Source organism: Amborella trichopoda, chromosome 5 (assembly GCF_054954075.1).
Source record: "Amborella trichopoda isolate Santa Cruz 75 chromosome 5, AtrichopodaSantaCruz75HAP2 v2.0, whole genome shotgun sequence".
Taxonomy (NCBI): Eukaryota; Viridiplantae; Streptophyta; class Magnoliopsida; order Amborellales; family Amborellaceae; genus Amborella; species Amborella trichopoda.
The window spans coordinates 1,240,234-1,311,919 of NC_142340.1; the positions used below are offsets into that span (position 1 = coordinate 1,240,234).

At 35.8% G+C, this 71,686-nt stretch overlaps 4 protein-coding genes and 1 long non-coding RNA gene across 11 annotated transcripts; 2 read left to right on the forward strand and 3 right to left on the reverse strand.

Annotated features, from left to right (window-relative positions):
• Positions 1 to 1,922: 1,922 nt before the first annotated feature.
• Positions 1,923 to 6,149, reverse strand: LOC18426639 (small ribosomal subunit protein uS15). 2 transcript variants are annotated; one of them, XM_006833281.4, is made up of 6 exons: positions 6,083 to 6,149; positions 5,066 to 5,131; positions 4,888 to 4,960; positions 3,059 to 3,197; positions 2,753 to 2,939; positions 1,923 to 2,291 (listed from the first exon to the last, which is right to left on the reverse strand). In XM_006833281.4, the coding sequence occupies exons 2-6, from the start codon at positions 5,086 to 5,088 to the stop codon at positions 2,258 to 2,260; spliced, it is 456 nt and encodes a 151-aa protein (XP_006833344.1). In that variant the 5' UTR covers positions 5,089 to 5,131; positions 6,083 to 6,149; the 3' UTR covers positions 1,923 to 2,257. The 2 variants fall into 2 exon arrangements, with proteins under 2 accessions (XP_006833344.1, XP_011620561.1); XM_011622259.3 differs by having other exon boundaries at positions 5,066 to 5,171.
• A 5,259-nt stretch (positions 6,150 to 11,408) lies between these two features.
• LOC18426642 (RNA-binding protein-like protein) lies at positions 11,409 to 19,218 on the reverse strand. The gene is made up of 3 exons (XM_011622260.3): positions 19,009 to 19,218; positions 13,660 to 13,972; positions 11,409 to 12,352 (listed from the first exon to the last, which is right to left on the reverse strand). The coding sequence occupies exons 1-3, from the start codon at positions 19,136 to 19,138 to the stop codon at positions 11,701 to 11,703; spliced, it is 1,095 nt and encodes a 364-aa protein (XP_011620562.1). The 5' UTR covers positions 19,139 to 19,218; the 3' UTR covers positions 11,409 to 11,700.
• A 7,891-nt stretch (positions 19,219 to 27,109) lies between these two features.
• On the forward strand, positions 27,110 to 42,631 carry GC5 (golgin Putative 5). Of its 4 annotated transcripts, XM_011622261.3 has the most exons (19): positions 27,110 to 27,302; positions 28,348 to 29,249; positions 29,900 to 29,971; positions 30,106 to 30,180; positions 31,319 to 31,433; positions 32,854 to 32,915; positions 33,023 to 33,070; positions 33,575 to 33,859; positions 35,156 to 35,215; positions 35,732 to 35,815; positions 36,207 to 36,272; positions 36,572 to 36,670; positions 37,134 to 37,352; positions 37,476 to 37,593; positions 37,886 to 38,124; positions 39,040 to 39,099; positions 39,488 to 39,601; positions 40,858 to 40,932; positions 42,213 to 42,631. In XM_011622261.3, the coding sequence occupies exons 1-19, from the start codon at positions 27,161 to 27,163 to the stop codon at positions 42,246 to 42,248; spliced, it is 2,871 nt and encodes a 956-aa protein (XP_011620563.1). In that variant the 5' UTR covers positions 27,110 to 27,160; the 3' UTR covers positions 42,249 to 42,631. The 4 variants fall into 4 exon arrangements, with proteins under 4 accessions (XP_011620563.1, XP_088722804.1, XP_088722805.1 ...); XM_088866678.1 differs by lacking the exons at positions 40,858 to 40,932; positions 42,213 to 42,631 and adding an exon at positions 39,838 to 40,377; XM_088866680.1 differs by lacking the exons at positions 27,110 to 27,302; positions 28,348 to 29,249; positions 29,900 to 29,971; positions 30,106 to 30,180 and adding an exon at positions 30,638 to 30,717.
• On the forward strand, positions 39,967 to 40,377 carry LOC148781890 (uncharacterized). The gene is made up of 2 exons (XR_016055553.1): positions 39,967 to 40,143; positions 40,234 to 40,377. It is a non-coding gene; the product is annotated as an uncharacterized LOC148781890 (long non-coding RNA).
• Positions 42,632 to 44,622: 1,991 nt separating the features above from the next.
• On the reverse strand, positions 44,623 to 54,999 carry LOC18426644 (putative plastidic glucose transporter 2). Of its 3 annotated transcripts, none has more exons than XR_016055551.1 (13): positions 54,668 to 54,999; positions 53,692 to 53,803; positions 53,534 to 53,601; positions 53,233 to 53,365; positions 52,490 to 52,589; positions 52,277 to 52,385; positions 52,023 to 52,116; positions 51,581 to 51,734; positions 48,421 to 48,564; positions 48,012 to 48,085; positions 47,838 to 47,926; positions 45,240 to 45,354; positions 44,623 to 45,021 (listed from the first exon to the last, which is right to left on the reverse strand). XR_016055551.1 is itself a non-coding variant. In XM_088866681.1 (13 exons), the coding sequence occupies exons 1-13, from the start codon at positions 54,774 to 54,776 to the stop codon at positions 44,839 to 44,841; spliced, it is 1,488 nt and encodes a 495-aa protein (XP_088722807.1). In that variant the 5' UTR covers positions 54,777 to 54,999; the 3' UTR covers positions 44,623 to 44,838. The 3 variants fall into 3 exon arrangements, 1 of the variants encoding a protein (XP_088722807.1); XR_016055552.1 differs by having other exon boundaries at positions 51,581 to 51,750; positions 52,273 to 52,385; XM_088866681.1 differs by having other exon boundaries at positions 52,273 to 52,385.
• Positions 55,000 to 71,686: the final 16,687 nt, after the last annotated feature.

Genomic DNA, 71,686 nt, shown 5'->3' on the forward strand with positions numbered 1-71,686 from the left:
ATTTCCATATATTTTCATAAAAGTATATAAAAATCAATTTTAATCTTATCTTTCTAAATGATTGTCAAAGGTCACAATTACTCTTATCCATTAAATGTCCAATTCGATGGCTTAGGGTGTGTTCAATAAAGTTTGAGAATTTTTTTCATTTTTTTTTGTTGAACTTTGAGTCAATTATATGACACGCTCATGGCCACCCGATTTAAAATCTAACCAAGTGCAAGGTGACCTCCTTACAGTAAAAATAAATAATTTCTTTATATACGTTTTTCATTTTTTAATTAGATAAAATATCAGTTTAATGGTAAAACCATCTCCTCATAAAAGGCCATCAAATCATCCCATTTAACCAGCAATGGGATTTTGATAATTTAGCCCTTACTAAATTGCTGGAGCCACTTGGTCAAACCTACGAACTCAGGATAATTGTTTCCAATACAAAAGGATAAATTTTTGTGGATAATTGTTTCCAATGCAAAAAGATAAATTTTTGTGTTGCTAACCTCGGAGAAAATGGGGTAAATTTGCCACGCCCCTTGATTAAAGAGAAATAACAATAGTACCCCTCTTTGTTTGGACTTAGGATCAGTGAACAATAATTTCAATGAAATGTGGCAAGTTTTGAGTTCTTGAACCTAACACAAGTAGTATTCCAAAAACTAAACATAGGTTGTTTTTAAACAAATTATTTCAGGAGTAACAATATTCATTACACTGTTAAATATAATGATTAGACCACCTAATGATTCTATAAGATAGATTGACCATTTAAATATAGAAAAGCCTTCCCTATGCCGCTAAGAAATCATATATTCTACTCTCTTAGCCATTCGATCTAAATGCATGGCTTAGACAACTTCAGCCATCGTCCGATCTAAATGCATGGCTTAGACAACTTCAGACGTAATTTCACAAGTCAGCCTCTTATTGTTTGATCTTAGATTTGGCATCTCAAATAATTTTATTTTTATTTTTATTTTTTTAACAAATCATGTTCTCATTATAAGAACATGACATTTGGTTCGTGTTATCATCTCAATAGATGCACCTAAAAGAAACTAAAAAATATATCCAAAAATAAAATGACCAAACTGTTCCAAAGCTTCTAGGGGCACCTTCATCATTTTATTTTACTAGGTATATTTTTTATAGTTTTTTTTGCAGGTGAGAGACCTTATGAGATAATGGGCACCACAATTTCGTTGTCCTAATATCTGAATCCTCCATTATTCGCCGAAATGTCCAAATCCTCCATCCATCACCCGCCCATTATTCGTCAAAATGTCCAAATCCTCCATCCAGCACCCGTCAAAATCAACGGTTCAGATTTAAATTTGGGACGGTGGATGTATTTGGAGCCGACCTCAAACTGTAGGTGTACTTGAAATTCTTTTTTTTTTTCTCACTATACCCATGCATCTCAAAATCGAGATGATCAATTGGAATGTTTTCCAACTTCAAAACACTCCATTCTACTAGATTTTTATGGTGCATTCTTGCAACCTTATATAAACTCATTCCACATTGGAAACTAGAGTTTTACATATACCAAATCACCGTTAAGAAAGGTGCAAATAACATTAAACTAGGCAGGAAACCATTGAGAAAAAGAAGCCTCTTCAAAGAGATCAGATAAAAATGGAATGGTGCAGGGAAGATTAGAATGGCCTCATGGCCCCTACCTAAATATGACACAACTTGAGACATGATCCAATTTATCTTCCCTCAAAACAAGTGAGAAGAAAAGTATATGGTAAGTGCCCTAGAAACAGAGTGTAGGTTTAGGGCATATGATAAATGTTAGATCTACTCAAGGGGGCAAATGGCCAGTTCACAACCGCCGGAGAACAAAATCTTCTAAGTATATGGAAAAATGCATTACCCACCTCACCCTACCGGTCCAAATATGCAGATTCACTCTGTTTCCAAACCATAATCCATCTTTGTAAGGGATAAAAAGCAGACTAGCATAGTACAATGTAATCTCTCTAAACTGGTGATAAAGAGGTTACAAAACTTGAGCTACTAAATTTTCTTACTACTTGCTCAACAAATTCAGCCATAAGATCCTGCTGATACCACAAAATTTTCATCAATAAAAAGGACACTTAAAAAGACTCCATTGAACTAGGGTTTCAATAAAACAGCCCAATAGAGAAAAGGAAAACAAAAAGAACAAGAAATTGGTTTTCCTCTTTGTTTGGGAGAAGAAATAGAAGCAAAGCAACTTGGAGAGTCCCGGCCTTCTGAAATCAACCTAAGCCACCAGTGCGCTGGCTGTGGTAGACTCACTGCAAAACAAAGAAAACAGAGAATGGAGGATTAGTCTACAAAATCCCCTCTCTCTCTCTCTCTCTCTCTCTCACACACACACACACACACACACACACACACACACACACATACAAAACAACTCACCACAAAACAAGTGCATGAAGTTATTTGTCATCCATATTACATAGAACTTTTATAGAAATCATCACAACAACTCAATGATGTTTCAAGTTATTTGTCCAACATACTCCAAATAGTGTTTCAAAACTGTGTTCCACTTGGAACTTAGGTCCAATCGGCCAAAGCCGGTCAAACATTGTTTTGACCACTGTTAGTGGTCCAACCGTGAGGCTGGCTAGGCTAGTCACAATAACTATGCACACAACCCACTAATCCTTACAGACCACAAGGAAACACAAAAACCATTCAATGAAAATGGTTATAAGCTGAAACTGATAGTAAGAATCGGGCTACTCACTACTTCCAAACAGGTGGAAGCTTCTTTGTCCTCTTGTAGTATCGAGCCAATCGATGGATCCTACTCTCAACCAAAATCAACCTGAACTTGGAATCCTTGTCCTTTCGGTTCCTCTCAAGATGCTTCCTGATAGCTACTGCTTTTTTAATAAGATGGTACAAATCCTCTGGTATTTCTGGAGCAAGACCTGTTCACCGCGCTTCCATAAATTGGCTTGGAATGGAGCTCCAAACACCGAAGCACAAAAACAACTTCTAACATCTAAAACAAGACAGGAAAAGAGGCAGGAAGAAAATGCAGGTATACCGTGAGCTTTGAGAATTCTCAAGATCTTATTTCCAGCGACACTTCTGACCTGAGCAATGCCATGTGAATCACGAAGGATAACACCTATCTGAGAGGGGGTCAAACCCTTCTTAGCAAACTTGCAAATGCTTTCCGCCACCTGCAAAAATAATAATAATAAAAAATGATTTGTATAAGGATACATTTCAGCTTTATTACCCAAATGTAATTTGGATGTAAAAAGCTGTTGCAGGAGAAAAAGGAAGTCGAAAGTCAAAAAAAAAAAAAAAAAAAATCCAAAAGATTATATCAAATCAATTTTGAGATGCATATGAAAGTGTGCTCCTTCCAACAGAACAATGGGAAAAGAGTATATAAACTGTAACATGTAAGTTGTCATGTACAATGTAACACAAATAATAATAAGGAATAGAATATATAAAGTAAGTTGTCATGTACATATATGTACAATAACAAGCGCAGATTCAGGATGCATCTTCCTTGCTACAGAGGCCACAACCCACATTTCACGTGAACTAAATTGATTTGTAATTAAAAACCTGAATGCTTAAGTACGAAAGATTAAAATACAAAAGTATAAGTCACATATGTATATGCATATTGTGTACATTATAAGAAACAATTATCAGATGTATATACTATATTTGGATACTTTTTATTCTTCTTTTTTAATTTTTTGTATACATTACTTCCCTTGCGAATAGGCTTTTCAACTAAACATTCAAGTGGTTCTAACTTCCAAAAGGATTTCAATACTTAACATGTTGGCACCATTTGTAGCATATCCAGATTCAAGTGCCATAGGAAATCCTTTCTTTTACAAAAGTAATTGGGAAACAGGACTCGATACATTCAATGTAATTCAGTGTGCAAATGTTTCTGTAAACAACAAATAAAACAACACTGTTGCACATAGAGATCATAGACAACAAAATAACATAATGAGAAGTGGCCAACTGCAACTCTTCACCTTACAAGGCTTTTCTTTTTCTTTTTTAGAATCTTACAAAGAGCTCTCGGCGGCCGCCCAAGAGCTGGACGGTCTGCTTTTTGAAACACTACTTCCATTCTTTCCTTTTCTATGATACATCCCTTCGGTCACTTTAGGTGACTTGGTATATCTCACTTATGATTTGTTCTCTCACACAACAGAAGGAGCAGGCAAAGAGGGGGAGAGAGAGAGAGAGAGAGAGAGAGAGAGAGAGAGAGAGAGAGAGCTTTTTATATGAAAACATGTAAACATCCATGAAGAAATGCCCAAAACATAATTAATCCACAAACTCACAATGACCCACTCCTCAAGAAAGTTCCACATGTGTTGTTGATGTGACAACATGAAAATACGACTGGCTAATCTACAAGTGACCTTTTGACTTGCAAAGAACTACAGCAATAATTCTTGAGTCCCTCAATAAACACAAAATCTCAAGAGCATGAGAGATTCTTTAGCTTGTTGTGAAGTTACTACAAGACCTTAAAACAACAGCGTGCAGCCAATGTAGAAGTCATCCATCATCGAGTTTGTAATAAAATCCTCACCATCAATAGTGATGTATCATTCGCAGCATAAAAAGATTACGCTATATAATAAAAGTCAAGCAAGTCTTAATGTCCAAACTATGCATTTAACAAACGCCATTCAATTTTGTGGATCCCTTTCAAAACCAATTACCAAAAGATTTGGGTAATAACCGTATCAGAGATTTCATAGAAGACATATATGCCATCACATATTGTCATTTTCTGATAAAATGTAATATGTAATAGTATATACTTTATTAATGGGGAACCTGATGAGAAAACAACAAAAAGAGCGGAAATAAGCTTACCTCAGGAGCAGATATCTTGAGCCAACTAGGGGGAGTCCTCTTGTATGGCAATGCCGAAGAGGAAATACCTTTCCTGTTAGATAAACACATGTACAGGTTCCTCTTAAATGAGCATATATGCAGCAACATGATATTTTCCTTTCCAACAGAGGATAACATAAACGACACAAAAACTTACCCACGACTATGCATACGGCCCATGATGCCAAGCTGATTTTTTTCCGCCCTTTAACTTGCTATAAACCTTAACAAGGAAACCCAAATGTTTTCCACAGAGAAGAGGCCTATCAGTTTTAGGTCAATCAATGATTTCCAGTCATCAATAGTTGAAATTGTTTAAATAAATTTCAACAGGAAATCTAAATCTAATGGCAAAGGAATGGACCCATGAAACAACCACTGACCATATGCTTAGATTATTGCATTATTCAATAATCAATGCAAATTCCTTTACAAATGGCTATAGTAAAAACTAAAAAGGTTATTGTGATAGATGCATTTTCCTTTATCAGGCAAGCAATTACATGTTCTTGATGACAAGTATTCATTGCATATAAATCGTGATCTAACCTTTTTCAGGCTCTACACCAGTTTTAGCCCTTTTATCTTCACCTTTCTATAAAACAAACAGTGAACACAGCCCTTTTTCACCAAAAAACATGAACCCATTAAGATTTCTATAATTTTTATGAATTCAACAGAGATTATCAGGTCCCAACTTTCAGATTTCACTTTGTATTCAAGGACAGCTCAGAACCCGTGATGACTATTTTTCATCTAGCATATATGAACATTTAGACGAAACCCCGTGGTAAAACAAGATTTTGATCCTATCTTTCACAGAGAGCATCATTCCAAAAAACAAGCAATTCAGTATGCAACTATGTATAGCATCAGTATCAGAAAAGATAGGACTTTCCATTTATCACACGCAGATGAGCACCCAGAATCACATATTTTCCTCATTTAAAACTGAGAAAAAATGGAAGAGAGAGAGAAAGAGACATAACAGGTAGAAAAATAAGAGAGAAGCCATAGAGATGAGGTAATTCCGGAAAAAAAGGCCAAAGAAATACACAATAAAGATATACATCGAGAGAGAAAGAGAGATCAGCCCATCGTGATACAGGGAAAACATCAGACAGGAGAACATAGATCGATAGAGAGAGAGTAGCCAGAGGAAGAGAGAGAGTACCTGGGCCTCAGTTGCTTCGTCGCCTAGAAAGAGAAAGAGCAGAGACAAATGTAGGCTTTAGGGTTTTCAAGGAGTTTGCAAAAGGCTAGGGTTTCTTTCTTTGTTTTGCCGCCGGTGGTGAGGTTAGAGAAGAGAATTCTCGCTTTGTTTTCTCTCCTACACAAATGACGAAAATGTCCCCGTTAATAATTTTGCAATTAAACATGGGAAGGATTATATACGGCAAATGTTTTTTATCGCGCTGATAAGCAAGGGTGCAGTTTGTATAGAGCCGAGGCTCTAAACAATCAAAGTAAAGCGCTCCTTCATATAGTATCGAGAAATGTGGGTTCAGTACTGAAAATCTTTGTGATAGCTTTAAAATATTTTTTCATCCTTGATTATAATATTTAAAGCTAAAAAAATAATTTAGATCCAGTAGATCTATGAAAGCTTAAAATCTTGAAAATTGAATAAAAATACGTTACAAAATGCACTATTTATAAAACTTGAAATCCTTGGTTTTTCTCATGTCCATGCATCTTGATGTCAAGATGATCAATTTGAGGATATTTGGGCATCAAAATAACCTCTTCTCATGAAATTCTTGAGGGAGGCTCCACTTTGATTGTTTAGAGCCTCGTCTCTATATAAACTTTTTCCAATAAGTAAAGCCACACCTCAAAAATAGTAGGTCTAATATGGAAATCTTCAAATTGGTCACCTAAGCCTTGACCATTAATAAAAAAATTAGGATTTCAAGTCCTAAAAATAGTGTATATTTTGAATATGTTATTTATACCGTTTATTTCGCCCTAAAAATAAGTTGTCATAGATCCACGAGATCTGTACCATTTTTTGAGCTTCAAAATTTATAGTTTCTATTGGAAAGTAATTTTAGAACCATGACCATGATTTTTTATGCTCAAAGTCCTTTCTAAGTGAGGATTAGAGATGAGGCTTTATTATGCGGTTTGTATAACGCTGAGATCCTAAACAATCAAAGTAAAGCATACCTTCAAATAGTGTTGAAATATGTTGTTTAAGTATAAGAAATTTTTATGATGCTCTGGAAATTATCTTCATCTCTGATATGAAATTTAAAGATAAAAATTGAACTTAAGTCTTCTATAAACAATCTCACATACCACATATTGCATACCACATTACATAAAAATTGAACTTAAGTCTTCTATAAACAACACATAAACAATACATTACATTAAGAATAAGTCTTCTTTTTAAAATTGAATAAGCATGAATACATACTTTTTTAAAATTGAACAGGCACTCATCATAATCAACAATTTTAGATATTTCATTAATTAAACCAAAAAGCCATATCAGCAGGCATTGGCCTATTTACAAATTCAAAAACAAAATGGCATATCAAAAAAAGATCAACTGGCATTAATAGCCACTTTACATCATTTCATATACTTAATTTGCATGTCTCTCGATTATGGCACATGATCCCGAATCGGATACACTTAAGAAGCTTAATCTCTTTGAACTATATTTGTATGCGTCGTTTCTTTGGCCGATCCGCGGTTCGCTTTGCAGCTGGCGACATTATTGTTGTATAGACATTCTCTGGCAACTCTAGTGCATCAGGCATAGGGTTGAAAGGAAGGGAATATGCTCTATGGTACATTTGAACTGCAATATAAACACTGTAAAACTCTGTAACATCTTGATGACTATGATCTATAGCGGCGATCGCAATGCACAACAATCCACTCACCTGCCACACCTGACAACTGCATGTATGTGTCACCAGATTAACAACATATTTCTTATCCGCATTGATATCATACATACCACATGTGCCCATATGACTGTATGAAGAAATCCGGATTTATCACTCCTCATGTCTATTACCTCTTGGGCCTTTGGTGTAAGCACGTTGTTCAATTCTAGGGACATGACCATCTTCTTTGAAATTATTCTCATGAGCTTAACCTTTAGGCAATCGAGGAGTTTAATAAGGGGCTTCTCCTAAGCCTTTAGTATCAACCGATTATATGATTCGGAGATGTTCGATGTGAGATGATTGTATTTACACCCTCGAAAATATGTGTTTGTCCAATATTTCGGATGTTGTAACATGATTTAGTCATAGGCCTCAGCATTTGCACTCTTAATCTTTGTGATGTATTCATCGAAGTCTGATATAGACAATGCACATGTAGCTTTCCAATAAAGCTTTGTGAGCACCAAATTTCTATAGGACTTTTTGAAGTTATTGGCAAGGTGATTCATACAATAGTCATGTTCACTAGTTGGGAATACCTTTTCAATTGCGACTTGCAACCCTTTCTGACAATATGAGACAATAGCCAATATTGGCAAATCAGGCCTCTCACGAAACTGCGCATTGAGAAGTTCTAAAAACCAAGTCCAACTTGGTGTATTTTCACTCTCAACTACTGCATATACTATAGGAAATATATGTTCATTAGCATCTACCCCAACTACAGTCAATAGTATATTGTTATATCTTCCCTTCAAAAATGTCTCAAACCTATCATGATTATCTGTTTGAATAATTGTTACGGTTTCAGGGTTAGTGATTCGGATCTTATGAAGGTACTTAGCGAGATCCTCGTGTGGCTTTACATGAGAACCCTCATTTATCTCTTGTGCAGCCTCTTTGCCCCGCCATGCTTGTTAGTAAGATAACATGACACAGTGATCACGTTGTATATCATTAACCACATCTCCAGGTGTCAGATTGAGCATATCATTCAAACGGTTTTTGATCTTGCTTGCCACCCAGTGGCTTCGAGCCAGCGGCTGATGAACCCTAACTATTCCGCCCGCACATGAGTGCACATTTATAAAGTTCTTCACCTTGAAAAATTTTGTTGTATTAACCCTCCAACAATGCACTTGCCATGAGCACTCGTCTGCAATACACCTCGCCCATACACATATGTCCTCGCTTTTTATCAACTTCATATTGAAGTTTTGTGATATGGCATAATCAATATAAGGTGATTATACCATAGCTGTATGTCATCAAAATCCTGACTTTGTCGAAGTACAACTTCGTAATTGTTAATCTTGAGGGGGCTTTTTATCTAATCGATGTCGTCGATACGCTACTCAATTTCTGAATCATGCTTATCTTCGACGCTTATGCCATCAGCACCTTCACTGTGAACTACTTGCTCTGGTCGGGAACTGCTATCGAAAAAAAACTGAAGAATAAGTAAGAATTATCCTAACCCATAACAAAATATTGATAAATAAAAAAAATAATGAATTTCATTAAAAACGTCTTACATGGCCAATCTTGATGGACCATTATCGTGCATTGTTGGTAGTTGATATTCAATGGAGTCGGACTCAATACGTCTGTTTGATAAGTGCATAGCGATGAGAGAAGACCCTTCCATCATATTTATAATGTCGTTATCATCAGCATTACATATCATATTACTGTTACTTGGTAACCCTGGGTCAATATACCTAATAGTCGCATAATTTAATACTTTTGACAAATGATCTTTTACTTGGTCGAATGATGGGATCCTCCTAAAAAATATAACATTTATGTCCACACCGTTATAGAAAATACTTTCATAATTAGATTTCCTCCTGAAAAAAATTACCAAAGTATAAAACGTTGTTCACTTTATTGTCACCCATTATTGTTGTGTACAAGCTCAATCACTGCATAGAAATTTTAGATGGAAATAAATATAAAATATTGTTGAGAAGTTTCAAAATACTTATATATAATGAGGATGTTGCATTATAGAGGGACATTAGATTGAAATACAAATGGCACAATATAAATACAAATCTAAAACCTATTTATGCAATATTTTAATAAAAAAAATTACAATGGCCAACCTAACTACATCAAGTACTATAGAAAAAACAACATAATATTCTTATAAAATGTTCCCAGCTCAAATCCAAGGAAATAAAAGCTTGACGATTTTGATGACATACATATAAAATCGTGTTAGTGTGTATATTTAATGCTCACGGATTGGGAAATAGCTCTCAAAGACCTTGTTCAAAGATTGATAAATAGATGAGATGATAGAAAATAAACAAGAGATAAAAAATGGATGTGAGAGAGAAAGAGAGAGAAGGGACGCTAAGATGAGAAAATAGTCATGAAAATAGAGTTTTATGATAAACAAATAGTCAAAAAAAAAAGGCAAGAAATAATTACGGTTATTTTTATATCGTATAATGACCCAACAAAGCTACGGAAAGTATTACGGCAGTTCAAATACCTTAACAAAGATTGGAGATATTACGGTATTAAAAGTACCATATAAAATGCGCTAAATATTACAGTACTTAAACTACTGTATAAAATATGCTAAACATTACAATACTTAAAGTACTGTATAAAATGCGTTACACATTACAGAATGCGCTAAACATTAAGTACTGTATAAAATGCGCTAAACATTACGGTATTTAAAGTACCGTAATATTCTTCACAATAATACGGCAGGTTATTTTGATAAAAAAAAAAAAAAGTGTAAACGAAATTTATAAAACTTGAGAGTTTTTTTTTGCAATTAGGCTAAAATTATTGCTGATAATTTCCCAAGAATCATATACATTCCTTAGCTTAAACAAAAATGATCCCTTGACCGATTATGGATCATCTAAAAGATCCAATTTTCGAACAGCCAAATCTATGAGGAGGACCGCAAATAAGGGGGTCAGTCCACCCAAGCCTGTAGGCGTGGAAGAGAATGCAACTCCTACACAGCCTTTTCACCGGCACTACTTCTATTCCACCATGGCACCATCTAGCAAGTCTAAAGCATATAGTATACCCGCAAAGGCAAATATAAGTAACATAATTAGTATGATCCTATCCGCATATTGTATACCCGCCAAGGCAAATATAAGTAATATAAGGGATTTAATGACAATAACAAAGATTGTTCGAAACCGTATTCCTTTTATACAATAAGATCACAATCATTTTTGCTTCTAAAATTTCAAAATGAATAGTTATAGAAATGACATTGATTAGATACAAAATTCAAAAATAAATAAAATTTTTCAGTTGTTATTAGAGTGTTATTGATTAGATACAAAGTTCAAAAATAAATAAAATTTTTCAGACTCACCCCAAACCATCCAATTTGACATGAAAATAATTGTGACTACAAAAAATAAATGATCTCTTTATAATCAATCCCATAATAAAAAGTGCATTTTTTATTTTATGTATTTATTTATTGTTGGGGCATGGGAATAAAAAAAAGGCGGGGGTAAGGGGGATGAGGAAGCTTGCAACATGTTGAACTAAAATTTTTCAACAAGTGACTGTCTCCATGAGCATAATATAAACAAGCACACGTTTCACAAATGCAATATTTCATCCAGTAACAATGAAAGTTCATCCCACAAAGGAGTATCAAAACTGAGTCATACCATATCAATCAAGAAAGGAACACCTATGACCTCATTCCTTGGGGACCTGCCAAATAGTACATTGCCCTTACAAGGATCCCAAGAACCAAAAACCAGACTGCTGAACCAAGAAAGTTAAGCAATAAAGCTCAATCAGCCTGAACCACAGAGTAGATGGTGAAATTCAATGTTCACAAGCCTCAAAAAACTAATCTCTCTCTCTCTCTCTCTCTCCATCTTTAGTAGGCATCATCCATTCTTTCGCGGGTTCCACCCCTCCGGTCTTCTCTCCCTCTATCCATGTAAGAGTCTCTATGATAATCCTTAAACCCTGTACCCCTCAAAGGCGATCTGCTTCTCTCTCTAGGGTTTCGGGCCCATCTCTCACGTGGCGGCTGATGTGGTGAAGGTGGGCCCCTGTCTCTCCTTGCATCGTTGTAAGGTCCCCTCCTTTCAGCAAAGAAATCATCCCTCTCTCTCTCCCTAGGCCCATTACCCCACTCCTGATGAGGCAGTGGCCTGCCAAACTTCTCTCTCTCTCTAAACTCAATTTCTTCTTGATGAAAGCCTGGCCTCTCCCTCTCTCTAGCTTCTCTCCCCATTCGTGGGTCCGAGAACCTACCCCCATGCCTAGGAGGCGGTGGGCCCGACCCATATCCCCTGGGCCCGTAGCCCCCACGAGGAGGTGATTCATAGCCATTCATGCTCCTTGGGGGGAGTCCACGATCCAGTGGTGGACCGCCCATGCGTGGTGGGCCGTGTGGGGGTGGTGGGCCTGGGTAGGGCCCACGTGGGCTGTGGGGCCCAGGCGGTCTGAAAGGGGCCATGTCTCTTCGCAACTTGTTGCAATTGTTGCAGTATGCCCGACGAGCAAAGTTGAGGTTTCCACACCTGCATCAAAAGAGTGTTAAACTATTACGGACCAAACATGAATTCCTCGAGGAAATGGGTTTAAAAAACCTCCGGTCTAAATCAGGACTCATTCAAGTCGAATCAGATTGGGAGCCAGGCAATTCTGGCCAAAATACCCCAGAATCGCCCATCTCCCTTTTCTCATAGTTTTAAAATTTCTCTTCATAAAAAATTCCAGGTCCAACTCATACTAGCCCTAGTCAGACCAGGGGGACTCAGTCTACGGCCCCCGAAGAGTAGGAGCCCGAGTCAGACTTCTTTGAAACTGTCAAAAGCCACAGATACAATCAAAACATTGTAAAGTTATTACTATAACAAAGTAAGACCAATTTACATCCAATTTATAATGAGGGGATAATCTTGGTCATTCTTTGGGAGAAAAGGAGAAACATATCACTAGTTGTAAGCATGGATTTTGCTCAAATACACAGAACTGGCATATGGTACATTTTTTGCAGTAGAATGTTGAGAAATTTAGTTTTAAGGCATGAAAAAAAAGAAAATATTCAAGAATTGTCAGAAATATTAGTGGCATCTTACAAATAAGTTACAGTCATCCTCCTATGTTGAGATTTTTATAAAGAAACAGGAGGAAGATAAAGGTGAAAAAAATGGAATATTAAGAGAAAGGATAAAAGGCTAAATTTATCATTTGGTAATAGATGAAGTTTACTTTAATAAGTTAATAATATTGACATAATTCAAGTGCATAGGCTCATCTATAACAAAAGGACAAGAGGCATAGAGATGAATTTAGATTTTAGGATTTTGTCTATTTCAAGAGAAGTTTACCACATTGTTAAAGTGCTCAATGAGGAGGCCATATCTGTTGCCAAAGAGCGTGTGGTGTAACCTGGGAAAACTCGATGTATACCTTTTCTTTGACTTACAATGAGATAACTATTGATAAAATTATTCAAGAACTCGAAAAGTTTGACGATTGTATCTACCAAAAATGCACCCAAGCCTACACTTTGCCAGAAATACATGAAAGAATCTATTGCTATCCTTTTTTTTGGGTAAAAAAGAAAAAACATTTATGAAAGAATCTATTAGTATCCAACTTAGAAGTATGAAAAGCTGCAAATCATGAGACAATTTGAGCACCACTTAAAGGTTAGAAGTTCATCAGTAGAGATCAAGGGGATTTAGTCATTTTCTATCACCACTATATGAGAATGATAAAACAGTAACCAGAATTACGAAGTCGCATTTCAGGAACCATGTAAAAGGTAATAATTACAATGTAAATGATGAAAAGCAAATGCATAAAGTGACAAACTTACGATGGCTCAGAGCATATCCAGTCACCTTCCCTTGGGGGCACATTTGGGTTATTTCTACTCATCGTTTCGCCTCTAAATGATGGGGGTGATCCATAATCAGGTCCTTCGAAACCCCTCCCATATGACCTCCCACCCCTTCCTCGACCAAAAGGGGGAGGTGAGAAATCTCGAAACCTGCCTCGGCCTCTTCCACCCCTAAATCCACGGCCACGTCGAGAGCCCCCAAAATGATCAAAGTCTGAACCATAGTGATGGTCTACCTTTCTATGGCGCAATGGAGATGCTGAACCTGCACGGTCCGAATTCCCATATCCTGAAAAGTATAAAAGTGAGAAATGCAGAAGATATGAGAAATGGGGAATCCATGAAAGAGAGGAGACAGTTGTTTGGGATGCAGCCAGGGATGCAAGAAGCCTTGATGAAAACTACCTTATTCTTTGCTTTTGCAATGAGGGGGAATGCCCAATCTTCGATAAAGATGTATAAGAGTAAGGGAATTATGCTAACAAAGCTTTGTTGGAATTGGAAACTATGAGAAATCCAGTCAAAGCACTCCAGCATGTGCAGGCAGCTAGAAAAAACCGATGAGCAAACCGAACCAATACCCCTGTCCCTGACCCATTTTTTCATGAACATATCCAAACCCAGTTGATATGCCAAAACCTCCTCCTAATAGAACCAATGGAAACCAATCTATGGATGCAGCTAAAGTAGAAGCAAGCTCCTCGTCAGAGCCACCTAAATCAAATGCAAAACCATTGCAGTTTCTTGCTCAAATGAAAAGAAAGTTGAGCAAATTCCTTTCATTTGATTGCCCCAAGTCTATTAAAGTCCCAGCCACAGAGAAATTGAAGGCTAATTTCACTTCGGTCTTCCATCCATTCCAATTCAATAATGACAATTTCAAAACCTCCATGCAAAACCATTACAATTTCAAAAGCCACCAACCTATGAAAAGCCAGTTTTGATACATTAATTTTAATCAAGACCAGTTGAATAAACCTTCCAGTTCAAAACCAAATGATGGGATAACTGGAGTGAGACCCAACAGAACCAACATAATTTATTCAAGAAAACCAAAATGAAAAAGGGAAAACAACTTTCTAGCATGTCAACATTGTCACCCATAAGTGACCTTTCATGTACACTACAACATTAGTATATCTCCTAAACCAACCCAACCGGAGTTCTCAATCTACCAATGGAGAAGAAACTGAAACCATGCCCAACATTTACCTCTCCACAGCTGTTGACTCCACTGGTATGATGTTGCATATGCCCAAGGTATGCCAATTGCCCAAAGCCAACATCTCGCTAGTATTTTATTACCAAAAAAAGTGGCATAGATTAATTTCCATTGCCCAACTATACAAGACGCACACACAGCTTCAAACCCAGATGATTATATACCAATGTTGGTTCCATCATTCTCAAAGCCAAAATAGAACCCATGAAAAAATCAAACAATGTGATTAAATGATCCACAAGACGCATTTCTAATACCGACCCTTGATTCAATTCACCATAGCTTCTAACTAAATGAGCAAATAAAATACATGCCTCCATGGAATGAACCGGCTTTTGCAGCTTTCAAACACCACCATTACTTCACTCCAGGTTATCCATTGAGCACCCAAATATTACCTCAAACTTGCAATGTGAGAACTAATGCTCCAAGTCAACTTTTAAGTCTCACAGTTTATATGATATGTCCAGGGATCCCACAATACGAAGTTTAAATCAGTACCACGTCAAATTTCTACTATCACCAACTGAATTGTTTCCAACTCCATACAGCCCTTTGGAGAAGCCTGTTCACACTAAATATTCTCTGAAAAGAGTTCAAAAATTGCAACAATACTAACACTACATAAACAAAAGTACAACATAGCGGTCCACCATAAGCAATAGCTCTTGGATATGGTACTCAAAACTGGAGTACAGATATTCTATATGATATGGTAGTTGTCCATCACACCCATAACTACCAAAATGATCTCCAAGAGAGAGAGAATGAGATTATTGGAATATAGAGTTTGGGTAGGGATTTCCACAGTTGTGATGCCTGGAGTCTTGCAAAATGGATACCCAATACATTTCAATCATCCAAAAATAAATGTAAAGCACAAATGAGGATGACACAACCATGCCCACAGCCAATAAGTGATCATTGTTCTTATTAGTAACAAATAGTTCCAAACAATCAAACCATTCTCAGTTTGTGCTTATACCCAGTGAAACCCAAAAAAACACAACTTAAAGATTCCTTCTTCCATAGTTTACTTGACCAACCTCGAGCTTAGATTCCAAGTACGCGTCATAAGAACTCAAATTCATAATCTAAGCCATCCAGCTCAACAACCAGGATGATTCGCTTAGATACCAAAACAAGACTCTTTTTAATTTCAATGGGTCAGCCTTTCCCAAACCATAACTACTGAAAACCCACAAACGCTACATAAGACCATCAAAATGTTAAAGTTTTCAGATCCTAATATCTCTCAAGGCCTGTTGAATAGAAGCCAAATGTACTAAAGTAAATGTAAACTTCCTCAAGAAACTGCATTGCAAAGTTACTAAGTTTCCAGGAGCACCCAAAGTTCAAACAACACCCTAAACCTCAAATGTAACATAATTTCCTTCAACAAAAAAGATAATAACAGTTTAGATGAGAAAAGTTAAAAAAAAAGTAGAAGAGAAACTGGAAGTTTTGACTCAAATGAAAAAACCAACATTTGATTTTGGACAAATTGGAAACCACAGTAGAGGTTCTCTTTTTTATCTAATAAAACAGGTTAGACAGAAAACCCTTGTAAACTTACCCAAAAAATACAAAGAGAACAAACAACTTAGGAGAAGTTGAAATATTGGTTGGGTTCAGTGGCTTGGCAAGCAGTTATTGCAAATTCGAATTACTTGTCAGTTCACTAAAGAGTAACGTTACATCCATACATCCATAGGGAAGTAGAGTGCAATGTTTTAAAAAACAGTTCGCCCAGCGCCTAAGCGCCCGCCTAGTCAGCCTGGACCAAAATATCACACGCCCAGCCCCAGGCGACCCTACACGGGCGGATGTACCTGGGCAGGCACCCAGGGAGATGGATTTTTCTTTTTTTTTAAATACCCAAAAGGGAAAATGAGATAATTTTGATGTTTAAATAGGTTAAGGGGGTTATTTTCAACGTTAAAAGAAAAGTTCCATAAACCCTCAAGCTCTTAGCTACATCTGTTTTTGAGAATCGAAAGTATTTTTTGTGGTTTGAAGAACCTTCCTAAACCTTTTCACTTATTTTGAAATATGGAGAGTTGGAGACTATTTCTAATACATATCCTATTAGACTTTTTAAAATTTTGTACGGTTTGAATTTTGAAATTTCAAACAAATTTATTCTCAACAAGCGATATGTACATAACAAAATATGTTACAATATTTTCAAATGTACTAAATTCTAAAATTGACACAAATATATATATATATATACTGCATATTTATATAACTTGTACGTTGGGTGCTGGGCACCAAGCCGGCCGCCTAGCGTTTTTTGAAACCTTGGTAGAGTGGGGCAATCTCCTTAAGCCTTGTGAATTATGGAATAGTTTAATTCGTTGACCCCAGGGAAGGAGGGGTAGAATTTCAGTGCTGGGGTTTTGAAACGTTCAGGAAGCAACTTAAAGTATGACATGACATAAAACAATCTGCAACATAGGACATTTTGGCATGAGATTTGGTACTCAAAGGACAAATCATAATGTACAGAATTAATTCCCCAATTCAAGAGTCATGAGTAAGTAGATTACTGTCTAGTTGGACATTTGCTTAGTTATTTTGAATTCATAATCATTTGGATGTACTCAAAACTAACAATTACAGAAAATACAGGGAAGACTGGACAAATGGGATCTCCTGCTTGAGGAAACTAATTATGCAGCAATGGCCAACAAGATGAAGATAACCTTTTCAGAAACTAAAATTAAACTCAATCAAGACAAAAAAAAAAAGGATTAAGAATATAGATCAGTGCAACATTTAGCAACCAAAAAAATAGGAAAAAATAAGTAGACAATAAAAAGAATAAATCAGCCATGTTTAACTAATTCATTCATTTAATACTGCATAAATTATTCTATCCATTTTGCAGGCCCACCACACATTCAATCCAAAGAGTCTACACTAAACCCAGTTAACAAATCATGAGTGACCTAACAGTCTTGACAAGTAAGAAAAACAAAACGAGCACCCAAGAACAGACCCATCATAGAAAAGACCAACACGTTTCCTTTCACATGACTATAGAACAGTGATTTCAAGCTTGTATATCCATCATCATAAACTCACAAGTACTTTGTTTGCAATCAGAATAGCATATATAATCCTTGTCCCAACGCATGTCTCAAAGAAGGCACCAAGTTCTTCCACGAGAAGATACAAAACCACCAAAATTTCCATTTGTTGCAACAGGTCCCTCAATAATCCATAACTTCGCAAAACCAACCCCAAAGGATACACAAGAAAATTCCAGAAAACCCCCATAACCCATCTAGTGCATGTCTCTTCCATCTTGAATAATGATACCAGATCCAAGATGAAATTTCATGGAAGTTTTTCCAGAAAAACCACTACATGCCTATCTTTTTCTCGATCTTAAGAATAGTGCCATGAATCCCCAGTTTCCCCTCCTGATATCAAAGTAACCTAGAATTGGTATTTAAAAAAACAACTGTAAAACAATTACCCAATCTGCATTTTCAGCTCTGAAACAATTACTGTAAATTTTGAACCCCAAGCCAAGAACCTTCCCTTCAAGCCCCATCAAAAATTACCATGAAAATAAATAACCAGGAATTCAATTGAGAGGTAAAATAAATGATCTGAATATTAAGTCTTACCGTCTCTTCCTTCCCCGAATTCCCAAACAAAACCAATTAACCCTTCGAAACTTAAGCCATGATAATCAGGCCCCAAATCCCCTAAAAAAAACCAAGAACCAAAACCCTAGAAAACCGATGGAATATACTTCGCGGAAACCCCAGAACGATATAACAACAACCCATGATCTGTAATAGAAAACAAATGAAAGTAAGTACACAAAACCCTAAATTTCCCTTCGTTTTCCCCTTTTCTTTGTAGGATTAAAACCCCAACCTCAAATCCACAAAGCCCATGAACCCTGCACCCTCGTCTGCTTTGTCTTTCTCTCTCATCCCCTTCTAGATGCATAAGATGGCCTCTGATTTGGGAGAGAGGGAGACTAAATGAAGAGTGAGAAGTGAAACCCTTTTAATTTCTCTCTCATCTCGTAATGATTTTGAATAGATGTTTAGAGAGAGAAAAAATGGATTGGAACGAACCTGATGATGAATAAAAGGGGTCTCTGTCACGGGGGCGAACCTCTCCTGGTTCGTAATCGCTTCCGCCACTTTCAGCAGGTCGGACCACCATGCTGCTCAAGTTTCCTTGCCCCTGATCTCGACTTCCCATTCTCTCTCTAGACTAATGTCTCTCTTCTCGGTGCGCAGGGATCTCTCTCCCTTCAACTCCAGCAATGGGCATATAATCTCTCTCTCTCTCTCCGGGCACAGGAGGTTTTAATGCCCCTCTTCCCTCTCGTGTTATCCGCTTTCCATTTAACCGGGGTATTTTTTCGCGGTTGCGGTTTTCAAAAGAAAAAATATTTACCTAGGAAAAATAAGGCCTTTCAAAATTTTAACTGTCAGGTTAGTGCAAAACCGGTTACGAGCGGTGCCGACCGGCCGGGTTTGGGTCAAGACCCAAATCCGAATAAATTCGGGTGTAAGTTTTGGACTTGAACTTGATCCGTCGGGTCCGAAAATTGGACCCATACCCATACCCGTCTGGTCTCGAGTCTACCCATGGGTCTCTTGTCCGTTGTCACTTTCATTATGAGCTTCTTTTTTTCTTTTTTTTTTTCATGTACCCATATTATTGATAACAATGTCATAATTACCCGCTATTAGATTTCAAGTCCTATGATTTGTTGTTTAATAGCTATTAGTTCTAATTATATAAGATCTTTAGTACACCCAAATGAATAGGGCTTAAAGTAGAGTATTTTATCTCTAACCGTTTACGGGTAAGAGTCGGATCTAGCTGGATCTAGACCTGTATAATGTTCGGGTCCAAGTTTTGGACCCAGACCTGACCTGCGCAGGTCAAAATGCTAGACCCATACTCGACCTTTTTCAAGTATTCCCGGCGAGTATCGGGTCGGTTCCAAGTCCATTGCCACCCCTACCGTCTACGGGCCAATTTCGGTTTCGGCCAGTATTGGTAAACCGATTGGATAATTTAAAAAATATAGATATAAAATCTCAAAAAATAAGAGATTTTGTTTGTAATGTATTTTTTAATATTTTTCATCATTTTGACAAAGATTGAAATTTGTTTTGCCCTTTAATACTTATTTTTACACTTTTCCTTCTTTTTAATTTTTTTTTAAAAATACCCTTGAACACAAATCAATTCTTTAATATCCATATTTCATTAATTTTCAACTTTATTTCGATGTGCTTTATTTAATTATGATTTAAATATATTTTTCATATTTTTTAAAAAAATAAAACATTTTTTTGAATGCCTGGAACTTGCCTGGTTAGGTTGGTTGAACCCGCCGGTTAACTAGTTAGGCCGGTTGAACCGCTTCCGGCCCCATACCTAGTTACCGTTCCGGTTCGATTTTCCTACACTGAATGAGACCATTTATCGTTGCTATAATCACAATTAATCTTGACCATTGGATGTGAAGTTAAATAGCTGCACTTATTTTACTGACCCAACTCTAATTTAAAAAAATATATATATCGAACTTTATTAAATCCACATCGGATGGTTGTAAGTAATTGTGATTTTCTAACATCAAAAGTAAATGATCTCATTATATACATATCCATTTGAAAACAAAGTAAAGCGTCACTTAGAATCTTCATTTGAAAAGGCATAAAAATGCATCGCTTTAAAATCAATTTTCCACCACTATAAATTTGAGGTTAAGAAAATGATACATATTTTGCACATATATGAATACTTATTTTTGGGGCGAAATGAACGATCTAAATAATGTGTTATAATATACAATAGTTTTAGGGCATGAAATGTTAATTTTTTTTACAACTATAATGTTCAAGGCCAAGATGATTGATTTGAACGTTTCCCAACATTAGAACGATAATTTTTGTCTTAAATTATTTTGATAGGCTAAAGGACATGGCTTCTATGAATCCAGAAATGTGCCCCCCTTTAATAATCCATTTTTGAAATAGATTTTGGCCTTAATCTTTAAAGAACATAAAATCTTTAACATGGAGATCATTAATATGTTAAAAAATAAAATTTAAAAACTTGATAATTTTTTAAAGAAAATATTTGAGCATTTGTTTTAATTGTGTTTGGAGGAGCCACCATTTACATCCATCTCAGTGGATTATTCCTTCGAGAGTGCAAATATAGGGATGCATCCTCCCTTGCATGTAAAAATGTTTGACAATGGGTTGGTTCTAGGGCGGGCTAGCGTTGCGGCGAGCCTAACTTAGCCCGGATCGAGCCAAAGAGGACCTAACTTAGAGTTGTCCGGGCCTGACCGAACCTAATAGACAGAGAGAAAAACAAAAACAAAAACATCGGCTTCAAGCAAGGCAAACCTGTTGCAGCCCTTGCTTACACCCTCAAATCATGGTGGGCAAGCCCTAGCGTACCCCTCGGGCGATATTCTTGGCCCAGACTCACTTGTTTAGGATCGGGCTGCCTGGCCTATTGCCAACCCTATTGTACCTCTATGGTGGCTTTGCCAATATGCCCATGTTTGTTTAAGATATCCAACCCTAAACATGGACAATTTGAAAAAACCAAATAGTACGACTCTTTAAACAATATGTTATGGACAATAAAAATAATCATAAGCCCCATTCTCTACTAGCTCAAAAAAAATAATGCCTAAAGATCGAATGGAAATTATTACACTTTTGAAATGATAAGATCTAAATGTTAGAAAATTCAAAGTTCAAGTTTTTATTTTGAACATAATTATCTAGCAATTTTTAGGTGGTTTTCAAAATTTCAGATAAATATTTTCCAAATAAGTCTTCTGCCCAAGGACAAAATCTGATTAGAAAGTAAAATATTAATTGTGACATATTGACCTTCGTGAGAGGGCACCGACCCGTTGAATGATATTTTCCCTTGAAATAATATGGAAGTAGGTAAAGTGGGAGCAATAAAACTTTGAACTTTTAAAAACAAGTCCTCGCACAGTACTCCCACATCATGTTTTCAACGGTTGGGATTTAATCTCTTTATTTTTCTCTCACCCTTTCCGCTATTTAAATAATAACTCGGGGTCTATTCATTTCCACTCTCCCCCTCTTCTTGGTTGGATCCAAATCTTTCATGTTTCTAGTTTGGCGGTGTTCTAAAACTCCGTGATTTTCGATCCAAATCGTTGATTTAGATGGAAATTGGTTGAGACCGAACCGGTTCTGGCAAGGTATAGGTTCCAGCCCGCTTTCTCCTAAAACTCCTCCTCTTATAATTTTATTTTCTTTTTTTAAGCGGGTCTAATGTTCTATTATGTCCCTTTAATCTCCACCTTTTAAACCCCTATATTTATATTTATTGATATTTAATAATTTTTGGATCACCAATTTAGATCGTCGGTGCAACACAGATTTGTGGGTGAACATCCGTCCCGACAAAATATGACATGAAAATGTAAAAATTATTGTAAACTATTAAGTACTTACAGTTACATATATCTTTTAATATATTTCTTACCAATAATGCATTAAAATACACATGATTGTTTTTTTCAATGGTTAAAAATGGGCAAGATATTAAATTATTAAATTGAAAGGCTAAAAGGGGTAAAATAATACATTATTGACAAATTACATGTATTTTAATAAAACCAACCTTGAACTGGGTAACCCTAAATTGAATCATTTTGTTCTTTCTTCTTTCCCTCTCTTGTTCGTGGTTTGCTCTTCCCTGAAAAGTAGATTTTACATTTGACAGTAAAAAATATAATTATATTTCCATTTGTATGTGTGGTTTGTATAAGGTGTCAATTTTAAACAATCAAAGTAACGTGTATCTCTAAATATTGCTAAAAGATGCAGAACTACATCCGTTGCTAATTATGAAATTCAAAGCTTCACATATGGTCTAGATTGAACTCATCTATAAACAATTTATTTTCAAAGTGAATGGTCTAGATAAAGCACTACAAGGTGGACTAATTTTAAGGACCTAATGTCTTTTTTTGTATATACTTATGTATCTCTCGTTCGAGATGATTGATTATAAGGTTTTTCGACATATAAACAACTTTATTTGAGTGGATTTTTTGGATGTACCTTACTTCTACACTGTGCATCTCACTTAAACTTTTTTCATTTCGTTTTCTAAGTTGGTACTAAAGCTGAGGAGGTTACACCTCCAAATTTTTGGTTTTTAAAATACTACTAAGTAGGATTTTGCTAGGGAGAGTGAATCTAGGATTTCCTCCCACACAAACATGCAATCTTTTCTCATTAGAATATAATCAAGGATATACCTAGGCTAAGACTCGGTCCGGGTTGATCAAACTTAGACCCGGGCATGTCCAGAGTTTAGGCCAATCGGGCCTCCACCCTTGTCATGTTGGTTGCCCATTAGTTCAATCTGAGCCATCCGACTAAGAGTTGTTCTCTAGGTCCCTGTCTCGCATAATATTTATCCTATACAGGCGCACCCAAATACACTCTAGGTTGGGTTGATCCTGACCCAGCAGTGTCCAAGTCAACCAGATGCAACCTGGGCATTGGTTCCAAGCAGGTTCGGCCCATTTATCACTCTCTACTGAGTGCTTTAAAAATCATCGAGTTGACTCTAAATCGCCCGAGCCAACTCCGAATCAGCAAGTGCACTTGTCCATGTCTTACCTTGGTTTCTAATTACTTTTTACTAGTTCCCATTGTATTTTTTCTTTTTCTTTTTGTTTTAAAATTTCATTAAAAACACCTATAGAAACAACAAGTGACTTGAACTAATGGTTGACATGGTCGACCCATCAGTCTGGGTTCTTGCACCTAACTAAAAGAAATGGCAATTATACAAATTTATCTAAAAGGCGGGACCGAGTTTGATGAATATCAATTGTAATTAGGGTTGGCAATGGACCTGGTCCCAACCCGGCCCGACTTATGGCCCGATATAGGTATGGGTATTGGACCCAGCCGGTAGGATCCAGGTCCAAATATTGGATTTGAACACTATTCGGATCCGGGTCCACTTCGACCTGACCCGAATAGTGTTATTATATAAATATTATTTTAATAATATTTAATTAATATTTAAATAAATGTAATTATATATATTTAGTTATAACAATACATGTATATAATTAATACAACATTAAATATATTCAAATTATATATATATATATATATATATATATATATGTGTGTGGGTTGGGTCCGAGCGCAGCCGGACTTCCCAGACCCGTTGCCACCCCTATTCCGGTCTGGTTCGGTCTTGATATCTATGGTCCAGACAAGATTCCAAATTTGAGTTTTTTCTTGAGAGAGCCAATGCAATTTTTTTTTCTCTCCCACAACAGCATAAAATTTGAAGTTTTGCCCCTAACTGTTATTGTGTTTTAATTTGACCAATTTGCTGTTTGGTGTTGATATGTAATGACAATGAAAACCCATTTCAGGACTAACGAAGATCAAACACTGCCCTAACTATTTTTGCCCAAATTAAAAAATGATTTCATCACTTGATAACACACTAAAGTAACAACATACTTGATGGACATTATAACTGAAAAATCAATTGTAATGGATGTCAACTTATGAAGATCAAACATTGGCCCAAACTATTTTTGTGATTTAATTTGGCCTATTTGGAGTTTTATGTTGATTGATTTGCTTTCATACACATGTACATTTAATTAATTCAGTATTTGAAAAAATGTTAAAGTCTTTACTCAAGTGCTTTCCTTTCCCTTCCAAATCGAAGAGGCATCCGAAGCGAATCTGACAATATTGTTATAAACTGCATAATTTACGTTACTGCTATCCACAAATTAAAGAGAAAATTTAATTTAACTCATGATTACAAGTTGCTTGAGGGCTTTCTGAAATCAAATCAAAATAAATGGCTAAGATGTCAAATAATTACAGTGCTTTTTGATAAAATTTTCAATAATCAACGGTGGTTAAATTAAAGGGCACAATATTTAAATAAGAGTGCAGTTAGCATGCGGCCAAGCCTGCACCTGTACAAATGCGGGTTTGGTAATAAATATATTTTTAAATATAATTTGATCCTAATTTTTAGGGAATATATAATATTTAATATGAAGATCGTGAATATGAAAAAACATATAAATTTTGAAAACTAAAAATAATAGTTATATTATGAAAACATTTGGACCGCTATTTACAATTGTTTTTAGATAGTCGACCTATTTACATCCATTTTTAAGATGGATGCTTTATACCTCTGGACCGCATATTGTACAAATGCGATCCAGTCGGCATGAAACATTTTTCTTTAACTAATCAAAGTAGGAGCATAGGCAAACGCTGTTGAAATATGCAATTTCATCATTAAAAAAAAAAGAACGTAAGATGAAACAAAAATCAAATTTTAACCTTAAATATGAAACCTAAAGATAAACAAATGGTGCATAACATGTAGATTCATAAAACACTTTAAAATTTAAAAAACGAACCATTCACATAATGTGTTACAAGATGCATTTTTTTTTGACTTAAAATATATATTTTTCTACATCCATTCATATCGAGCGCTCTAGATAATCAACTGTGGGTGTAGTACGTATAAGTCCGAGGCCCTAAACAATCAAAGTACGAAAAAGCCTTCGAATAGAGTTGAAAGATTTTTGAGCATATCTGTGAATACTTGAAAAAATTGAAAATTGACCATCCAAAAGTGCATTATAAAATACAGTAATTTCAGGATTTGAAATCCATTTTTTGTCATGTCTTTGGAAATGATTAATTTTTGGATTTTTGGGCATCTAATCAACTTCTTTAAAACTTTTTGAGGTGTGCTATTTGGGGCCTTGTTTTAATGTAAACTTTTTCCTATACTTAAAGGGTTATGCCATGTACAATTTTGTTTTAATTTAGTTTTTTTAATACGGTGGTTACCTTCTAAATGTACTCTCATGTAGGTACCTATCAAAAAACATTTTTGCTCACAAATACACGAATTGCCATTGAACTTTTTCCTGTTTTGGATTTTACTTTTACAATTACCATAATTAACAACCTTCACAGATTTAAAGTGTAGAGAGAGAGAAAGAGCACCATTTCTCACACACATTCTCTCTCTTGAATACACAGATCTCTTGGCGATGTGCATCTATGGGTACGTGGCCTCTCTCTCTCCCTCTCTTTCTCTTATTTTTCTGTTTTATTTTCCAGTTTCCGAATCAATTCAATCTTCGGTGTAGTTTTTAGCGAAGAAATCAGAGAATTAGACAGATATTGTTATTGGATCTTTTGTTTGTGAATTTGGGTGCTACTTATTTTGGATCTTAATCCATTGCTTTTTGCTGGATTTGATTTCCGAGCCTGAATCATGGGATTCTTTAATCAATTATTAAAATTTGTTATTGGGGATTGGGATTTTTTGTGCTCCATTCTAAGGGTATTGGGCGGTGATATTTATTGAACTGTAGCTTTTTTTTTTTTTTTACCATTCTTCTGAAGTTTTGCTTTTTCTTTTTCTTCTTTTTTGTTTTTTTTGTGTTAATGCATTTGTTTTATCATAAACATAGAATGCTCAATTTATGATTTTAATTAATTTTGCATTAATTGCGTAGCATGCATATATTGGTATTGGGTTTATTTATTTTATTTTATTTTATTTTATTTTTCATTTTTTCCCAAATAATGAGCATCTTTTATTTATCGTAATTTGTTGTGCATTTCCTTGTATCTTTTTAATCTCGTATTTAGGTGGTTTTCTCAGCTGTTATCATATATATAAGTGCTCCATATATGATGTTAATTATCAGTTCATTACATACATTGTTCCATATATGATGTTAATTATCAGTTCATTACATACATTGTTATTGAGTTTATTTTATTTTATTTTTCATTGCTTCCCTAAGACTTGGATTCTTTCATTTATAAGAATTAACTATGCATTTCCTTTTATCTTTTTAATCTGATATATTGGTGGTTTGTTCAGTTGATGTATTTGCAACTGTTTTCTTACTCATACAACTGTTATTCTTCAGAATTCAACTCTCTCTAACCCTCTCTCTCTATACATATATACATATATTAATCTCTCTAAATAATGAGTTTTTCCTATATATATCTACTTCATTTTTCGTGTTCTCGATGTTCTCATCTCATTTAACATGACATGCTCATGCTTCTTTGATGAATTTGGAATTCTAGGGTTTCCTATGTAGTTGAGGTGGAGACCCTGCGTTAAGGCCGAGGGTTCAATTCACAGAAAATGGCATGGTTAGGGAAGGTGTCTTTAGGGGGCTTCCCTGATTTAGCCGGTGCAGTGAACAAATTGAGCGAGAGTGTGAAGAATATCGAGAAGAATTTCGATAGTGCTCTTGGGTTGGAGGAGAAGTCAGATGGCGGTGAAGGTAGTTCTTCCTTATTAGAACTATTCCATTGAGTTTCAGAATATCAAATCAAATCACTGGCAAAATGTTTGTGACTTTGTGTAGAAAAAATAGTTGGTAATTCTAGATTCACATTGGTTTTACAAGTTGATTCTATGCATGGATCTAAGATTTGTTTTGGAAACTCGAAGTTTAATCAGGTTGAGAAATTCTTGTTGCATTATAAGACCACCGTGTTTTTCTTTATTGTTCTTTTGGTATTCTACAATTTATCTGAACAATAATTGATATAGGCCTTTGTATTGCCAATTTTATAAATATGGGTCCTTTTCTTTTTGCTTGTTTTGTTTTTCTTACTTCCTTGTATTAGACAGGTGCCATATTGGAAATTATTTATGATCTGGGTCAAGTTTTAGGTTCTTTGCTTAGTAAAACTATGGGCCGATACATGTAATGTATCGTGGTACCGTGCAAAAGTTATTTTTGTCTTTACAAATTTTTATTTAGTTAAAGGGTTATGTTAACTTGTTTGGAATCCTAATCTTTTATTGTTATGCTTTTATTTTTGTTACACATTTTTACGATTTCATGTAGCTGACCTTAATTAATTGGGATAAGGCTTGGATGACGATAATTTTTAGGATTTCATTCCATGTGTGCAACATAGAGATTTGTTTTTTGCTACTCCTTAATGATTGGTGGGTTTTTATTTTTGTTTTTAAATTATGATTTTCGATTTTTTATGAAGAATGACGAGTACTGTAACATATAAAATTTTCCCCTTTCATATTGTGGTGGATTTGCATGCCATTCACGAATCTATTTAAGGTTCTAATATCATTTACTTTTGTTGAACATAGATATCTATTTTTATGTCATATAATATACGGGGTTTTCACGCCACAAAGAAAGCAGAGATCCTTCTTCTTGCTCCTTTTCTTTGCAACTCTCACTCGCTTTATGAAGGATATATATTCTGCTTAAGAATATGTAGAGTATGAGCACTATTTTTGTTTTGAAATTGGATGAGCTGATTTTTGCATTGTACTGGTTTATCATTTTCTAGCTTCTGGATCGTGGCCCTCCTTCGATCCAGTCATGGCCTTTATGGGGCACAAGAGTGGAGATAGTGCAATTGAGCCCTCAGAAAAAGTTGACTTGTCATCAGTTGAAGAGCCCAGTAAGACATTAGCTGAGGATTCGTCAACAACTGTCCCTACTGAGAGTGCTTCATCCACAGGGCAAGATGAGATCCATGAAATTCAGGGAACTGAAGGACAAATACATGTTATTGAGGCCTCAAAACATGTGCCAGAGGAAGTTGTAATTGATGAACAGGAGTCTAGTTCGCTGAAACTCGCGCAACAAGTAGAATTAAGCTCAAATTCAGATGACAAAGGTGTTTCAGGTGTCATTGATCAAGAAACTCTTGAACCAGCTCAGCAACCATTGATACAAGAAGATAGTAAGGAATTCGGTCAACCCATTGAAGAATTACAAGGTGGGGCATCCACGCTAGTAAACCCTGATGCTGAAGAACAAGTTGAAAAGGATGAATCTCATGATGGGGTTGATTTGAAAGGAATCCCTATTGAACAAGGAAAGGAAACAGAGGAACCCACAATTAGTCAAATAATTGATGAGCAGGTGGCTTCTGATTTATACCCTGTTGAGGACTTAAAGGATGAAAGTGTCAGCGAGCCATTAAGCAGTACTGTCTCAAATGTTATTGATTCAGATGTGTCCCATATGGCCTCTGAATCAGTTACACCAGATAGTGGGTCATTAACTACATTAGAAAAAAATGATTCTAGTGTTAATATCGTGGATTATGGTCATATGGAGCCACCGAGAGGCTTTGATCACACCTTAACTGATTTTCTGGATTCAAATGCTGAAATAGAGAAGCTGAAGATGGAACTGCAATCAATGGAGGCCGCATTGCAAGGAGCTGCAAGACAATCTCAGGTATATCATTTTTACAAATAATTAGGTTAATGTACTTACCAGATTTAAGTGTTTGGCATCTGTAGCTTCACCACTACTGTTTATATTTTGATATTAAAATGTGTTGTTGGATTTATTAAAAAAGGAACTGAACTTCTATGATTCTTCCGTTTGCTTGAGCTCAGCCTGATTAAAGGGCAGATAAACTTGAGCTCTGCTTGCTTAACAAGCCCAGAGATGAGCTGACTAAAGCCATAAACAAGCTGAGCACAAGACCATAAACGAGGCAATATATATCTTGAAATCGAGTCTTGAATTTGATGTGAGGTTTAATATAATATTCAATATATATTGTATGTACAATGTAGTAAACTATCCCAAGTTGTGGTTTAGCCTGAACTTTTCTCAGCTTTACTTGGCTTGTTTAATAAATGTGTAGTATACTCTGCTTGGCTTGGCATGTTGAGCCAAAAAATATTGCACAAGCTTGGCTCATTATGACTTTATGAGCCTAGCCATGCCAGCTTGCAACTGGTTTTGGCCTTATTGACACCTCTAGTCGTGATAGTTTATTTTGATTTCCACTCATTTGTGTGGAGAAGAAAATCTCAGTTATTTTTTTTGCTTGTCTCCTCAAACTCATAGTCCATGTTGTATACTGTCATTTGCAGTCAAAGGCTGATACGATTGCTACGTTGATGAATGAAAATGAGCAGCTAAAGTCTACTGTAGAGGAATTGAAGGTAGGTATGGACATGTACATTTCTCATTAATTATTCTTAGTATGAGTAATAGCTAATGTTAGAATAACATGTTCGTTACAAAAAGAGGCTTTGGATTTATGTGGTTATGACTATTCTTTCCTATTATGCATCAGAGAAAATCTTCAGAAACAGAATCTGATAAACTGAGAGAAGAGTATCATCAGAGGGTGGCGACTCTGGAAAGGAAGGTATTTCATGATGGGAAATGTTATTTCTTCCATGTTGATTTTCTTTCATAAAATTTATGCTGATCCCTTGAGAAACTAATGAAAAAAGAAAACTATATTTGTTTCTTACACAGTTAACCTTTTCCTCAAAAAAAAAAAATGTTTCTTACATGATTAAGTACTAACACGATAAGGAATGAAATGTTTGCTTGTATATTATGTTGAAGCAACTGCTTAAAGATATTCTATAACCTGGATTTCAAAGGGTAGGACCTCTAGCTTGTTTTCTATCCACATCCTTTTATTGTAAAGTGACATTTATAAAAGGAAAGCAAAGCAACTATTTAATCAAGAGTTCATTTGGGGAAATTTTTGTCAAGTGCGACCTAGGAACCTTGCATTACAAAAATGAGTTATTCATATTAAAGAAGCAGCTACTTAATCTAGATTTCTAAATACAATTTGTGTGTCAGGTGTGAACAAGGAACAGATGAACTATCCTTGGTGTTGTTTCAAAAGTTTGAAGATGTGGTTGCACACACAAGAATTTTAATTATAGTTAAGTATTCAAATTTTTTATTATAGTTAAGTATTCAGTAATTATTACAGTTTTTTTGATAACTCAAGCATTATATTAGTTTATTATCACTTGTCCAATTATGGTATCTTAGTTTTTGAGTATCTTCACCTGACATATTCTGTCAGGGTTCTGTCTTGTTTAATCGTAGAGCAGAAAATTGAATTTTTTAAATGAAGATTGCGTCTTGGATCTGGCATTTGCAAAACTTGAGCAACATGTATAACCATTGAAGCTAACCAATATCCATTTGCTCATAGTTGACCTAGTTTGCCCAGCCAATGTAGCATAATTATGATAGCAATGTCATCTAACTATCTAAGTCTTCCAGCATTTAGCCGATCTTCTATCTGCTATGCCCTCTAGCGAGAGCCAGATTAGTTGCTCAGGCTATTTTCAGGCTTTGATAGCTCTGTTTCATTTTGTAGAAACACAAGTTCAAAGTTGGCTCTTTACCACACCATAAACATTTGACGAAAGTTTCGTTACCTGCTGCATTTGCATCAGTTTCTAGTTGTTGTTTTTTTGGTTATTCCTTCCTGGGCGTTGTTTGGCCGCCTTTTCATCCTGCTCTTGTTGCAGGTTTATGCTCTTACAAAGGAGAGAGATACATTGAGAAGAGAGCAAAACAAAAAAAGTGATGCTGCGGCTCTTTTAAAAGAGAAAGATGAAATTATAAGTCAAGTCATGGCTGAAGGTAGTCCTTTGAAAGAATTTTACTCTTTTGTCCCTCTGCTCATATCTGTTGTTGGGAGCTGTGAGATGACTTGTTTTAGTCATCTTGTATTTTTCTTATTTGTCCCAGTTAATTTTATTTATTGGAAGTGAATTTTCGACTTTAGTTATATATATTATGACTGGACAAAGATTCCCTTTCTCGAAGAAACATTACGGCATCTCTATTGCTTTTCTCTATCATAAACCTAACTATTTGTCAAGGCTTAGGATTCTTCTCTACAACAAGTATTTTTTCTCTATTTTCCCCATTTCCTACCATAAAAAGCTATTTCCTGTTGGAAATTGAAGTTGTGGAGCACCAAGATTTTTTCATGTTCATTGGACTTACTTTATCACATAGCTATGTACAGTTTTTTTTAAGGTGTTGGATTTGGTATGTGGTTGATACATGTAGCTCCAAGGAAAGGTCCATTATGATTTATTTGGTCAATCGTGTTTTCGGGGGATAAAGGTGCATCCAAGCTTCCCAAATGACTGAAGGAATATGGCATAATGATGCAGAGGTGTTTTAAGCTTATCAATAGGCCAGTGGCCAGTGGGGCTTATATGTTTTGGGAAAGTGAGGCATATGCTCGAGAGAGGGAATGTGGGATTTGCCATACACCATGGCAAATGATATAAATGGAATCAGTTTAGTTGTATACCCCGGAAGATGGAAGGTTGATAGTTTTATGGTAATTACATTTCTGGAAAAAAAAAGGAATTTGTGAAATACATACATACATACACATACACACTCACACACCCACACCCACACACATACAAATGTTAAAATTAGAATATGTTGTGATGTGTTTTTATTAAAAATCTAACGTTTTTAATAAAAAACCTGCTTTTATATAGGCAACATAAGGATATATTTGAAATTTCATAAAAGTAGAATGGCATTCTGGAAATGCATCCTGGAACTTTATTAGTACAATATCATTTTAATAAGAATTTTAATATGCCCTTATAAAGATGACAAAAATACCAAATGTCTTTTAGTTATAGTACCATATACAACCTTAGTTAATAACCAAGTTACCCATAAAAACTAATTATAGTAGAAAGAAACCACATATTTTATAAATCCACCATTCACAGCTAATTTGAACAGTCTCACAGTGGTCTTTATTTAATGATTAATGATTGTTTTTTGTTTTCTTTTTTTGAATGTTAACGGGGAACCTGGTGAGAATGGAACTCTAGATGTCACGTTCTGGTACCTGCCACCCTGACGACCTCTTCCTAGTGCCCTTTCTCAATAATTAATCATTGTTTGTAAACAAATCACAAGATATTTTGAGGAAACATTTACTGCTTTACTCGTTTACGAAAAACTGCACTGTCACATATAAGTATTTGTAGCCTCATAAGGAAAAAACTCATGTGTGCAGGTGAGGAGCTTTCAAAAAGGCAAGCTGCTCAAGAGGCCCAAATAAGGAAATTACGGGCACAGGTGTGGGAGAAATTTTTATGTTATGTGCTGTTCCATTATGTGGCATTGAATACATCGTTGGAATGACCACTTTTGTCCCTTACACCCTTTTGTTTATGGAAAATCAGATAAGAGAGTTTGAAGAAGAAAAACAAAGATTGAATTCCAGGCTTCAGGTATGTTGTCATGAACTATGATTTCTATTTTGGGTTGGTATAATTAATGATGGATGTTATAATCTTTGAAATCACCATGCAATGTCTACATTATCTGCATCATTTGAATTTTTCCATAAAATAATTTGGTAAAGTAATGGGTGTTTCCTCTATAAAAATTTGAGGGCCAGAGGACTTATATTATAGCATTGGTAGTCTCTTAAAACTAATTGTTAGAAAGTTTGTCTGACATACTCTATGAGTTGATACAACTGAAGTAATTCCTGAATCTGTTCTTTTCAACTGGCTAAACATACCTTTTCAGGCTGTGGAGGAAATTAAGTTAAAGAAAATACTAAAGAAGCCCTAAAATACTAGTCAAGATGTCTAATTATGGAACTTGGATTAAAACAGTGTACCTCCGTAACGCGATTCTCACCATCTAAGTTGCTTTGGTTACATTTCATCTAAGTTTTACTTGTTTAGAAATTCAGTTCTATAATCTTATGAGTAGGAATTTTTCAGGTAGAAGAATCTAAAGTTGAGTGCATGAAAAAAGACAAGGCAGCAACTGAAAAGTTGCTACAAGAAACAGTAGAGAGGAGTCAGGCTGAACTTGCTGCACAAAAAGAGTATTATACCAATGCTCTCAATGCAGCCAAGGAAGCCGAAGCATTGGCTGAGGCACGTGTAAATAATGAAGCCAAAGCTGAGCTTGAACGTCGATTAAGGGAAGCCGCAGATCGTGAAGCCACACTAGTGCAGACACTTGATGAACTAAGGCAAACCCTCAGCAGAACAGAGCAACAGGTGCTTTGTATTTAGTTTCTATACGACTGGGAGTTTTGACTTAAGGAGAGAAGCATACACAAACTTGGCTGAGGCCATATGCTAATAAAAATAGCATTTTGTTTTTTGTAGTTAGGTCTTAATATGAATTTGGGAAAATATCAAAAGCTCAAAACAATGCTTGGAGCACCTGCATGAACTCTGCAGTCATGTAGGTTTTTGGAGCTATCAGTTTTGTTTGTGCAGTATACTACCATCCTGTGGACTATGGAAAACTATAGTCTATTGTGGTCATCATCATCATCATTATCCGAGCCTTATTCCAATTACTTGGGTCAGCTACATGAATCATGTTTTGCCATTCCGCTCTATTAAGGGCCATACCTTCAATCAGACCATAAGTCACCACATCTCTTCTCGCTACTTTCATCCATGTCCTTTGGGCCTTTCCCTTGCCTTTTAGAGCCTTCTACTTGAACCAAATCGCCCCTCCTAACAAGTGTTGTTCTAGGTCAGTATTGCATATGGCAGCTTACCTAAGTCTACTTTCCCTCATCCTATCGCCTATTGGAACCACCCCTAAGTTCCCGCGGTTGTATTCATTTTGACTTCTATCCTTCTGGCCTTGCCACTTATCTATCTCAACATCCTTGTCTCAGCTACACTCACTCTATGGATGTATGTTGCTATCCTTTCTGGTCTTACCGCTTATATATCTTAACATCCTTGTTTCAGCTGCACTCACTCTATGGGTATATGTTGTTTTTTGACTGCCCAACATTCTATGCCATAAAGAATTGCTGGTTCCATCAACCGTCCTATTAAACTTCCCTTCAGTTTCATTGGTATTTAGCGATCACATAGAACTCCAGAAGCAACATCTCCACTGTGGCTACCCAGCTCTATTTCTGTTGGGGATTATCGTCCAACAAAATGTAAGGTGATGGATAGTGTCGGAATCACCAGAACAGGACATTAGCCCAATAGTGGATCCTACTATCTCTTGATCACCGTCAATGTTATCTTGTTACTAGTAAAGCTCGGTTCTTGAAACAACAAACAAGATATGATTGACGGTGGCAATTTTCACTCTTGTTTGTTGTTTGTTGTTTCAAGAACCGAGGTTTATGACTATTTATTGAATGGTGGCGTTAACCTAGCCTAATGGTTTGTATACTGGACAAGGGTTAAAACAGTAATTGACAAAAATGTGTGGTTAAGGCATGTGGTGCTCCAGGCACTCTTCTATAGATTTTCTCGACCCATTTCTGTTATGTTTTACAAAACGTGATATTATAATCTGGTTTGATGCTGTAGGCTGTTTTCCGTGAAGATATGCTTCGAAGAGACATTGATGATCTCCAAAAGCGTTATCAAGTGAGTTGTACTTCATGTAGCTAACATGCTGTATATTGTCTGCTTTCTTTTTAGGGAAGTATATCATAATCCAATGTAGTATGCTAGGTACATCAACTGTCTGCTCTCAATGATAGGCTGTTTAAATAAATTTCTGGAATGAAAATGCACCTGAGTGAAGGTCCTGGTGGGTCCCCACTGTGGTAATCTTCACTCTGTCAGCAGGAATGGAGGGTGGATGTCCATTTGGTGTAATTTACTTCATAATCCATTGGATTATGGTTGGATTTTCCCTTTTTAATCTGTCTTGTATGGTTAATCATTCTAGAGAGCTTTGTGAGATGTTCACAGCATGGTATTTTTTGTCATCCTGTCTTCTATGGTTAATCATTCTAGAGCTCTGTGACATATTCTTATCATGGTTTCTTAGTCAGACTGTATTGTATGGTTAATCATTCTAGAGAACTCTGTGAGATATTATTTTCCTGGTTGATCAGTCACTGAAGTTATCTATGATATTCTTAAACTGATCTTCAGGCCAGTGAGTTGCGTTGTGAAGAATTGATTACACAAGTACCTGAGTCCACGAGGCCTCTTCTGAGGCAAATTGAGGCTATCCAGGTCATACACATTATACCCTTAGCCATTCTTTTGATGTCAAATTTATAAAGGGAAAGCATGGTACAAGCAAATGGACTTGGTATATTCGTTGTCTATTGGGGTATCATCTTCTCTGATGACGGATGGTGATGGAGTGGCAGCCACCTGCCCAGAACAGGTCGTGATCCCATGGGTTCCACTGTCTCTGTCACTATGATTTCATTGGACGGCGACGACCCCTGTGGACTATCGGTTCCAGTGATAGTCCATTGGGTTATAGCATACTTCCCTTTCATGAACCAATCATTTGCTGTGAAGTTTTATGAGTGAATTAGTTCAATGCTCAAAGGAACAGTTTAGTGGATATCTTACAGGAAAACATTGGGTTGCATTATTTTTGGAATAAAAACAGGAGACAACAGCTAGAAAGGCAGAAGCTTGGGCTGGCGTGGAGAGAGCCCTGAACTCTCGTCTTCAGGTTTGTGCTTCATCTGACTGGAGTGTTGATGAAAAATGGCTCTATGTATTCATATCAGAGAAAGTGATATTATTAAGCAGTGGACCATGCAAAACTGTAGTCTATAAGGTTTATCACTGTCCACTGAAATGAATGGGGAGAGAGAGTGGGGCACACCAACAGAGTAATGTTATATTCTGGTGGTCCTTCTCAGATTCCATCATCTTCCGTTGTTTCATCGGATGGTGATGACTCTTGTATCCTTTCCCTCCATATTATGCATTATTGCTCTAATATGTATTACTATTATTTCCTTTCAGGAGGCTGAGGCAAAGGCTGCGGCTGCTGAGGAGAGTGAGAGGTCCATGAATGACCGCCTTTCTCAAACTCTCTCTCGAATGGCTGTTTTGGAAGCTCAGGTGTTTAACATGTTTGTTTTACTCCTCCCCCCCCCACCCCCATCCAATGGTGACTGTAGATTTCTTCTGATACAAGCCCACATTTATAGTGCTGCTAGCGGTGGTTTCTAATCTCCCTTAAAGAACGTGAGCTATTGATATTAAAGGCTCTAACATTCAAAGCCTAAGAATCCAAGCCTGTCTTAAAAGCCTCCAAAACACACATGCAATCCCAAACCTCCAAAATTCTCTATTTCTTCTTGGGTTTCACTCCCAAAATTCTTAAAATCCAACTCTGAAAATTCCAACATGATTCCTTGTAATATATATATATATATATATATATATATATATATATATATATATATATATATATATATATATATATATATTTAAATTTTTTAAATTTTTATTTTTAATTTCATGATGGTGGTTGCAAAAGAAGGTTGCCCTAGATATTGACTAATTTGGATACATTTTTCAGGTTTCATGTCTTAGAGCTGAGCAAACACAACTGACTAGAACACTTGAGAAGGAAAGGCAACGAGCATCTGAAAATCGACAAGAATGCCTTGCTACACAGGAAACAGCTCTTACCCATGAAGGGAGAGCAAAGCAACTTGAAAAAGAAATTCAGGAATTGAGAAATAAACATAAGCAGGATTTGTTTGAAGAGGCTTCTCACCGAGAACTCATAGAGAAGGTAAACAGTTGTTGGGTGTGTTAAAGACTTAAAGTGATCATTTGATATTGGAGTGAGATATGTGTAACATTAGATTCATGTTACTGAGCAAACATCACTTAACCCTGAAATTTTTGATTTCAGGAGCTAGAACAAGAAAAGGCTGCAAGGTTGGAGTTAGAAAGAATTGCTCACTTAGAAAAGCCTGTATCATCTGATAGAGCCCCAACAATTAAGTATACAAACTCTTTTCTTGATAATGGTACGTGGACAATGTCATATCTACATGTTTCTCTTGTATATTTGGAAACAGCATCTAGATATGCATGCTTCAGAAACTTGAAACCTTAAGCCAGTGCTTGAATGCTTGGACTGATCATCTTACTAAGTGCATATTTTAATGTCTCCCATTTAATAAAAGTGCTTTTGATTGTCCTACTAGTGTGGCTGTAAAATGGTAAATTAGTAAAAAATTGACCAGTCCAATATTTATGCAGGTGTTCCGGAAGCTGTTTATGTTTATATTTACCTTCTTATATGCTTTTTATCTACAGGACCTGGAGTTCCTATAAGGAAACTTTCTAGTGCTGGAAGTATAAGCAGCATGGATGAGAGCTTTTTTCTTCAGGCATCTTTGGAGTCTTCTGATGGTGCTATTTCAGAGAGGAGCATTCCTTCTGCGACAAATGCGTCACCTTTTTTTAGGAAGAGCATGACTCCTGGTACCATTGAGCACTTAGAATCTGCCCTCCGCCAGAAAGATGGTGAACTCATGTCATATATTTCTCGATTGGTATGCATAACCTTATCCTTTGCCCTTTCTCCAAACGCTTGACTTTGAGGAATGGGAAAGTAACTATAATCTTTGTTGCAGTGATCTCATTGTCTGATGAAATGGTGGATGGTGGTGGACGGGATCCACCATTGGGTTATCTCCTGCTCTGATGGCTCCATTCTTTCTATCACCATCCATGATTTCATCACACACTCATGAATCGAATGGATGCTTGTTCTTCATAGTCCATTGGATTGTAGTATACTTCCCTTGAATGATTTTAGAGTCCATAGGAATTTTTTGAATTTGAAAACAAAAACAAAATGGAGAAATGCAATTATTTGAAGCACCATTTGCATGTTATATGGTTTTTATTTGATTTCAGAAATACATGGAGTTCCAAATCATGGTCCAGGGAGGAAAGCAAAATTTCATACCATTATTTATTTATTTATTTTGCAATGTAAGAGAGTAGTTTAAGTTTAGCATGCCATTAGAAGTTGTAGTTTCTTATGGTTGCATTGATAAAAATTTTGTTGCGAGTAACCGCTCAGTGTGGTGTTATTTTGAATTCCCCATGATTTCAACCCAAATATCAGTTAGCAAAATGGAGAAAATTAAAATATCATTCATGAATCCTGTATCTCATTGGCCATCTAGCTCGAATGATTATCTCTGCATTTGGATTATTGATTGGTTCATCAGGGCAGTAAAATGTTTTTGCCCTTTGAATAATTGCCCTTGACCATTATCTTATTGGTGATATGTATGTTTTTATTTTTGGTAAACCAAGTATTATTATTCTTGAGAAAATTTACTGAGCCTTTTTGAGTCATATTTCTAAGATAAAAGAATATGTCCAACTAGTGGAAATGTCTTGTAGAATACTTTACGAAGCCTTTTAAGCTAATTTGTTTAATGCACTTGTCCCAGTCATCTTTGGAGTCTATCCGTGATTCTCTTGCCGAGGAGTTAGTGAAAATGACAGCACAGGTCAATATTCTTCTAATTTTATTTCATTAAGTTGTTTGCCTCGTCCATAATTTTTTTTTTTTGAGGTGGGGAATTTTGCACTTGTGTGTGTGTGTGTGTCTACACATCATCATCATTATAGCCTTTTCCCAATTAATTGGGGTCGGCTACACGAATCCTGGTACGCCATTCTATTCTATTAAAGGCCATATCCTCAGTGAGACTATAAATCCCCATATCTTTTCGGACTACTTCTCTCCACGTCCATTCCCTATATATATATATATATCGAGAGAGAGAGAGAGAGAGAGAGAGAGAGAGAGAGAGAGAGAGAGAGAGAGATTTGATTTGCTTTGTCTTGTCCTGCTTATTTTGGGCTTTTAATATGAGGTTTGGCATTTGTATGCAGTGTGAGAAACTGCATACAGAGGTTGCTGTGTTGCCTGGTTTACGGGCAGAGCTAGAAGCGTTGAGGCGGAGACACTCCTCTGCATTGGAGCTCATGGGTGAACGTGATGAAGAGGTAATCATGTTACTTCTCTTTTGGGGAGCAAACCTCACTTTTGCCACTTAGAGCTTTTTATATATTTAAAACTACCACCTTTTGTTTTATGCATTTCAAAATTTGCCCAACTTTTAGTCATCTTTCTTTAGTGTTGGATTTTGCACATTTTAGTTCCAGAAGTGCCCTTCATCTCTTCTCAAATGCTATGTATTCTCCTAATGAATCCCCAAACTCCCTGATTTTTCTCCCTGTAGCAAGGACTACCAGGTGGAAACCATCAGTCTCTCTCAAACCCAAAAATTTCAAGATCTCTGTTTCTATACCAAACCCAAAGTCGATCAGCAAAAATCATCTTTCTCTCTCCAATTTGGTGCCACAGCTAGAGGAGAGAGCCTAACTTTTGTGGTTCACAGTTGATACATGGAGACAGCTTGCTAGTCAGGTGTTGGAGTGTGGAGAGGGAAAACGTCTGAAATTCCTGGTTCGGGCTTTGAGGGGAAGGACATACTTGGAAATGTTAAAAAAGTGGCAATAATTGAGCATAGTTGGAGAGTTGGGTGGTAATCTTGTCATACATAAACAAAAGTTGTATTTTTTAATGTATGAGACACTTGTGGCAAAATTGAAGTCCCCCCTTTGTTCTTTGATAGACAGGGAAACATGCTACTTTTCACATCCATAAACTGATCCCTTTATTATTATTTAGGTAATATTCTGATTTTTCATAATAGAATCTTAGTTTGGCTATCCATGTTTTAGTGATCCGGCCAATGGTCTTTTTACTCAACCAAAAAGAATGTTGACAAACGAGCATAAATCTTCCAATTCCCTATGGTTTTCCACTGTACTAAAAGAATGGGTAATAATATGAAAATATATTACGGATTGTCTACAAAGAGACCATTTAACTTTTGCACAAGGAGGTCACAACTATTCCCACTCATTAGATGTTAAATTGAATGGCTTGGGGAGAGTCACGAAGTTCGAGATTTTTTTTTTTTTGGAACTTTGTGTCTAATCAATAATACTTCTGCAACCACCCATTTGAAATCTAAGCGACGAGAATGATTGTGACATCCTTGTACAAAAGGTAAATGTTCTCTTTGTAGACAATCCAATATATTATGATTCTTATTTTGTAATTATTATCCATTTCTTTTTTTTCTTGGGTCTTGCATGCACCATAAGATGAAACTTTATATATATATCTCACTTGAATCATTAATTGTCCATTTTTTAATTTCTAATTTTGGATCTTTTTATTGGCAATGTAGTTGGAAGAACTCCGAGCAGATATTTTCGACTTGAAGGAGATGTATAGAGAGCAGATAGATATGCTTGTGAACCAGGTTTGTTTCTCAAGCCTTATCAATTATCTACTGAAGTTCCTTATTCTTTAAACTTCAATTTAATGCAGAATATGTTACAAGGACATGGACACATCCTAAGTGGCTCACACGAATACTAGTTATCAAACATGCAATCCCAAAATTGCTCTTTAAGACACGTAACTGTACATCATTTAGAAATGTCAAAGGTGGAATTTTATCTCATGAGGTACTTTTATTGTGGCATCTCAAATAAGAGATGTTGAAGAGAAGCATCTAGCTTCCTATGTGTTAGGCGTGGATGTCGTCTCCTAAGTTTGTTGACATGATGCACTTCTCTGTGTTATATAGAACGAATAGAATGAAGTAAAGCATGTACGTATTTGCTGTGATATACATAGGCGGAGTATCCATCGTCCTTTCAGAAAACAGATGTTGGAGACAAGTTGTTGTATGGCACAGCTCTGGCATTTGTTCGATCTGGTCTGTACAAGGTTCATCTCCACCATCCTTTTTCTGAATGGATGGCGGATGTGCTCTATACGTACGTAACTAACTCATACACATTGTGTATAGCTTTGTGGAAAGCTACTGGGTTCGGAGAATATAAGGAAAACCTTCTCCATTTTGAAAAAAATAGAAAGATAAAATAAAAAAGTTCAAAACTGTTGTTTACAAATGTGATCTCGGGCTCGGACTTGCAAGGATCCCGAGCCCAAGTCAGTTAGAGAATTGGCTGAGTGTGAGGCAATGCTGGGCCAATTTTATTTAAAATGAATGACATGGAACCTGGGTTGGGAGGATTGCCCGAATTTGGGCCACTCCCTTTGGATTTGTTAGGGTCTTAAAACTTGAGCCAGACTCAGGCAATTATGAGTTGGCTTGGTGGTTCTTATGGGGTTCAAACCACTAAGAGTTTCCATCTGCAGTAGAGGAAAGTACTTTCTGCCATTGTCAAATTATTATTATTATGGAATTGTATACAGTGTCATAATTACTTACAACCATCTGCTGTAAAATCTAATAGCTTGGATGTGTGACAAAGTTCGAAAAATTTCTTTTGAACTTTGAGCTTGGTCAAGAAATAAATGCAACTATCCAATTTGATATCCAATTGTCAAAGATTATTTGTGACCACCTTGTACCAAAAGTAAATGATCTTATTGTATACTTTTCCTACTATTATTATTACTTTTTCTATTACTATTACTGTTACTATTAACTATTATTACTATTATTATATTATTATTATTGTTGTTATTGTTATATATAGTTCTTACACATTCCTTTGTTGTTAACAGATACAAAAGCTGAGTTTTTCAGTCAATGCTAGTTGATGCGCCATTGTGGTCTCTTTTTTTTTTGTTTTTATTTTTGTTTTTGTTTTTTAATCTCTTGATAATTGAGTATAGAGGTCAAAGACAAGTTATTTGTGGTGTTGTTTCTTTGGTTTCTTGTTGTCTTTCTTTTTATTTTTCCTTTATGTGAAAAATTTGTATGTTGTAAGTCATGGGTGGGTGGAAATTTCACCATGGATGGCCTGAGTAGGATTTTGGGTGTTAAAATCAAATATAGGGATTGGATCGTATCTTTTTTTTTTTTTTTTCTTTTTTAAATAATGTAACATAAGGGGATCATATGCTCTCGTATAAACTGGCCAACCAAGCCTGTTCTCTTTGCTTTTCTTATTCACGGAAGTTGGGTGCCTCAATTTCTGTCAGTAGTTTTTGTTATAGCCAAATGACTATATGCTCTTATGTGAGTGGATTGTACATTTGCACCCTCAGGCCTAATCGCACTTGGGAGTAAATTTTGGGGAGGTAGAAAAAAGGAAAAAAAAAAAAAAAAAAACTATACACACACACTCGTTGGACACTTTAGAAGTGCTTGATACAAATCATCTCCAAATACTGAACAGTGTTTGTGGTGATGGCACTCCAAATAAATCAATTTAAAAGAATTGTTCGCCTCTAATTGATCATCTCTACTTTAAGATGCACTAATATGGAAATAAAAAAAAAATTATATTCCAAAAATGGTGTTTCTCGTAATACATTATCTAGACCATCCATTTTTAATATTTCAATTGTGTGTGGATCTATCCGATTTGGCTTGGCTTTTGAGTTTTATATATTATCAATTAGATGTGAAATAGATTTTCAGATCATGTTGAAATTTTGGATGCTAAAATTACATCTTTGGACAAAGCCGGAGGTGCACTTTGCTTGAATCTTTTAAGGTTTGTTACTTATGCAAGCGGCACCCATTATAAAGTGATTCTTAAAATTTTCACTTGAGGTTTTGCTCGAGGAAATAAGTGTGGAAAGGGGCTTGGTCGTGGGGGTAGCACCCCACACTCTAATTACCACGCTGTGGTTTTCATTCTCATCACTAACACCAACTTGTTAATACCTACCAACTTGCTAATACCTTCAAGAGGTTAAGTCCTAATCTATTTGAAAAAACACCTATTCTATTTGAATTACAAATTTTTTTTTTGAAAAAACAGGAGGGGCTGTCTTCCCCCACTGAATTACAAATTTTTTTTTGAAAAAACAGGCAGGGATTGACTTCTCCCACTGAATTACAAAAAAGGGATTGACTTCTCCCACTGAATTACAAAAAAAAAAAAAGAAAAAAAGCCAAGTGTACAATTTGCTCCTGTTGGAATGTGCTATGCTATACGTGCCCATTGCTGTCTTTCGTCAAAAGAGAGAGAGAGAGTCACTCCATTTTGTCAGGGAGAGCATGGAACTCCCAAGGTCTATTCTATCTCATCTTTGTGCGATGTTTACCGGGATAGGTGTACCATGTGCGTGACGTTGCATCAATGATAGACGGTAGAGGGAGTAAATGGATGGTATGTTCCCCGGAAATATATAATTTTTGCTAATATATGCAATTTCTTAAATCCAAAAGATATTGTACTCTTGCAGGAGTATCTTTCATTTGTCAGGCTTCCAAGTGTTTTATGAGTCTCAATATAAATTGGTTTTCTAATAGATTGGCACCAAAATCAAACTACAATGTATGTATATCTTAAGGGGCCTCTTAACTGTGATTCCAGGGTGTTTGCATCCGACTCAATCACCAAGTCGGACCGGACCTAGATACTAGTGACTTTAAACCACCGAAACCGTCCAATGTTTTCTGCTTCCCATTAAATACTTGTTAAATGTGGACCATTCCAATTCAGATTCACCGAAGTCAGACCAAGCAAATCGAGATCAGATGCCCATCGAGCCTGCCCAAGGTTTGACACGACAGTTGATTCCAAGAAGGCTTCATTCGCGAGCTGGATGGGTCAAAGCCTTACAAGGGGTAAAGGACTAAAAGACCGAGCCCTTTCCAAATGGAATCAACCAAACAAACACTGTAGGATTGACCATTTAATGAAGTGTAATTCCATCTCACCATAAACTTCTTAATGCGTTTCAACTTCAAGCATACATTGTGATTCATGACAGCATTATGGTCAGGATGTTATCTCCGTGCAATCGAATATTGGATGGGGGCAAGGACCTCGTAACATATCGTGTGGGTCATATCATATTATCACTCAAATTTAAGTGACATTCAAGAAAGTTAGAGAGAGAGATATGCAAAGCAGTGGAGGCGAAAGCAACATCGCATATAGCGTCAAAAAATATAGGGACTTATAGCCCCTTAATAGAGTAAAATGACAAATCAGAATTCATGTAGCAGATCACATTTAGTTGGAAAAAAGCTTTAACGATGATGATATATGTGGAGAGTTGCATAAGCTAGATGACAGTGTGAAAGAATAAATAAACTTAAGCCAGTAACTACACTACTTTTTATCCACTGGAGTAATTACATTTTCTACACTCCGTCTTCGTATCACGAAGAGCTCTTCAATATACACTAAGCCTAGAGAAACACGAAAGAGAGAGAGAGCTAACGCTTTCACTCTGCAGGTAAAAGAGTGATTTCTATCTCTTCTAGTGATTTCCCTTTGGTCTCCACGACATTAAGCTTAACAAAAACTGCTGCAATTACGCAAAACGACGCAAATAATGCATACAAGGCCTGGGCTCCGAGCTGCTCCAGCAATGGCAGAAAAAGCAGGCCCACAAAGAAATTTACCACCTGATGACAGAGAATCATACACAAAATTACATGTGGTGCAGAGAGGTGGTTGTGTGATAGAGAGAGAGAGAGAGAGAGAGAGAGAGAGAGAGAGAGCTGGGTTCTGTGTGCATGAAAGGGAGAGGAAAGCTCGTATCTATATGAGACAGAGAGCTAGTTTCTGTCTGTGCATGCATGTGTGTGTAAGAGAGAGAGAGAGAGAGAGAGAGAGGCAGTACCCAGTGTGCACACATACAGACTGCCATAGCCTTTGCTCGGATACGGCTAGGAAAAATCTCGGGTAAGAGGAGGCCGGGAACAGGACCAGCTCCTAAAGCAAACATGAACACAAACCTGCAGAAAGAAGTTCAGTTTGAAGTCACCTTCAAATTTCATGACATAAAAAAATGCTCTTCCTAGAGTCAGTTCTTAGTCACGCTCAAAATTCTTGACAAAAAAGAAAGCTCTCTTCCACATTCAAAAAAAAAAAAAGAAAAGAAAGAAAAACTCTCTCTCTCTCTCTCTAGCATGCATGAAGAAGCCTAAAAGCAGTTGGCAACCGTTTGCGCGAGGCTCTATGAAGATAAACAAAGCAAGGTTAATGCTCATGATAAAAATAAATTTTGCCCTGGTGCTGTTGTGCTATGACTAGTGTTATCAAGATCGGCCATCGAACTAGTGACGTTTGGTCCGATGGTCCAAGCACTAGTTGAACCCATTGGTCTGGATTAATCGATGGAACAGTTTAAAAATACAATATGTATTAGAAAAACTCGTCTAGTTTTATTTAAGTCGAACTAGTTAAATTCGACAGGTCTGAATGGCTACAACCAGTCAAACATTGATTTTGACAGGTTTTCAACCGAACCCCATTTTTACCATGGACTAAACCGGCCAAGGCACTAGTCAGTAGTCAGACCGATTGAACCACCAGGTCAATCCAGACCGGTCTTAATAATTATATTTGTTAAGACAAACAATGTGTCAAACTTCAAGTCATGATGACAATTAATTTTATTTGGAATGGGTTGTCTTATCTAAAATTAATATGATATAGATAATATTATTTTGTTAGCTGTTGGGCATGTATCTTGTATTATATATAATGTTATTTAATTATTTAACTTTTTAAGCAATTTCCAAAAACTTTAGTTAAGTTTAGTTACTTCTGGCTAAAAACACTTTTTAAGCAATTTTCATCAAAATTTAGTTGATTTTAGTTACCTCTGGCTAAAAACATGTTTTTCAGCAAATTCCTTTGGATGAAGTAAAAGTAACTTTTTAAAGGATGAAAGTTAACTATATCCAAGAAAACAAAATGCCTTTGAAGTTTAATTGAAATACTGAATTAGTAGTGACAACGAGTACATTCAAACATGCCCCTACGATAAATTATTCAATGATCTAAGTTGGCAGCCATTATATCCTTTATGGACTTCAAGAATTTCACCTTTGCATTAATGCGGATGTTGCTCCAACTTCTTCCAAATAAGCATGTAATAGATGAATCCTAGGATCTATGAAAAACTAAATTTAAAAGACCAGGCCACTATCCCTCCCAGTGAGTTTCAATAAGGACTTGGGTCAAGATCAGAGGCTCCCAATCCTGAGAAAGGAAACTCGACTTAGCTGTGTCTAAAAAAGACTTGGCTGAGTCCTAAAATAATAATAATAAAATATTGAAAACCAGTGAGATTTGGCTGGTTCACATGGTTTTGGTTTGGGACTCAGCAGGCTGCAGAGTCCAAGAAACTCGGTGGTGGGCCTGAGCAGACTCCCGACAGTTAATGGCCTGACAATTATGCATTAGCCAAATTTGCATTGTAAAATCCAAGTTTCCAAAATAATCTTCCAGTAAAACTTCTTGTAATTTCATTTGAGGCTCTGTAGTGACAAGACCTATCTCAAATGAGAGCGAAACGTTGATTCAACTCATTGGAATGGAAATAATAAAAGATTTGATATATCAACTACTTAAAAAATCGGCGATCCAGATCAGAACCAGCCGATCCAGATCGGGAATCGCTCAGGCCGATCGGGATCCCATAAAATATCGGGAACCGACTAGTTCCCTATCGAATCTGCTGGTTCCAGCCAGTTATATCAAAGAAATAGCGAGAGCCAGCCCACTTTTTTTAATCTTTTTATTTTTTAATAATTGGAACCGGCCAATTTGGGCCGGTTCTATCCGGTCCTATAACAGAACCTGCTGTTCTATTAGAGAACCGACCAGAACCAGTCCCACTTAATTTTTTTTGTTCTTTTAATTTTCGGTTCAATAACAGAACCTGCTGTTCTATTAGAGAACCGGCCAGAACCAGTCCCACTTAATTTTTTTTATTCTTTTAATTTCCGGTTCAATAAACCAGATAGCCGATCTGCGGAATCGAGAATCCGGAGTGCTGATGAGGGTCACCGATCTGGTTTTCAAAACCTTGATTCAAACACAACAAAACAAAACTGCAATATGGAGCAATATTATGAATAACAGTCATTAATCTATCCATCCATGCAAAGAAGCTACAATATGAGCTGACCATTTTACCTTTTTTGTGTAGTCACTATTCAATGGGAAGGCATACCACGATCCCATTGAGGATGGTATAGTATATCCAAAGGGCAATGCATCACCATTTCCGGTGATGAATGAGGGAGAATGACCTTAGGGGGACCAGCTGCGATATTCATGAGGAAATGGTCAATCTCCACCCTCCATTTCTGGAAACATGTGATGGATGCCCCTTGGAGCACCATATATTACGATCCACATTCCACTATGGCATACATTTTCCCAAGTCACATAGCACAAGGAGCAAATCTTCCAAGGATGTACTTACAATAATGTCCCGCCAACTGATAGGTATAAAGTACCAGATCCAGCAAAGGGTAAACTAGCAGCCATGACTTGGAGTGCCATAGCTCCAGCCTAAGTTAATCAAATAAAAAAAATGAAAGATCAGATCCATCGTAATATATTGAATGGAAAATAAAGGAGTGGACGTAATTCTCACCATTCCAAGGAAACTCCCCAACAGAAGGATCTTCCTGCCTAATTTATCCATCAGAATCATGGCAATCACCGAACCTGAGATGGAAAAATAATGAAAAAATTTATCGTGACAATCAAACGGAAGCTTTAAATGCAAATGTTTTTGTACCTGATAACTTATTTAACCAATATAAAGGGTATATACTGTAACTGGATAGGCCATGGGAAAACCATTACATAGAGTCATCACCATACATGGACTTCATGGATGGTGGTGGGGGAGCTGTTCCACTAGAACAAGAAATAACCCCAATGGAGGCTCCACTCTCTACACATCATCCATTGTTTCAATAGAGAGTGAACCAATCAGGCACTAGTTTTCTATAGTCTAGTGGCTTATAATATACTCTCCAAACAATAGAAAAATGTACCTGACAAATTTGATAACCCCACACAAACATTTGCTAAATCTGAGGGTACACCAGCACTCTTGAAAACGGTAGAAGAGAAATAAAATACAGCATTTATCCCTGATAACTGTTGCAGTGCAAACAGTGTTGAACCCATTTGTACAACTGCATAATGAAACAGTATGTTAAGCCAAAGGAATTTAAGCATAGAACAGTAAAATAAAAGTATAAATGAAGGAAAAAAAACCTGCACAAAATAAGAGAAATTATTTCTTGAATGTTCAGTAATCAAACATCGAAACGTGTAAAAAAAAAAAAAGATACTGAAGGTAATGCTTAAAACTTATGTGCACTTTGAGTTGGGGGTTAATCTCTTAACTTACAAAAAGAATTTGAACACCCACAACATTTCAAAAAAAAAAAAAAAATTGAAGTGTTGGAGTAGACACTCCCAATCCAAGGGATATATGCTCCTAGCACATTGAAGATTGAAGAAAGAAGAAGCAAAGCCAAGGCTCGCTCACAGAGCAGAATAAAACTTCTGAGAACTCAAAAGAACCACATATTTTGTACTTCCATTATTATTATTATTATTAGTTGATAAGTAATCATGTATTAATTAGTGAAGAAACAGGAAATAGCTGAGTAATGCTTCAGATCTAAAGAAGAGAGAACTACTACTAGATCCTACATAAACCTTATGTTGGAAACATTTTCTGAAACGTAAAATCATTTAACTGTTCAAGTTATTAAAGACATGTGCTTTCTCATATATGTACATGAATTAAGAACAAAATGAATATCTTAAGTTGAAAAGAACACAAATAGAAAGTTTTAGGGCCTTGAAGAATTGTTCATCATATGTTGGAACCAGTGATTTAAAAATCGTCGAGTCAGCACGGACTCGAGCGAGTTGACACGGGAATCGGTCACCCCGAGTCGATTCCTATAAAAAACAGTGTATCGCTCGGTTCTAGAAGAGAAGCGGCAATTATCTACAGTGAACCGCCCGAATCACTGTATAGAATCGGCGTGTATTACGTTTCCAAGGGTAATTGTGATATTTGATTTCAAAATGAAGGTAATTTGCGCACTGTGCTGACATCAGTCCCACACACAATCACATGCCCCATGTCCCGTTCACTCGTGCAGTGGTAAAGCACTCGTCCTCAGCAGAGTGCAAGCAATCGTCCATATTGAGGACACACAAGCCATCACCTAATAAACGGCCATATAAAATTTTTCCAAGCCATTAATTTTTGCAAGCCAATATCCATACGCTTAGCGTCCATAGTTTTTTAATTTAGCATGTCAAATTAGTGTGTCAAATTAAACAACGGCCATATAAATTTTTTTGCTATTTATAAGTAAAATGGTTTTTTCAATGGGTTTTATTACAATATTTTATTTTTATTTTTATTTTTTTTGTAGCTATTGTGCATATTGCTGATAGGATTTTTTTGTTTTTTTGAATTTTTACATCTTTGTTCTTCATTTTTTTTGGGTAAAGTTTTTTTAAATTTTTTAATATAATAACATTAGAATTTATTGGTGGTTTTATTTTTAATTTTAATCATATGATATGAAAGCCTTTTCTAATAATTTTTTAATCACTTTTACTATAATATTATAATTAATAGTTATATATTGATAACCAAATCTTTGTATTTTATTTATTTATTTATTTACATTATAAATTATGTAATGTATTATTTTTCTTATAGTTGTAAATAAGATTTTTTAAATTTGAAGATATTATAAGACATTTTAGATTTGTTCTTATTTGTATAGTAAAATAATTATAAAATATAAACATAATACTTTTAATATCATAACGTTGTGTATTATTTTCAATTGATAGTCAATTTATAATTAACATGTGAAAATAACTTGTATTGTTCAACTTTATTGTCAATTATTTAATGCAAATACATATTGCAAAATTTTAGGGTTCTTTGACTAATTAATTTTAAAACAATTGATTGATTAAAATTGTGAATTAATCTTGGATGCCCACTAATTTAGATGATTTGTTCCTAGATTGAGTCAATGAATTGTCACACGAATTCAATCAATGGCACAAGCGTGACCAAGATGAAGAACAACATCGTCTTTTATTTTGGTATTAGGTCGTATTTTACGAATTATATGCTTTATTGTAGTCCATATGATTATATACTTCATCTGTGATAATTCTATATTTCTCCCTTTGTGTGATGTAAATTTAATGGTTAACAGTAGTTCATATAGGGAAAGGGCATCTCAATTTTCGCAAATTGATGCAAAAAAATTGAAAGTTATTAATGTAGTACCCCTATTTCGTATTGGATTCCTAAGAAAACAACATTTATAATGATTTTTAATATTTTCTTTAGATTTTTTTAAAGGGGAATCTGAAACACCGATTCCCCGATCCGGATGGGTTTTTGGGGTGCCCGATCCGGGGCACCGATCCGTTTTGTAAACCACTGGTTGGAACCCTTATCAAAGTTTGAAGTGAGAGCACATATAAAGAAATATACCAAGGTTTCAAACAAACCTAGCCCAAACTTTTTCCTTAGCCAATTGGAGGGACTACAAAAATACATCATGCACAACGTCTAGAGACCCATGTTTTGGCCAAGCTACCACGTTAGCCTCGCAAACCATTAGAAAGATAATGAAAATTCCCTAAATAAGAGTAGACACACATGCGCACATGCACCCACATGCCCATGCATGCACAACAAAGCATTGCATAATAAATGGAGAAAACTAGAAGTCTAGAAACATTGTTTAATTGTCCCTCAAGCAATCACCAAAGGATACAAAACACAATAGTAAACAACTTCCCTTAGATGCAGCATATATACAACACTTGCTAACATTTATTGACATCGAGTACCAATCAAACAGACCTTTATAGTGCAAATGTATAGTGTATTAAAGGAAGACATGTAATCCCCAACAAATTTGGGCGCATATGATGAATTTTCTGTTCTGATTCAATGTCTCAAGCATAATAACTCAGCATGTGTAATCTTACAAGTGAAATTAAAATGATCCTAGTCGATCAGGTAACAAATCAGAAGTGAAAAGCAAATAATAGTTCTCACCATTAACATAGAGGTTTCAATAAGGAGACGTCAAATGGATATTGGCTTTAACTGCCAGTGTATAGTGATACCTAATCCTTACATACCCTTAAAATGGCGACCGTAAAGCAAATCTACGAATCGTATGCTATCCGCATTGTCGCCCTTGTCTGATCGTGATAGCTCTGCAATTGCAGATTTTACATGTGCCGCACCCAAAAGCCTCTCGAATTCCACTTCAGCTTCAATTGATCTTCCTTGCTGTACAACAACTCAGCTACCAATAAACAAAAGCTACCATACTATGAGTAAATTAAGGGCACTGTAGTTTCTTTTATATTGACCTTAAAGGAAAGAGCTGTTAAAATCCAATGTTACCATACTACGAGTAAATAGAGACCACTCTAGTTTCTTTTATATTGAGCTAAAACGAAAGAGCTGTTACAATCCAATGCTAATTACACAGCAGAAGAGGAAGGATGAAAAAATGGAATATAAGTCCATATTTAATGAATGACAGGGAAATCGAAGCAGAAAAGAAGAGAAGACCTTGTAAAGCCAATGAGGACTCTCTGCACAGAGTTCAAAGCCGAGTGCAAGAATCGCAGCAGGGATGGCAGATACCCAGAAACAAACCCGCCACCTAGAGTCATTTGAATTCAAAAAGAAATTGGTTTAAAATGAGTTATCGCAACAGAACCCATTATTTGTCCAAGCTGAAGGTTGTAAAACAAACATCTGTCACCCTTTTTTCTTTTCTTTTCAAAAAAAAGTTAATCATTTTATTATTGTCTCTTACCAACCAGAAATTCCCTTTGCTGGGATGCCCATAAACAAAGCTCCAATAAGACCAAGACAAGTTGCAATCTGAATAAAGCTCCCATAGGTCCCTCTTACATTTGAAGGAGACACCTGTATTTTTTAATTCCCAGCCGTGAGGAACATCTAAACTATTCACAACAAAGAAATCCACCCAAGAGCTAGTATTAGGAGAATGATGCAACCATTCCTTGTACCTCAGTAACATACAAAGATGCAACAGGAGGGCCCAGACCCATCCCAGTTCCAACTAATAATCTCCCAAGAAGCATGCCTTCCAAACTTGATGCAGTTGCACTATCCACAAAAGAAAGAGCATGCTTAGTGCAGTTTCTCACACCCAAAACGAAATGGTGAATCCAGAACTATTTAAATACATGAGCCAGTACGAAGATGTGGACAGAAACACAAATGAACCAAATGGACTGACATAATCAATGTGTCATGTATAGAATATAGTTTATGTGATGCACTATCATGTCCAATGAAAAGCATAGATTAACTAAAGACTCTCACAGCAAATTGATTAATGAAGCAATACGAAATTGATTAGCAACGCAACGATAATGCTTCTCCAATTTTTTATTTTTTTAAAGGAGTTGACAACAAATGAGTCTGAAATGATTTGTGATATAATTTCATGGGCAACGAATCTCACTTTCTCATTAATCCTGAAGACACCAAGTCTTAATGATTTATATCTGCGCTGTTTTAGCCTTAACGTCAACAACAAACCATGTTTATCACCAGTAAATTACAATTGAAAAGCCAATATCAGAATACAAAGCTGAGTTCTTCAAAGAAATAACTCATTAAGCATGGGGAAAAAGCAATTATCACATCCCGGCATGAAAGAAGAATAAAGAGGCTGAATACTTCCTCCATCACATATTTCTCAAACTAAATCAGCAGAAAGGCAAAACGAAGACTAAGTTTTTACCTCACAAAAGCTCCTATTATCATAGGTACAGCGCTCAACTGGAAAGCCCTACGACGGCCAAGGGCGTCTGCTATCCACCCGCTGAGCAAGCATCCAACAAAGGCCCCAACCAAACACATGCTCACAACAAGACCTGCAATTATTTGAATAAGAGTCCTTTCATGGTATTATAAGGCGTTAAGTCTTGCAAAACCAAGTGGGGCATACAACGCGCCAAGCAAAACACTAATTAGTAAGTGAGTGGGGGCTATAAACACACAAAGGACAAGTACTAAACAATATGTAAATGATCATCATATACCTTCAGCCAAGGTATTGCCCCCAAATCCAAGATCAAAAGCAATGCTCTCAAGAGGCTCATTGACAACTCTGGTAGTAAGGCAAGGCCCATAAATTAATGTTTTTGATTTCAAGTTGCTTCTGTAAACTATAGGGAAGAACAGATAGGCATATACATACCCAATATGGTAGCCGAATAAGAAAGATGAAATAGTTGCTACGCAAACATGCGGTAAAGAATATCTCCATGAAGGATTTCCAGCTTCTTGACCCATATTGTGCTGTAAACAAACTGCAATTCTACATATGAGAACATAACCTACTTTATTCACAAGAGAGAGAGAGAGAGAGAGAGAGAGAGAGAGAGAGAGAGAGAGCTACTGTAAAAGTAAAAGAGAACATAATAACAAACTACACAATAAGCTGCTATGAAGCGAAGAGGTAAACTCCAATATCAAGATTGTTTATGACAATTGTTACTTGACATCTATGTAACCGAAGTGCTCCAATCTTTTCAGCTACTTCGGAACAAGGACACACTTATTCGTATCAGTATGCTTTAACTGATCTTTTATGTTGATTACAATTACATTGACAACACTACTCACAATAAGATCAAATCTTCTTTGCTTCCAGAAGCAGGGGATTGAGCTCTAAATCAAAACTAACAATAAAGGAACTAAGAGTAGCTCAAGGAGAAATCACAATGTGTACAAGGAGAAATATGAGGCAGAAGATGTAGAAGACCCCAATCACTAGTCTACACAATCAAGCGAATGGACTTGAAAATTCCTCAAAAGGTGCCATACCAAGAAAATGACTAGTTTTTTGTACAATTTCCAGTCCCCCATCTTAAAATTTTGCAATCCCAATCATTTCTTAGAACAATAAACTAATCCATGATCAAAACCAACTTCTTCATTCCAGATCCAATGACACATTTCGTTACAATTCCTATTGCTTTATCCCCTATATTTTCCTCTACCCATGAAACATGACAACCCAACAATCCCCATACATCAAACACATACTGAATTATCAGGTCATCCTAATTTATGCATAGGAAATTTCATCACTTAAACAAAGAAAATATAGAAAATAGACCACTACAGAGTAACCATTTTGATATGATTATAGTTTATTTTAGATAATGTACCTGAATCAGCTTCTGCAACTCCTCCTCGACCAGGAACACCCAAAAGCTCTCTCGATGGCATGCGTTTGTACATCGAGGAAGCTTCTCGTACGGTTGTTCTCCCTCGCATTAGAGCAAGAAAAGACTATTATATAATCAAATAATTTATTGAATAAACTCAAAAGAGGCTCTAATCAGAGATCCGCCAATGTAGTACACTAGAACTCCTGAACCTTATATCGAATTTCGCTATTTGTCCTAAATGTGCAGAAAATCATACTCCTTTCTATGTTTTTTTCAAGTTATAACTCCGGTTCATCAACAAGCAAAAGGTTTTCCTCACTCTACCCTTATTTTACCAAAATGTTCATAATCTCATCGATGTAAGTTCAATTTAAACTTAATCTCCACATAATGGACCAAGAAAATTGCCATACCACAGTAATCACATCTTTATCAACAAAATAATCAGATCTTTACCAGCAAAATACCACTGTAATCACAATCTTTCACCTATTTTACTATTGTTACAGTGCACCGCAACTTTGTTCACTTTTGCAGAAATTCCACTTTTAAAAAGCAAAATTCACATTCTAAACCGATTTCTGTCTCTGTAAATGACAAAGTTCACATGAAAACAACCCGAAAAAGGCAGAGATTCAGTTCAAAGGCAAATTCAGTTGAAACCCTTCGATCTTTGCTTCTCTTGACCAAACTATCACGCAAAAAGCACAATTCACCTCCAAAAACTCCACCATCAAGTGAGACTCAACAAAAATCAGGAATTATTTCCTATCCCATAGAATGCAACCCTAATGCACCTCTACATCCTGATTCTGAGCTGATTTCGAGGTTTTGGGAGTAAAACCAGGGCAAAAAATTCGAAAAAAAAAGCTCAAAAAAACAGAGATTCAAAAAGCCAGAACAGAGATCCAAAAGAGACCCGAAAAGGATCCAGAACTCAACGGAATCTAGATAAAAAATCAGAGAAGAACACACCAAATGCAGCTTAAAACGTAATTTTTATATCTTTATTTTCTGCTTTATTTACGGCGAACATGGAGGTTTCCAGAGAAGTGGCTCTTTAAGCGAGATCCCGTACGTGTACATGTGCATGGCGAACAGGAAGACGGATGGTTTGTACATGTAACCATGAGTGTCGTCGGAAAAAGACCCTAATATTTCTTTCTTATACCACATGTAGCCCTAGCTTTATTTATTCCTAAAAAGAGAGTAAAAAAAAGGAAAAATTGTAAAAGGATTGTATAACCATTTATCTTTAATATAGAAAGGTTACACAACCATTCCAATAGCTTAGATGTATCACACAATTCGATAAAACGTTTTTTGAACTTTGAGTTTGGTCAATGAAATGAAGGTCCATAAAATGAATGTAGCTATTTGATTTGACAACCAACAGGCAAGATTAATTATGACCGCTTTGTGCAGAAAGTAAATGGTGTCATTATACACTTTCCCAATTGTAAATACCCAAAAAATAGACTTTTTAGACAATTTCATTCCAACCAAATTCTTTTTTTGCAACTATTACTTTGAAACCAAGTTTTATAGTAAATACCCAAAAGTAAAAAGTCATAGTTGTTTTTTGGATGAAAATGTCATTAATAATAGTGTCAGACCGAATACAAAAAGTGTCGGAATGCTCTTCACCTGCCGGAGCCCTTCACGTGTTTGCCAGACCGCAAGAAGCATAAGCCAAAGTGTCGGATCAAGTACGGAAAGTGCCAGACTGCGTGAAGACGATATTTTTGTTCAAAAAATTATGATTTTTAACTTGGTGGTATTTACTATAAAACTTAGTTTTGGGATAAAAGTTGCGAAAAAAAAATTGATTTAGGGGAGATTGTTTAGAAAGTCTAAAAAGTATATGCAATTTTCCCAAAAAGGAAAAACCAAAATTTACAAAAATTAAAACACGGCCGTTTCCTTGGATCAGGATTTAGGAGTAATCTGGCCCAGATCCAACATGGGTTATTGTCCTTTTGCATGGCTTGAGTCGAGTTTGGACCAGGTGGGCTATGTAGGATTTGGGCCTAGTTCATCTTTAAAATGAATTTTAGTGGGGAGCACATATGTACATATGAGCCCATCCTTTTCCAAAGGGAAAAGTTTATATAGAGCCGAGGCTCTAAACAATCAAATTGGAGCCTACCACAAAAATTTCATTAGAAGAGGTTGTTTTGATGCCCAAATATCTTCAAATTGATCATCTCGACATCAAGATATATGAACATGAGAAAAATTTGGATTTCAAGTGTGGAAATAGTGTATTTTATAACGCATTTTTGGACCGTCAATTTTCAAGATTTTTAAATTTTCATAAAACTATCGATTTACACTGTCTTTGAAGCTTTAAATTTTATAAATAAAGATGAAAATATATTTTAAGGCTATCACAAAGATTTCTAGTATTGAAAGCACACTTATCGACACTATTGAAGGTAGGCTCTAGTTTGATTGTTTAGAGCCTCGGCTCTATACAAACTGTATCCTTTTTCCAAATGGTAAAGTTTATATAGAGCCGAGGCTCTAAACAATCAAATTAGAGGCTACTTCAAAATTTTCCCTAGAAGATGTTGTTTTGATGCCTAAATATTCTCAAATTGATCATCTCGACATCAAGATGCATGGATATGAGAAAAAAATGGATTTCAAGTTTTGAAAATACTGTATTTTGTAATGCATTTTTTGATCGTCAATTGATTTTCAAGTTTTCATAAATATGTTGATCTACACTATTTTTTAAGCTTTAAACTTTATAAATAAATACAAAAATATATTTTAAGTTTATCACAAAGATTTCCAGTATTGAAACCACTTTTCTCGACACTATTTGAAGGTAGGCTCTAATTTGATTGTTTAGAGACTACGTTCTATACAAACCACACCCTTGCAAATTGCATAGTATTTTGATTCAAGATGGCTCTACACTCTTCTTGAAGACAACTTTGCCCTCACTTCTTCATATGCATGTTTGGAAGAACCTCCCATCCAAGTTGTGATTCGCCCGAGTCCGACTAGACCGTCTCTAACACTTTTTTGTTACTTGAAGAGGAAAACCGATTCTCTAAATTTTTTTAATAAATTTTTTAATTTTTTTTTCTAAAGATACATTGATCTCAAATATTTAGAAAAAGGCTCTGATGATAATGATGATGATGATAAAGATACCTTGATTCGACTCCAGCAACTCCGATTCCTTTATATTAGACTGGTGTCGGATTTGGATTTTCAAACATTGAAAACATTGATCTTAGGTTTTCCTTGAAATAATATTATGGGTATGTTGCCTTTTTCAAAGAAGATATGGGTGAATCTAAATTTGAATATCCCATGAAAAAATGACAAGCTACCAACCATTAATAATGGGTGAGAACGTTAACAAGTAAATAAAAGGGGTGAGAGAGAAATATTTAGAGTGAGATTGTATCACCCCCACATTTGTATTTTAATCTTAGATGAATACATTATCACATTGTGTTTTGGAGAATTTACCTAAAAAATCCTAGTGTGTTCTGTATTAGATAGCACTCCAATTGATGATCGCGACATCGAGACGTATAGATATGAAGAAAAAAAATTCAAGTCTTAAAAATAGTGTATTTTCTATTTATTTTTAAGATTTCCTAAGTGTTTCTTGATCTACTTTATCTACACCATTTTTAAAAATTTAAATTTTATAGATAAAGATCAAAATAAAGTTTTCCAATATTGAAACCACATGTATAAGCAAATTGTAGAGATACGCCTTACTTACTTGTATGAGAGGCAAACTTATACAATTTTTCAAAATCACCAACTTATCAACTAGTGACATATTTCTCATTTCTCAACTATTATAACCCATTTATAGTAATGTGTGTTTTGATGGGCTTTTCGAACTTAAATAAAAAGTAAGGTATTAAAAAGTTCATCACAAGTATAATTTTATACATTTCTCAAGATTTTGCATGTCCAAGTTATACGAAACAAGGTTTAAAAAATAGATTGGGGACCTGGATCGGCTACTCAAAAAACCGTGTTAGATCAGTGATTCGAATTGGAGAATCGGCAGGTTTCGACCTAAATTTTTGTTCAATAAATCCCTAAAAATTCTTTAAAATCTAGTTTCTTATGTTTTTTAAAAAAATGGGGTATTGTATTATAGATTTTCACTATTTTATTGAAAATATATAAATACTGAGAAGATGTTTCGCCTGAGTATTTGTTGACCACTGCATCCATTTAATAGTCAAAATGTAGTTTAAAATGCCCGCATCATCCCTTTTTTACAATAAAAAAAACCATTTTTTATTGAAAAAATGTGGAAAAACCCAGTTCATTAGGAACCGGCCAATTTTTTCTCCATGAACCGGTGGGTTTTGGGGGGATACCGTCGGCTCCTTATATATTATGGGAACCGAAGGTGTGTATCTAGGTGATGTAGGTGGGCCCCACGAGTGATAGTGTGGGAGAGATAAAATGTGCACAATAAAGTTGGGCCACCACAACCTTTTTTTATTTAAAAAATGTGGAAAAACCCAGTTCATTAGGAACCAACCGGTTCTTTCTCCAGTACAGACCAGCTCAAATTGGCGAGTTCTGGGGGATGTGGCCAGCTCTCGATATGTTACGGGAACCAGAGGTGTGTATCTAGGTGGTGTAGGTGGGCCCCACAAGTGATAGCGTGTGGAGAGATAAAATGTGCACAATAAAGTTGGGCCAACAAAATCTTCTTTTTTATTGAAAAAATATGGAAAAACCCAGTTCATTAGGAACCGGCCCGTACTTTCTCTAGTACAGACCGGCTTGAACAGGTAGGTTCTGGGGGATACGGCCGGCTCCCGATATATTATGAGAACCGGATCACCCTAGCCGATTCTCAATTTGGATCAGGCCATTTCAATCCGAATCACCAAATTTTTAAACCTTGATACATGATGCTACTTTTGCGTTATTTAAAACATAAAATATACACCTAATCATGTAATCCATAGACGAGGATGGTACTACCGGCGAAAACCGCCGCAGGCGCGAAGCGTGGTAGGCATGTGCGGGGGAACATAGGGAGGAAAGGGAGCCCAGACGGTGGAATAACCTGGGGACGCCAGCTCATTTGACGGAAATGGAAGGGTCGGCTCATAAATTCTTGGAAAAAGAGGGAGCAAGCAAATGTCTACAAATATACTGCATTTTGATTTGGGATATTTAATGTTTTGGATATTTTTTTTTATAATATCAAATTGCACATCATCCTTTTCATCAAATTTCAAATTGCCCGTCAAATGACACATCAAAATGGGTTTTGAAATTTATCAAAATACACAGAGTAAAATATTAAATAGTTCAAATATGAGATGTATTTTGATAAATTTCCCCTTCATGAATTTGGAGCTCTTAAAATAGTATAGATTATAAGTTTTTTGGAGTGTTGAAATGAAAGGTCCATAAATTGTCGAAAATAAACTATTTTTAGATTCAAAACCAAATTTTTCTTCGGGTGGATTCGCCCAAACCCACCCTAGAATTCTTATAAATGCTTTAAGAAATAATTGAAATAGTGTACATCAATGGTTGCCTGCTGGAGCAAATTGTAGAGTTGCTCTAGTGGCAAACCTAGTTGGGGATTTTTAATGATGCAAAAGTTTTGCCCTCATATTTGATACATCTTGTGTCCATTCCATACAACAACACAACAAAAAATAAAAATAAAAATTGAACCATTAAAATCTTAGATGTGATTGTCGACGTCGATTTTGAGCCATAATTAATTTGGATTTTGGAGTGTTTCTTTGAGCTCTAAATTGACTTTTTATTGATGGGAATGTTTTGATGTTACCCCAATTCATAAACAAAGGTTGCAATGGCCCGTGTCGCTTAGCGCAGGAAAACTAGGATCTGGGCTATAAAACGTGGCCTAAGGGACCGTGCCCATGGTCACCATAGCGCTGGCCCAGTTTGGCATGGCCCGGCCCCCTTTTTTTTTCCTCTTGTTTCCTACTCTATCTAGCCCAGCTTGGTAGAGCCAGGGCTGGGCGAGGGCCAAGGCCTGTTTGGCTCGGTTTGGGCCAGGCTAGGGCCAAAGTTGGTCGGGCCCAAGCCCAGCCTATTGCTAGATCTAATGATTAGTTAGTTCATAAAAACAAGGGAAAAGTTTATATAGAGGCTCTATACAATCAAATTTGAGCCTACCTCAAAAATTTCACTCGCAGAGGTTATTTTGATGTCCAAATATCTTCAAATTTAGCATTTCGATATCAAGATGCATGGACATAAGAAAAAAAATAGATTACTAGTTTTGGAAATAGTGTATTTTGTAACACATTTTTTGACCGTCAATTTTCAAGATTTTTAAGTTTTCATATATATGTCGATTTGCGCTAATTTTGAAGCTTTAAATTTTATAATTAAATATGAAAATATATTTTAAGGCTATCACAAAGATTTTCGATATTAAAACCATATTTCTCGATACTATTTGATGGTAGGTTCTAATTTGATTATTTAGAGCTTGGGCTCTATAAAAACCACACCCAAAAAACAAATACAAATCTGTTTGCAAGATCCCATGGATACCACACCCATTTTACCCAAAGCCCACCATTTCCAAAGAAAGCGCATCTCCTACAGAGGAAGAAAGAAGCGCTTTTTTTTTTTTTTTTGTTAGGTTAAGAGCATTTGCTTTTAAACTCGACAGAATCGACTCGGACTTCGCCAAGTTACTCTATCCCAACACCTTGCCAAGTTGAGTTCTTAAGTACAAACTTGTTTATATAAAAAATCATGAAAAAAAATATATTTTTAATAAATCAATATACATATTTATCAAATTTTGATGTTCATATGTTTTTTTTTTTTTTTTTTTTCTTTTTTGAATTGTTTCCAACTATAAATCACTTTTTTATTTTTTCGATTTCCATCTTTTATATATTTTTCCATGTTTTTAGGCGTTGATTGTTTTCTGTACTTTAGTTTGTTTTTTTATCTTTATTTTTTTGGCAAATTTTTTACACGGACAATTACAGTAGGATTCGTCGGAGTCATTCAACTCATGCAGGCCCAACTCCTGAGTTTGAGCAGAGTAATTGAACCTTGGTCTAGATAGAAACCACTTCCAAATGAAAATGGATCGGCTTGTTTGGTTCATACAAAACAATTTGTATATATATAAAGGAAAAAGTTTATATAGAGCCAAGGCTCGAAACAATCAAATTAGAGCCTATCTAAAAAATTTCATTAGAAGAGATTGTTTTGATGCTCAAATACCCTCAAAATAATCATCTTGACATCAAGATGCATTGAAATGAGAAAAAAAAATGGATTTCAAGTTTTGGAAATAGTGCATCTTGTAACGCATTTTTGGAACGTCAATTTTCAAAATTTCCAATTTTTTCTTGGAACCGCTGATTCCGACAATTCTTCACCGATTCCAACCAATTCTTCACCGAGTCAAGTGAACAAAAAGGAAAAAGGATGAACAATGTTTTCTTGAATTATTTTTTTTTCAAAAAATTGAAACCAAAATTACCGATTCCGCCGATTCTTCCGATCCGATCCACCGATCCCCCGATCCAACACGGGTATGAGAACAGTTTTCCCGTATACTGATCCGTTTTTTAAACCTTGCATAAAACAGTTTTCCCGTACAATTTTTTTGAAAAGAGTTGTTCACTGATGTTTATTCCTCTGTTTAGTTCACATGTATGCAATTCTTGTGTACCCAGTTTCTCGTGTTTGATAAAAAACCGTTTCATTATGCAAGCTTTCATGCGACCCAAACAAGCCCTGTCCAAGTGAGCAAGGAATAATGTCGAGCTCTCCTAACCTTGAAAACCCTAAACAGTCAGATTCCAAAATCCATAGAAACAGGTGTCTTCAACTTCACTGAGGCTGCCATTAATGGTTCAATCGAGCTTAAAAGGAGAGTTAGAGCAAGGGATCTTCCCTCTCTCTCTTCCGGATCCGACACGGGTATGAGTGTGACCGATTCGAGTCACCGATCCGTTTTTTAAACCTTCCATAAACAGTTTTCCTGTACAATTTTTTTGAAAAGAGTTATTCACTGTTGTTTATTCCTCTGTTTGGTTCACATGTATGCAATTCTTGTGTACCCAATTCTTGTGTACCCAGTTTTTCGTGTTCGATAACTATATGTTTCATGTGAAAACCGTTTCATTATGCAAGTTTTCATGCCACCCAAACAAGCCCTGTCCAAGTGAACTAGGAATAATGTCGAGCTCTCCTAACCTTGAAAACCTAAACAGTCAGATTCCAAAATCCACAGAAACAAGTGCCTTCAACTTCACTGAGGCTGCCATTAATTGTTCCATCGAGCTTAAAAAGAGCGCTAGAGCTCTCTCTCTTCCCCGCCACCTCCCCCAATTTGTAGTCTAGAAATCCAAATCGTCTTCTCAGATCCTATTCACTGGCCATATCAGAATCCCTAAGGGCTGCATCTTTCGCTCCATGTTGGGGTTCTGGTGGTAGCATCATTTATGCCCTAGCTAAAGTTTAGGCTTCCATTTTCAGTTAACGCATTAAAAAATCACTAACAATTTAAAAAATGGGTAGGGGCTTGTCATTTTCACTGAATTATCCCAAAAAAAAAAAACAAAAAGGGCCAAAGAATATGAGTGTGTTTTAATTTCCAATATTTTCGACGCATGGTTCATATCAAATTTATCAAAGACAAGTATTTTGTTCTTTCAACTAAATATTTGGGAAATTTATGCTGATATTAATTTATTTTGTTGTAGTAAAAAATGAATCCCATTCTACATAACACAATATTAAGCTCATGCACATTTTTGGCATTTTTATTTCGATTTTATCAAAAAATATTCGCAATTTCGAACTTGAAGTTCTAAACTGGTTTTAGCATGAACCAACGATTGGTTCGGAACACCCCACTACCAAAACACATGCTATGGGTTACTTGAATGGATAATCGGTTCGGCATTTCAAGTTAAGAGCCGACTATGTTATAAATTTGCCGGTTTGGATATTGACGTTTCGAATCAACAATTCAAAAGTTATATTGGAAAAAATAAAAAAGGGTCAAGAAAAGGGATATGAACATAAGATATGGAATATTACAATGTTAACATAAACTTTCCTAAAAACAAAATTGGTTCACTTAACATAGTTAAACTATTTCAATATTTTGTTTTCTTAGTATGTATTTTATTAACTAGGCAAAATTTAATTTCCATGTTTGAGTGACTGTGCAGGATTGTCAGACTATATGAAGTTAGAAAATGAGCTGTAACAAAAAAAGAAAAAAAAAAAAAGATTGATCACCAAGACTTGTAGAGCATGTTTGTTTTATCGAAGCTGCAACATCTTCTTCCACAACTATAGCACTTTTCACGTTTGTTATGTGACCGGTACAACACTGCTTTAGAAGTCACTACTTTCATTAGCTTCAAGAACATCATTAAATTATGCTGATTTGGAGAAGCCAGAGCTTTCATGTTACCCCAAAGAAGCCTTGGCTTCTAGAGTTGGTAGAAGGGACCTGATCCACCAATCAGCATAATATTTCTGTCATGTACATACCGTCTTGGAGTTCATTTAGGATAGGCAGTAGCTGTCAAAGGATTTATTGCTCGCCTTTAATTAATAAAATAACATTTTTGGAGTCCCCTTCCACTGCTCACTTTTAATTAATTGAATAACATTTTTGGAGTCCCCTTCCACGCCGATAACTATCCAGCATTAGTTGTAAGGATTACAACATTGCTTTGTATTGTGCCTCATTTCTAGAACACAATTGAAGGGTCTCGAGGAGATTAGGATATAATTGCTTTCTTATTCCTCCAGTGCAGTAAATTTTTCATGCAGAATATAATTAGTGCTCTACTAGCTTCAAATGGTGTTTTAAAGCCAGGACCATCCAAGTGGATCAGTTGGTTTGGAATTTAAAATTCCGAATTATCAAGGAAAAAATTTAAACCCAAAAAGTAAAGGTTCGGACCTACAAGGAAACTTAAAAAATTACACGAAATTATTTAATAAAAAGTATATGAAAATACCATTTACTTTCTATACAAAGAGGTCATAATCATTTATGTCTGTCAGATTTCAAATCGGGTGGCTGTGAGTATGTTATTGATTAGACCAGAAGCTTAAAAAAAAATTCGTGAACTTTGTGACACATCTCAATCCATCCAATTTGGCATCTAATGGCTAGTAACAAATGTGACAGCCTTGTAACAAAGATAAATGACCTCATAGTATACAATCCTTCATTCCCTTAATAGGATTGTATAAAATGAGGGGTAGTGTTTTCATGCAACGGTTGTATAGAAATATAATGCAACAATCTTCAACAACCATGTTAAGGCCATTTGTTTGAACCAAATTTTAAAATATACACTCTTTTCATTCTAATGAATAAACACAAAAAAAAAAATATGATAATGTAATCTAAAAGTACTTTTTTTAGCACAATTAACATAGGCCATTCATTTTGGTGGGATGCTTAGATCTAGGCCTTAGAATGATATTTTTTCTTTCTAAATTTTTTAGAAAACTTTATTACCATTAGATTAACAATATAAAAAAAAATTGAATTCGTAAAGGACTAGATATTGAAATTTATCAAATAGACAGTCTACATTGACTATTGGAGGGGACTCATTTTAACCATATATAGGGTGCAAATTATTATTATTATTATTATTATTATTATTTTAGATTGATTATTGAGATGAAGAGGGTGTTTGTTTAAAATTTTGGATCATACAAAACCCACAAAAATGGTCTTTTAGAAGTGTGGTTGCATTATACTATGATACAATCGTTGTATGAAATCACAACCCATACAATAAGACTATTTATTTTTTATACAAGGAGTTGACAATTACTTATAACCATCTTATGTGAAATCTGATAAGATTGAGAAAATTTCTTTTGATCTTTAAGCTTAGTTAATGAAAAAAATGCGGGGTCCCAATTTCACATCGAATGATCAAGATTAATTGTGACGACTTGTATCAAAGATAAATTGTCTCATTATATATTTTCCATTATTTAATACAATAAAAACAAAGAGATATTTATGTTAATTTACCTTTAGATTATTCTAGGCTCCAATTTTTATGTGGATTGAATTTATAAAGAAAATAAAATATAAAATTACTTTATGGGCATCCGATCAACCCAAATTCAATGTGAACCATTGGGTGGATTTATCTCCTACTATTTATGGCAGTAGCAATTCCCACGATCCTATATAATGCAATAGTCCAATTCATCTCTCTAGAATTGAGAGAAACTTACCTAATGTGATGGTGCCATTTTATTTCTCTACATTTGAAATAGTAATCACCCATGTTTATCCAAACAATGGTCCATTTTATCCCTCTAAAATAGATAGCTCATTTTCTCTCTCTAGAGATGAGAGAAACTTACCTATATTTATTCGCCATTTTATCTCTCTATACATACTTGTAATAGTAATCTCGTATATATGTCCAATGGTGTGGTGCATTTTAACTCTCTAAAATTGCATATTCTCTCTCTAGAAACGAGAGAAACTTGCCTAAAGTTATGCGCCACTTTCTCTCTCTGTTTTTTCGGAAGTATTCTCCCATATTTATCGAATGGTGTGCTCCACTTTCTCTCTCTAAACTTGAGAAACTTGCACACGTTCACTTTATCTCTCTAGAATTGAGCGAAACTTAGAAACCTTATGGCCTAGTTTCTCTCTCTATACTTGCAGTAATGATCTTATATTTGTCCAATGCTAGGATTCACTTTCTCTCTATCTAAACTTAAGAAACTTGAAGTGTTACTGTCCAATTTATCGCTCTATCATCAATTCGCTCTCTCTCTCTAGAATTGCCTGTGGCAATACTCTTCAATATCAGGTCAAATGGAGGGATGCTTCAAGGGACTGGTGAGTCCCACTGAGACTGAGACTTGTATCATGAACTGGGAGAGAGAGAGAGAGTTTATGCTGTTGGGACTGAGACTTGCATCAGGACCAGAGAGAAAGAGAGAGAGAGAGAAAGAGAAGATGCTCAGGGGGCTGAGACTTCCATCATGTGTGTGTGAGAGAGAGCGAGGGAGAGAGACCAGAGGATGCTCATGGGAATGAGATTTGCATCAGGGTCTTTGAGAGAGAGAAAGAGAGAGAGAGAGAGAGAGAGAGAGAGAGAGAGAGATGGCCATTTTAATGGCAATAGACTTCAATATGAGGTCAAATGGAGTTTTGCTTCAAGGGACTGGTGAATCCCACTGGGACTGAGACTTGCATCATGGTCTGAGAGAGTTGGGACTGAGAGTTGCATCAGGAACTGAGAGAGTTGGAACTCTTGAAACAAGTACTTCCCTTCTGAGACAAATCCCCACCCAAATAAGAGAGAGAAACAAGTAGCCTTCCAAACAATGAAACTGAAACAAGTCACAAAAAATAAGTTTTCCCCCAGCAAAGAGAGAGAAAACAGTGCATGAACCACAAAACCCAAATTCAATTCATCACAATATAATTCCCTCAAGCAAAAAGAAAGAAACAAAAATGTTTGAGAGAAAAAACAGTATGGGAACTACAAAACCCAATTTCAATTTGTTAGGCCAATAGTAGTACTCCATAGCAACACGAACTGAGAGCACTTTATCTCCAACAAAGAGAGAGAAAATTATTAGTAGCAAGAATATCTTTAGTCTGTAATTTCATGGTGATTGTACTAATGAAAACGAAGATGACGAGCTCTATTTTACTAGTTTGAGAAGCCATTGTACAGCTTAAGATCTAGAGAGAGAGAGAGAGAGAATGCATAACAAAAAGCATCAGAGAGTGGAGAGAGATTTAGAGGATAGAGGGTGAGGAGAGAGATCATCTCCTCCAAAAAAAACTTATCTACTCCCTGGATCACCACCTTTCCTCTCTCTCTCTCTCTCTCTCTCTAACGTAGAATCAATCAACCTAGAATCAATATCTCTCTCTCTCCATACCGAGGATTTCTTCTTTTTTTTTTTCCTAACATCAAGCTTTCAACTCTCTCTCTGCAACCTAGAATCACTCTCTCTCTCCAACCTAGAATCAATCAATCAATCTCTCTCTCTCTCCATACCTTGGATCTCCCTCTCTCTCTCTAAATGAGTGGGCAGTCAACTGTTGACCACTGCATATCACCGTACGAAGCTCTCACCACCTCATTTCTTTGCCCAACCTCTCTCCCCTACCACACACCACCTGCGCATGAAAGACACGCTTTCTCTCTCTCTCTGTCGGTTCACGTACTTTCTGTGAAAATGATGAACTATTTAATATTTTATTTTATTTATCTAATTTTAATTTAAAATACCAATCAAAATAAGAATAGTTGAAAATAAAATGTTAAAAACAGTTGATAAGTTGGGTGTATTTTAATAAATTTCCCCGTTTTATAAAGAAAAAGCCATGTTTCATTTATGTTGCGACAACAGTATATAGTCATTTTAAAGGATTTTAATCCTTATTTTGATTTTCTTGTTTATGAATAGGTGCCACGCGAGTGTGTTTTACTTTTTCTTTCACCCTATTTCCAATTTTCGTTCTTTTTGAGCAATGGAAGTAGCTTTGCTTTGTTTCCGGAATCGGGTATGGGCTTGATTCTTTAGCTAGACATTAGTAATACTGCATCTCAAGTTTGATTTCTACCATTGAACTGTAAAAATAAAAAAAAAAAGGGAAATTTTGTTTTAAATTATTTAACTTAAAAAGAGTGCCAATCTTAGTGACCATTATTGTCATTAGGATATGTAATATTATATGTGGAGTTGTATCATAATATTAACGTTTTGTATTTTTTCTAAAATCTTATCAATTAATTGTGAGGACTTTAATGTATTAAATTATTATAAAATTTATTAATAGGTGCGGATTATATGATGCATCCACCTTCTCCAATCAAAGTAAGGTGCACCTTCAGACTCGGTCGGAAGATGAAGTATTGTACCAAAAATCTTACAATAGCATAAAAATCTATTTCCACTTCTTATTACTAAACTTAAAGTTTCATATATGATATACATTGAGCACATCTTTAAACACTTAAAAATTTTGAAAATAGATATTTCATAAAGTGTGTTACAAGATGCACTATTTTTAGTACTTGAAATTTTTTTCTTTTATCCATATATTTCAAGGCCGAGATGATCAATTGAAGGTTTTTCCAGCATCAGCACAACCTTTTCACTGGATTTTTATGTATAACTTTTTTCTTCAACATAAAGTTGATACTTTATATAAACTTTTTATTTTATTAATATATTAAATGATAGACCGCAACAACAGAACAAGATTCATGTAAGTGCCCTCAAATAGTTGGAATAAAGCTTGATTAAGGATAATGATGAATACATTACAATAACATGCACTATTATACATCTTAATAAGTTTATTTGTATACTCGTTAGGAGTTATTTACAAATTGTCCCCCTTTGTCCTTATTTAAAATTTAGAGGCACTTTGAGGTACATGACATGTTTTATTTGCAATTCAAAATTTTAGCTTAGCATTAGAACTTGGGTGAGGTTTTGGTGGCATTTTATGTGCGTCATCATCCAAAATTCATGTCGATGTGGATTTTGGATCCAAAATTTCAAGGGTAGATAATCTCGCTTTTATAACATTTTATCGTAGGTATCACGACCATGTTAATTCTGAAAAAACGGCAGTTTCTTTTTAACCATTCATTTTACTTCATGGATCACTAGATCTGCGCAATTTTTTGAGTTCTATGATTAAACATAGTTTAATATTTTTTCTACTTAAGATTTCTTCTACAATATAAATCCCTGAAAAACCTAGGTGGAAGTCTGACACTCACTGCAGGCTTTATCTTAAAACGTATCACAATAAAATCAAAATAAATTCAATTTAATGAAGATAAATAGAAAGGCGCAAATTAAATATAGGGAAAAGTTTATCTAGAGTCGAGGCTCTGAACAAACAAATTTGAACTTATCTCAAAAAAATTTTCTAGAAGAGGTTGTTTTGATGCTCAAATATCCTCAAATTGATCATCTCAACATCAAGATGCATTGACATGAAAAAAACATAGATTTCGAGTTTTGAAAATAATACATTTTCGGACCGTCAATTTTCAAGTTTTCATATATCTATCAATCTACACTATTTTTGAAGCTTTAAACTTTATAAATAAAGATAAAAATATATTTTAAGGCTATGACAAAGATTTCCAGTATTTAAACCATTTTTCTCAGCACTACTTGAAGGTAGCCTCTGATTTGATTGTTTAGATCCTTGGCTCTATCCAAACCACACCCTTAAACATATGCATGCATGGAGAATCGGATTGGAGCATCAATGATCTGGGAGGTGGATGCCTCAACATGACATAACGTCTCATCATTGTTAACATATCAAAAAATAAATAAATAAATATATGCATGCCCACTCAAGCTTACTCCTTTATGTGTGGGGCTAGGGCCAAAATGACCTTTGTATCCTCCACAAATGATTTCTAGAAACCCCACTATCCCATGAAGGATATAAGCAATTGGGTGAGGAACAAGGTGCAAAGTGGTCATTTTTTTTTTGACATTCAAAAAATGGTTTTTTTTTTTTTTCAAGTAAATTGGTTTAAGCATTACTCCAATGAGTTGCACCAGTACTCCTAGTAATTTTCCAACCTATACTTATTATGTAGCCATTGAATATTTAACCTGGCCTTTTGACCAATGAAATGCTGAAATGCACCACCATCAATTGTTGTTCTCACAAAACTCTTATGAGAGACATAGAGAGAGAAGAGAAAGAGAGAGAATCTACCGTTGTTCTCACAAAATTCTCATGAGAGAGACTATATATAGTTGTTCTCACAAAACTCTCATGAGAAAGAGAGACCAGGGTTATTTTAGAGAGAGAAAGAGATAGAGAAAAAGATATCTGCTTTTTTGTCCAATGAAATACCCCAGAAAGGTTGAGAGAGAGAGAGAAAGAGAAAGAGGTGATGAGGAATAGAGCCTCTCATATTAGGGCTTGTTTGGAGCAGTGTTTCAAAAATTGAAATTGGGCTTCGGGCTAGTATGACATGGATGTATCCGAGTTTGATTCGAATTTGTCCATAGTTGGGTAGGCTATACATAACAGAAAAATGAAATATACTGAAAATCAAGAGACTCAAAGTATAACCAGCCTCCTGATTTGATCGAGCTGCGGCGAGTCCCCATTCTGATTAGTGATTTTTTAAACACTGGCCCAGAGTAAAATGGGTTAAATGAGAGCTCATTTGAACTACTGGTCAAGATCTGCAATTGGCATGTTTAAATTAAAACTAATATGACCCCACCATGTTCCTTTGCAAAAGATGTGAGCAAATCTCTACATTTTTCCTTTTGTAGGAACTAATGAAAAAAACGAAAGAGAAAACCAAAGTCCTCCTTGCAAGGAATGTCACATCTCTAACCAACTTAGTGGTTTCCGATGATGTTATACTTTTGTAATTTTCCTGTAACTCTTTTAGCCTTTTAATAAGATCTTTGAACTTCTAAAAAAAAAAAAGAAAACCAAAGTCCTCCTTGCTAAGTGGCTTTGGGTTTAATACCTGCCTAAAATGACTTAGGGTTTAGTGTTTGACTAAAAGCACAAAGTAATTAATCTATAGTCAATATGAACAAGGTACAATCTCCCAACTTCCATAAAATTTTCTAAGTAGGTTTAATTATGGTTTATCATTTACATAATTAGGGTCGTCAACTGGCCAGGCGGACCTGAGCGCCTCCGGACTAGGACGGCTTTGGACCACACTTTAAGGCTTGCGAATTGGGCTCCAGCCAAGCATGCTAGGCTCAAAAAAAAATTGGGTATGACCCTAGCTAAGTGATGCTTGGGCCAATATGTATGTGTTTTTGTGTGTGTGTGTGTGGGGCAAGGGAGCATCAAGTCACGATCAACATTGGTCGTTGGGTGTGAAATCTAGAGGCTAGGAGATCTCCACGGGGTTCTAAATTTAAAAGAAAACTTTTTTGAGCTTCTTGATGTACCCTAGGCTATCGGATTTCTACATAGTCAATATAGTTTAGCAG

Coding starts and splice junctions, on each gene's coding strand:
- LOC18426644 (XM_088866681.1), bottom strand. CDS start 54,776: ATGCGAGGGAGAACAACCGTACGAGAAGCTTCCTCGATGTACAAACGC. Junction 53,366..53,533: donor GGGCAATACCTTGGCTGAAG/GTATATGATGAT, acceptor AAATAATTGCAG/GTCTTGTTGTGAGCATGTGT. Junction 51,735..52,022: donor GTCCTCATTGGCTTTACAAG/GTCTTCTCTTCT, acceptor GTTGTTGTACAG/CAAGGAAGATCAATTGAAGC.
- LOC18426639 (XM_006833281.4), bottom strand. CDS start 5,088: ATGGGCCGTATGCATAGTCGTGG. Junction 3,198..4,887: donor TCAAGATATCTGCTCCTGAG/GTAAGCTTATTT, acceptor TTATTTTTGCAG/GTGGCGGAAAGCATTTGCAA. Junction 2,940..3,058: donor GAGAATTCTCAAAGCTCACG/GTATACCTGCAT, acceptor CGCGGTGAACAG/GTCTTGCTCCAGAAATACCA.
- LOC18426642 (XM_011622260.3), bottom strand. CDS start 19,138: ATGGGAAGTCGAGATCAGGGGCAAGGAAACTTGAGCAGCATGGTGGTC. Junction 13,973..19,008: donor CCCCTTTTATTCATCATCAG/GTTCGTTCCAAT, acceptor TATACTTTTCAG/GATATGGGAATTCGGACCGT. Junction 12,353..13,659: donor TGGATATGCTCTGAGCCATC/GTAAGTTTGTCA, acceptor CTTTTGATGCAG/GTGTGGAAACCTCAACTTTG.
- GC5 (XM_088866678.1), top strand. CDS start 27,161: ATGGCATGGTTAGGGAAGGTGTCTTTAGGGGGCTTCCCTGATTTAGCC. Junction 29,972..30,105: donor CTACTGTAGAGGAATTGAAG/GTAGGTATGGAC, acceptor ATTATGCATCAG/AGAAAATCTTCAGAAACAGA. Junction 31,434..32,853: donor AAGTCAAGTCATGGCTGAAG/GTAGTCCTTTGA, acceptor TCATGTGTGCAG/GTGAGGAGCTTTCAAAAAGG.